General features: G+C 45.0%; 1 protein-coding gene across 1 annotated transcript; it reads left to right on the forward strand.

Annotated features, from left to right (window-relative positions):
- Nucleotides 1-24,962: 24,962 nt before the first annotated feature.
- Nucleotides 24,963-57,808, forward strand: ST8SIA3 (ST8 alpha-N-acetyl-neuraminide alpha-2,8-sialyltransferase 3). The gene is made up of 4 exons (XM_044431492.1): nt 24,963-25,141; nt 29,268-29,390; nt 53,059-53,616; nt 57,526-57,808. The coding sequence occupies exons 1-4, from the start codon at nt 24,963-24,965 to the stop codon at nt 57,806-57,808; spliced, it is 1,143 nt and encodes a 380-aa protein (XP_044287427.1).
- Nucleotides 57,809-72,089: the final 14,281 nt, after the last annotated feature.

The raw sequence follows: 72,089 nt of genomic DNA on the forward strand, positions 1-72,089 counted from the left end.
ATTAATATGTTGCTTTGCTTTTTCTTCATTAAGATCCTTTTCTGTACATATTTTTTGTAATTTTTCAGCAGGAGGTGGGAAGTGAAAGACTTTATTCCGTAGGAAATACCCCCATAAGGTACCAGAACTGTGCAAAGCAAAAATGGTCAAAAATACTTCTTGATTTGCCCATTCACCTAACATCCATGTCTGGGCATTTCATTTCTTGGAACAAAAGAATCTGAAAATCCTTCTGCATTCATTCCCTCCCAAGAGGGCCCCCTTTGACAGCACCGGAGCTCTGGGGGTCCCGCTGCCATCAGCGAGCTAAGAAAAGCCTGCCCTTTGCCCTAACCAGGCACCTGTGCAAAATATACAGCCAGTACTGAACAGCAGATCCAGTGCTTATCTTTCACTGACTGCATACTAGCCAACGTTTGACGGGAAAAAATGTGGGATAGATACAGCCTCTCAATTTCTTTGTTGTGGCCTGGCTGTTTTCATCCTTGCTTAACTGGTCAAAAATGAAAACCCTAAACTCAGATCTGGTGTTCTAAAACAGAGGTATCCCATCCTGTAATTGTGTGAGAAAAGCAATGTTCTAAGAAGCTTCATATTAACCCTGCTTACTTCACTCATTATTTATATCCATTCTATATAATGTGTAGTTCAGCGCAAGCCCTTCTAACTGGTGTACAATTCAAGTTTGAAAACAATGTTATGAAAAACCAATAACTAAGACAGATAAAAGCACATAGTGGATCACATGGCTATTTATACAGTCAAAAACTGAAACCAAACTATTTTAATTCCTCTCATATTTGTCTGTTCTCATCAGCTATAAAGGTTTTATCTTTGGGACAATGCATTTCAAGCATGTTAGATTAAATAATCTGTTTGGTGTCTCTGCTTTGTATAACATATTTACAGAGGATGCAACTGCCACAATGAAAGTAGAAAGCAGGTTGGTGACGGAAAGAGAAAAGGTTCTTCTGTTTTAGAGGGCCTCATCATTACCTTTCCATTAATTCTTGTATGCCTCATTGGGAATCCCTGGCCCCATGCCTCTCTGTACATCAAAAAGGAGTCCCTTGCACTGGACACACAGAGAAAAGATTTGCTCAACAGTGAAGAAAGACCACAAAAGGAATGGCAGGTGGTAACATCAGGGAGCCCCCATGGACGCGATCCTGCCTGCAGTTTCTGCCTGGAACGCAGGAAGCAGTCTTTCAACTATGTCTACTCTAACCAGCAGTACTTTTGAAACACAGCTCTTGTCAGCTAAATCAGAGGAGCACAACCTTAAGCCCAAGGCCCCAGTCTGGCCTGCCTGGGGCCCTTTTGTAGGCCACTGGGGGCTCCCAGGTGGCCATGCCCCTTTCCATGTTTCCAACCCCTTTTACCTCATCCAATGATCTTTTGGTGGCCTCCCAGCTGTTGTGCATTTCTCTCCTCTGCCAAATGTCTCTACTAAAGCTTCATTAGTGGAGTAAGAGCTTTAAGTTAAAACAGGCTGGCATGTTTGGTTTTTCAGCCCTAGCCTTTGCATTTGGCTCAAGCCCTCTCACTTTCAGCCCTGCTCTCAAGATCTTCTCCAAAGTTGAAAGTGGTCCTTGAGCAAAACGAGGTTCAACACTCCTGTGGCACATGGGCCTTTTAATTAGAGGTGCCAGTCATTAAACGTGGGACTTTCTGCAGGCAAGGCATCTGTGCTACCTCTGAGCTGTGGCTTCTGCTGATAGGAAGGACTGCCCATGACACCGCCCAGCCCCTTTTCAAGCATAGCTTCAAGCCTGACACTTTCTTTTGCTTGATGACATTCTTGTTTTGATGTTTGCTGCAGTGGTGGTTTGGTTTTGTATTTTCCTGAGCTGTAAATATTACCAGTCACAAATGGTTTGGAGTGTTTCTAATAGTTTTTGTGTTTTATAAACACAGGTTAAAAGTATTGAAAACTCAAAAGGTACTTGGAAGCATTTGAAAGTGGGGGGGAGGGTATGAAGAGTATTGGATAGAAAGGAAAACGAATATATGACAGCCCTCTGGCTAAGTAACTGTATATCAATGCAGAAATCAAATACTGAAGGTTTGGTTAAGAGCCATTTTAAAACTTTTGCTAGAAGTACCCCTGATAAAGAACTTTTGGAGGTGAATGTTCCATACAATATTGGTAATGATCCATCAAATCATATCTCGGAATCCTCTAGTAATCTCACTAGAATATTGGTGTAGGACTTACCTGGCTGGCTGGCATTAAGCCTGGGCAGGTTGATTATGTCCTTGAGTGTTATCAGTGTAACCAGAGCCTCCACGAGGTCGGGATTGGGAGGAATCCCCCTCCAGAGTTCCCAGCCACACCGCCGGGTAGTCCAGCCTCCCAGGTAAGCATGGAGCCACCTGAATTCAAGCATGCCAATCAGAGCTTGTGGTGGGAATTTAAATCCAATGAGCAGCTGTCATCACTACCTGGTCAGCCAAGGTACAAAGGGGGACACCGCCATGAGTTCAGGTTCAATTGCCCCCTTGCGGTGATCGAACTTTATTATTGAGAATAAAAATATAGGGGTTTTTTTTCTTCTCTCTCTCTCACTCATGTTCAATTGGGTCACACACACACACACAAGAAATCATGGAAAACATTTTAATTGTCACAACCTTGGCAACTTAAATGTAAAGAACATTTCCTTGCTATCATTTAAAGCCCAATTGGTGAAGGTTTGAGGAGTAGCAGCAATAATTAAACTCATAGAATACATAACCCTGAGAGACTGATGACAAAAAGGAGGGAATGTAATGATAAGTCCTCCCTTTTATTTTATTCATGAAATCCAGGTATAACCCAGGATTTTACAAATATGAATGTTTCTCTTTCTGGTAAGGCAGATTTTCTTCATCTATTTATCTGTATATGTTTAATTATGGGTGCATTTATACTTTTGTTGTTTGTTGTCACATGCTTTTGTTCACAGGGCAACCCTATAAGCAAATGCCCTGACCTTGACAGCCACTCTTGCAAACTCCAGGCCTTGGCTTCCTGTATGGAAGCAATCTATCGCATAGTTGGTCTTCCTCTTCTTTTGCCTTCAGTTTTCCTTAGAACGATCATCTTCCTAATGAGTCTTGCCTTCTCATGGTGCACGAGAAGTACAACAACTTCTGTTTCATAACCTTTGCTTCCAGGGAAAGTTCTAGCTTGATTTGGTCTAGGACCCAATTATTTATCTTTCTGCAGTGGAGACTGAAGTTAAGAATTTCTTTAGCTTCTTTGCAATTTCCCTGTTTCCCTTCAGAATTATCCTTATACCTTCACAATCAGCCAATCAGTTCCACTCTCTTAGCAACTGGTTTCCTTCTTCTGGCATATTTATGGTACAGGGAAAGAGGTTATACTTTCAGCAATATGCTCCTCACATTCTTTCTTGCTGCTAAATCAGCTCTGATACAGTTTGTTCTCCATTTAATTAGTTTCTTTCCATCACTCCTTGACCTTGTTATTTAGCCATGTTGGCATCCCTTCTTGCCCTCTACAATCTTTTGCCCATTTTTGTGGAACCACTCTTGTTATTGCAAGCCTGTGATTTGTCCTGTCCAGCTCCAGCCATTCTGCTACATTGTGGTTTTTTGCACATTCACATCTTAAAGAAGAGATTTGTCCTTCCCCACATCGGTTCCATCACTCGTACGTGGCTGGCATGGCCCGCAACTTAATTCATCTGTGTTGTGATCTGATCACAGATGTGAGACAAGCAACTAACGGAATGATGCACACTGCAAGCAGTGTTGTTACCTTTCCAACTAAATTGTTAATTCTTTTCAATACGTGTTCCTGGACCTCAAATTACATCCATATATTGTAATTTACTGAGCTGAAAACACTGAATGTGTTATAAGATTGCCCTTAATTGGGTTGTTGATCTGTGGCACTAAATTATGAAGCCATTAAGACCATTAGAGAAGCCAAAATAAGTGAAACAAGGGAACTGTTACACATAGCAATGCCTTCAGTAAAGAGAGAGCTTTTGTTTTTGCTGTAATTACAGCCATTGCTCACTAAACAAAGGGTGGGTAACCAGTTGCTGGCTGACCAGATCCAGCCGAGCCTTAATTTTATGTCCCTTCTTCCCCAAGGCCCTATCAAATGTTAATCAAGGCACGATAAATGTTTGCTCACACATTCAGCACAGGACAGAGGTGATACGAACTAAAGAGCCAAAGAAGATGTGACATTCATTGCATGGATGGCACAGATGTAGCATAATAATTTTAGTTAGTTAGTTTTCTTTACCAGCCGGTAGTCAAAGTGCTCTGGGTAGGTTACAACCATCCATAAAACAAGATGATATAATACAATGCACAATAAGTAAAATACAATAAAACAACATAAAATCAGAGGAGCATTTTTTTTTAAATTGAGAAGCAGCTAAAACAAGAAAAACCTCAACCTCAAGCCCTAGGTATCCAAGTCCTTCAAGGCATTGGCCCCACTCAGAGGTTCCATGTAAATGTTAAATATCACAGGGGACCTAATAGACCCCTGAGGACCTCCATGCTGGAGACTCCAAGGGGCTGAACAATTTTCCCCAAGCACTGCCTTCTGGAGGCAGCCCTCCAAGTAGGAGTGGAACCACTGCAATGCTGTACCGTCCACTCCCAAGATCCCAAATAATTCCCAGCTTCTACTAATCAAAGCCCTTTTTGTTTGATGTTTCTTTACTAAAACGCAGTATGGTGAAGTGGTCAGCAAGTTGGACTAGGATTTCAGAGGCATCCAAGAAGCTTACTGAGGGGCTTAGCACTGTCTCTGAGCCCAACCTACTTCACAGAGTTGTTGAGGATAGAAAGAAGAGGAGGAAGACCATGGTAGCTGCCTTGGCTTCCTAGCAAGAGTGGAAAAGTGGGATATAAATCAAATAATGAATAAATATTATGCAACCTGACCATTTTTTCAGGGGCTTGGGTGGTCATTAAAAAAGGGACATGTATCCCTATAAAAAAGCACTGATTTTCATAATGTCGCATATGCTAATTTAAGTGTATAGATGTACATTTAGAAGAATTTTTAATAATTTAAATGGAAATTTAAATATATTGTAACCAGGACGTCTGTGCCAAGGTAGCCTGTGTGAGTTGCTGCCAGGTTAGACCATTATCCATCTGATGTTGGGTAACACCAAGACCAAAAGCGGACAGCTTCAAACCTGAGAGCAGCCCTCTGGCCGGCCGGCCTGAGCAGTCTATTCCTCTGCCTGTAAGATCTCAGAATAAAGAGGCAGAAGGATGCCATTCCTGGCCTAAAGAAGCAAATATAAAACTTCCTTCTTCCACTCACTTAAGGATTTCTAATGCACCACCTCTCATCCCAAGCATCCAGGTTGGATCACTATTTATTTATGTATTTCCCAGTTATTTTTATAGACACACTAAGTTGCTCAGAGCGACTCAGGATAAAGACAAAAACACCGTAAAAACTCATGCAATGAAAGTATCAACGATGTGGCAGGCAGAGATTAAACGAGCCAATGTAATCTAATGTATCTCCATTCAGATGCAGTTCAAGTTCAATGGACCTTTCTCCCGAATACAGAGAACACTGCAGAGGAAACAGCAACAGACAAAAAAGCCTGAGAAAATAATAATGATTTTTCATGCGAAAACATCAAAATACCCACCGGGTGAATCTCTTTGAGGAGGGCGTTGCACAGACACAGGGCTGCCCTTTCTGCAGCAGCCACCTGTACAATTCATCCCGGAAGGGCATCGTCTGAGAAAGAAGCCAAAGTCTGGGAAGATCCATATGGAAACAGGTGGTCCTTCTGGTGCCCTGGTTCCCAGCGGTGAAGAGGCATCATGCTCAAAAGAAGCACTTCCAATCGCACCTGAAAAACAAATCGGAGACGCCAGGGATGCTGTCAAAGCACGGATGTCAGTGGTTCACCCTGGCCATCCCGATAAGCAAGCTTGTGGCTGTGTTGCCAATTAACTGAAGCATCCAGGTTCTCTTCTTCAAGCTGTAAATGCAACTTAGCCCTTTGCACTGGTCTGAACAAGAGGCTTCGTTTAAAGGTGGCCACATTTAGAACAGAAAAGATTTTATATCTTTAAACTTTAAAAGGCCTGGAAGAATATTTAAAAGGCCTGGGAGAATACAAAGGCCTTTCTCCTGGCACCACAAATAGCAGCATAGACTGCCGAGGTTTGGAGCCAGCATGGTGTAGCATTGCCTTCTCCAACCTGGTGCCCAGTTGTGTTGGACTACACCTCCCATTATGGTTGTAGAGAGGATGGAATTGGAGATGGGAAGGACTTTGCATGACCCTCTGTAGGAAAGCTTGACTTTTTGATGTAATAAACCAACACATTCACTAGTCCCTACTGAAAATACTAGAATATGCTTCTGAGATAGACACTCCATTTAAGTGTACAACTTTGCACAACTATCGCAACTCCATCTTAACTGTACGACTTTCCAAACCAAAGGGCAAAATCCTATGCCAGTTAAGGCAGGAAATAAAAGGCCTACAGCACCCAGTGTGCCCCAGCCAGAAGAGCTGAGTGGAGCATGCTGGGAGTTGTAGTGTCTTTTTTCTAACCAAACTTACATGGGCTTGTGCCTGAAATGACTTGAAAATTCTTAAGAAGAGGCAATTATCTCAGCACAAGCAAGCTCTTTATTGCTTGTTTCCCAAGGGAAGGCTTGTTTGCTGAGTATACATAAGTCACACAATTAATAGACACAACTGTAGAAGCTTGAAGATGGCTAGAACTGCTTTTGATTTGAACACATAGGGCTTCTTACCCTAACAAATGATGATGAGCATGTGCTTTTAAAGAGTTTTTACAAGGAAGGAAGGAAGGAAGGAAGGAAGGAAGGAAGGACAACCCAGCAATCCTATTTTAAGCATTATTGCTTTGAGGCTGTATCACTAGCATCAAAGGGAAATCCAGTCCTAAAAGCGTTCACTTTAGACGGTGCAAATCTTCAAAGCACAACTTCCCTCCGGAGTTAAAAGGCCTGTCCTATTTTTTATGAATAAGTCAAAAAACAAGAACTTTTCTTAAGTGCACACACAGCTCCATGGATTTTATTTTATTTTTAAATTCTGGTCAGCTTCAAAGTAAATACGTGTGTGGTTGACTTCTTTCATGTTAACATGTCTATATTTTCTTTTCCACAGAAGGAGAGGCTGTTGCATTTCCTCTTTGATGACCTGTAACATGGGTCCTCAAGCTAAGGCCGTGGGACTGGACCCGGCCCGCCATGCCCATTTATCGGGGCCAGCATGCCCATTTGGACCTGCCACGCCCGCGCCCCTGCGCACGCTCGCCCGCTGCCGCCCACCTCACCCCGCGCGCAGGGAGGCAGCGCTTTGCTCGCTCGGAGAAAAGATCGCCAAGCAAGGAAGCCGCTGCCTCGTGCGCCCGCCTCCCCTCCCCTCGCTGCGCCCACCCGCGCCTCGCCTTGCGCCCCGCTCCCACCTCAGCGCATGCGCCTGCACGCACTGCCCCTGCCCCTGCCCCCTGACCGGCCCGCGTGCACCACCAGCACCACCTTTCTGGCCCACACCCAGCACGGCACCTTTCAACTGGCCCCCTGGTTAAAAAGTTTGCGGACCCCTGATCTATAACCTTGCCTTGCGTTGGTGCACACCAGAGAACCCTTTGTGCTGACCTTCAGTGCGATCTTGCATTGGTTCCAGGTGTGGCATCTGTGTGGTCCTGATACGGAGCTATGGAGGTCCCATCACTCAGGTGCAGTGAGTAGGAATGGTCAGATGGTTGCTAAGATCCCTCTCCTCAGCAGGGGACCTTTGAGAACACACACACACACACACACACACACACACCACCACCACGTTGTTCCTCCCTTCATTGTACCAGCACCTTCATCCATACCTTGCTTTGGCCCCGGCAACAGGGGTACTGAGAATGAGGAGGGGCAGGAGAAGTCCCTGCATCCTTACTCCCTGACTCTCTGCCCAGCAAACCAGCAAGAATAAGGAGAAAGAGGTGATGCACAAGAGCAGGTGGTGACATTGGTGGCAAGAAGGGAAACTCACTAAAAACCAGAGACCAAGGCGCGTTTCTTGCCCAAATGCAAGAATCTTAGATCTGGCACTGATTTCAGACTGTCCAGGGCAGCGGTTGTGAGCCTCTCCACAGTGGCGACCAGTGAAAACAGGAAAACCACCTCAGGGACTGCTGAGACAGAAACAAAAAACATCGTACACGTAGTATAGTATTTTGTGTATTAGTTTCCAAACATGATACCAAAAAATGAAAATGACAACCAAAGAACAAAATACCAAAATCAGCACAGTGTGGTTCGCAGCCGGCCCCCACCCAGCCATCTCTCCCCTCCCTGGCCCCCTCAGTGGCACAGAGGCATCTCCCATGAATGCGATGCCAACTGAGGAAGAGGTGCTGGAGTTCAACCAGCCCCCATGCCGGTTCGTGGCAAGCCGGATACTGCCACCCACCATGGACTGGCAGGAAACTTCCTGTGGACCGGCACTGATCTAGGACAACTTTCCCCAAGATGACTCCCTCCAGATATGCAGGACTACAGATTTCCTCTTCCCCTTCAGTGTGCCCTCTGCCAGCAGGGGGTGAACAGAATAAACGTTTCCCATCTTGAGGCTCTGTGTAAGCAGTCACTCTACCTGGTACCTGGGAAATCCAGGCTTATTTTTTCCTCTTATGGCAGCCATGGGTAGAGGGGCTGGATTTGGACATGGGCCACAGTATGGGGTAGGAGAGCTAACCCTTCCCCATCCTTCCCATCATTTTAAAGTCCTTTAAAGCTTTAAAATGTGATCCTAAGCATCGCAATTGAGAGGTGGGTTAAAATGAGTGCAGGGTTACTTCCTGTACTTACATGGATCGAGACCACAATATTTGATGGGATGCTGGATTTCCCAGGACAGTCTGACCCACGACTGAACCACTTCTGCGGGTGCCACCTCAAGGGATTCTCAGGGAGTGATCACAGTGGGGCAGGTCTTAGTGGTGGAATGATCTCCCCACTGAGGACAGCTTGGTGCCAACTTCGTCCTCTTTTCAGCACCAGTTCAAGAAGGTCATCTACTCCCAGTCATGGCATGGCCAGCACTGAGACAAGCCACCTGTTTCGACGAGTCTCATTGCTGGTTGCAATTGTTTTAGCCGCTTCTACTGTATTAAATTTTGTATATGGACATTGTGTGCTGTACCTTATGTATTTTATGCTGCAGTGTTATTGTAACTGTATTTTATGCCAAATTTTATTGCATTTTTCTTTTGTATTTTGTGAATTGCTGTGAAACATTCAGAGAGGCTCAGCTAGTGTGCCATACAGAAATGAAACAAAATAAATTTCATTTAAACTGCCCAAAGAACCATTCTGGCTAATGGATGGGGTAGAACTTAAATAAATAAATAAATACCTTTCCCCAAAAAATGGGGGTGGGGGAGCATGTGATCTAATAAATGAAAATGAGAGATGGAAGGGAAGGGGAAAGAGCAGTGTCCCATGTTCTCCGAGTGAAGAATTGCCTCGGTGGGTCTGTTCCTTCGAATGCCCACTGAATCCTGCCAGAAGGGCAGAAATGTGGGGTGTGGGGGAGAGAACTTCTTGTATTTTTTTCTTCTATCTGTAGATGGAGAGAAAAATCTCTTCCTCCTGTTGCTGGCAATGGTAGGAAAATATCTGGAGGCACAGTTGCCTGCCTCTAAATTTTTCCTAGGAGAGAAGAAGGTGTGGGCTGGAGGGCTTCTGCTGCTTTGCTTCCTCTGGTGCTCCTTCCTGGCCCTCCAGGATACCCCCGGATCTGTGGTTTCCCCATCACCAGGCTTGGATATCTAAGTAAGCAGCATTTAAGCAGCATTAAGCAGCATTTATTTAAGCAGCATTTTAAATGTTAATATTATTGAATTTTATCTGGCCAGGGCGGCTTATTTTATATTGTATATCTGTATTTTATTTTAATGTATATATTCTAAAATTTTATTTATGATGATCTAACTTATTGTTGTAAGCCGCCCCGAGGCTTCGGCGAATGGGGCGGCATAAAAATGTTTTAATAAAATAAATAAATTAATTAAATAAATAAATAATCCAGTGAGAGAGAACCAGTGTGGGAAGGGGTTAAGCATGCAGGACTGGGGCTCAGGCAGTCTGGCTTCTAGTTCCCGCTCATTCACAGAGGGTGACTTTGGGCCAGGTACAGGCTCTCAGTTACCTACCTCACAGGGTTCTTGTTGTGAGGATAAGACTGAGAGCAGCAGGAGGAGAATGGGGTCAGCTGCTCTGAGTTCCTTTTCAAAAAGAAAAGAAAAAGGCAGGATATAAATCAAGTGAATGGATGGATAAATGACAGACAGACAGACAGAGACAGATCATCGCATTGCACAATTGTGAGCAGCATGCAGCCTGTGGGTCATACATGGCCCCCTCAGCCCCCCAGTTGCAATTCCAAACACAAAACAGCTGCACAACAGGCAAATATTTGAGGGGGGATGGCAAACAGGTAAATATTTGGGGGGGGGGGAAACAAAATGGCATCTGGTCGCTCTATGAAATGCGAAGTATTTTTATTGTATAATTTGGTTCTTGCTGTGAGCTGCCCCAAGGCTTTGTTGCGATGGGGGCGGCATAGAAATGTTTTAAATAAATAAATAAAGTATGAAGATTGACTTGTTTGTGGGCCTCCCCAAAGGAAGACAGGGCATAAATGGAATATCCATCACAAGGCGAAGGGAAGACTTTTTTTTCTTTCTAACCACACCTTAATTAAATTTCCAGTAGGACCAGTGGGAGGCTCGATAGGATGTGCTGTGCATCCAGCCTAGGATTCTCACTCAGCTTCTAGAAGATACTCACTGATCCTCATGACTGATCGCTATTGCTGAGTTTTGTTTCTTTTTTAGGTTTTGAAGTCTGGTTTTTAATGACTTGATATAAGGATGCGATTTTCTCTTTCTCATGCCCTTTTAACTAATGGCTGAGGAGGCTGAATTCAATGAGAACAAATGGATGAAGCACATGTTAACGAAGCCCTGTAAATGATATTGTGGGTGTTACTTAAAAGAACACCAACAATTTAACAAATGGTAGATCTCACTAGATTTGTCGGATCAAGAGATTTGGAAATGATGGAATTACCAGGGTTTGACTCAAATGCTTTACCACCAATGCCAGTACCCCATGGCCTGGTTCAGTGGTGGAGTTATTTATAATCCTACAGGGAGCAGAAAGCCAGTTATCCACAAAGATGGCAATCGCCATCAAGGCATACCCCTTTCCGTCCAGTGTAAATTCTAAAACTCAGGCTGGCCTCTCTGGTATGGATCGCATTTGGAAGACACTTCCCATTGCTTCGTTTTTCATTAAAATAAATTGTGCAGGCATCTAGGTGACTGCACAGGTCATTTCAGATCCTTTTGCACCAGGGAAGGCCCCAGGTGGCCCGAATATTGTCTGCCTCACCAAGTTAATGAAGAGCAAGGCAAAGTCATATCTGAATTTTCTCATCTCTTCTTCCCTGTTCTTTTCAGGTGGGGGAGATTTTGTTTGACTATTTTTTCCACTCACTGAAATTGTTTCAATTGTGCTTTTTGGGCACTGAGCTTAAAGTGGATTCAGAATTAAGATCTAAATTGCATGTCAGCAGCCAGTATTCAAAACTGCATTGGGGTTTTTTTGAGGAGGAAAAACATGTGGAAGAAAATCGGTGCAGAAAATCAGTACCCATTGTTGTCCATCGTCATTCCTGTGTCCATAAAAAAGGAGCAAGGAATGTTTCTAGGAAGGATAGAAAGCAACTAGCTGTCTGAAAAATTATAGTTAATAAGTCACCTCAGGTATTTGGGCAGCCAAACTGTGCCTCTCACATAGGAAATGCAGGGGAAAATGCCTCAGATTATCCTAGATCCTTGACGAATGGACTTGCATAACACAAGTGTATCACACAAGCCACTTGTGGTATTTTCAGGTGTACCCCATGATACACCTGAAGGATGCACTTAAATGCAATGTATTGACTCAGGGCAGTGGTTCTCCAGATGATGTAGGAGTACAACTCCCATCGTCCCCAATCAGCATGTCCAAAGGTTGAGGCCAATGTGAATTGTATTTCCTCACCACCATCCTAGAGCACTAGTTCTGTGCATGTCAGGAAAAGGATACCGCTTATCTCTAGCTTTCAGGAACTCAGACCTTCTTGCCAGGACTACCAGGGTCCTTTCGCACTTGTGAATCTTCGATGGAGCTGGGTGTGACCTGCCATAGCAACTCCTGAGCAGTTGTTTTCTGCATCCATAAAACTCTGCCTCACCCAGAGTGAGATATCCATGAGCTGATTCTTCTCATGGCCCTCTCACTGATTCACCATGTCACAAGAAGCAAGTGGATTCCTGAGTCTGATGTGTCCGGCATGGGCAACCTGTGCCCCTTTGACTACTCTTAGAGCCAGCGTAGTACAGTGGTTAGATCAGTGCCAGATCTGGGCAGGAGGGGCCCTGGTCCTAGTCCCCGGATGCGTGTGCCGCTGGTATAGACCCCTGCTATTCCCATTTATTTCCACGGGGAGGCAAGCCGGAAATAGCCAACACATGAGCACTGTATTTGTCTAATACAGGAGAATGTGTGGAACCACTCGGGGTTCGTGGCTAAATGGAGTCTCCATAGTCGGAAGCCATGTATCCCTGAATCGCAAATGCTGGGGAAACGTAACAGGAATGGGTGCCAACTGGCCAAGGGTATTCTTTGTTGCAGTATTGCAAACCGTAAGCTATAAGATGGCCCTTCATCCTGATCTCGCTGGAGACGTCTTACGTTGTGATAAGCAGCACATGCTGTGAATGACTTTTCATGGTCTTCATCACTTTGGAGATGTGACCTGGCACAGGGGGTGACAAGTCTGCTGATCAGATATGCAGATGATCGTAAAAAGGGGTCAGTAGCCACAACTAAAGAGCAGGTACTCCAGATCCAAAAGACTATGGAAGTCAGTCAGGGACAACAGGATGGCATTCAATGCGATAAGTGCAAGGTCTTGCACTTGCAGCATAGGAATAGGCATCATATGTATAAATTAGGGGACTAGTGACTGGGGAGCAGCACTTGTGAAAAGGATCTCGGGGTGCTGCTTGACTGCAGGTAAACATGAGCCAGCAGTGTGACATGGCCGTCAAGAGTGCAAACGCCACCCTTGGATGCATAGCCAGAAGCATGGCTTCCAGATCAAGAGAGGTATTACTGCCACTCTGTAAGGCTCTGGTGCACCCGCAGTTGTGTTCAGTTCTGGACCTCTCATTACAAGAGGGATATAGCAAGGCTGGAATTGGTGCAGCGAAGGCCCGCGAGGATGGTGGCTGGTTTGCAGGGTAAGCCTTATGAAGAGAGACTGAGGGAACTGGGTCTCTTCAGCCTTGGGAAGAAGAGACTCAGAGGGGACCTGTTGGCTACATATAGGTACATGAGGAAGTGCCATCTGGAGGTGGGTCATGACCTTTTTTCACCTGCGGAGGAGGGCAGGACGTGTTCCAATGGAGCAAAGCTGAGCAAACCAAAATTCAAGGTGGATGCACTTCCTGACAGTTAGGACCCTGATAGTATGGAATGGGCTTCCATGGGAGATGGTTGAAGCCCCATGGTGCGGGTGTTCAAGGACAGGCTGGACATGCACATAGTAGGCATGTCATGAGTGGAGCCAGCTGGAGTCTGGGGTCAGACTAGATGGCCTGGGAGACCCCTTCTGACTCACTCTGTTTCAATGTTTCACATAGTGCAGGGGTGGGGAACCAGTGGCCCATGGTCCAGATGCAGCTGGCAGGGCATCCCAAACTCAGCCTTGCCCTCTATGATGTTTCAACCCTTTCTGTACTTGAAATGCAAAAAGTTTGGAGCCAGGACAGTTTTCCCCCACCAGCCAACTACCACATGGGGCGAATTTCTGAGTGTGGGGTGGTGGTGAGGCTGTTTGAAATGAGGAAAATAGGCAGCACTGGGCCCACTGCTTTGGGCAAGGAATCTGGTGTGTGGAGGAAAATGAAGGTTCTCCACCCCTGCCCTGGCAAATATTCCAGAAAAGAAATTTCTTGTATGCAGCTGAGATAGTTAACTCCATCCACCTGACCTGAGCACCTGGAAATATCTGAGCTCCCTAGCCCAGATCAACCAAACTTCAGATGCAAAAGCAGCCTCAATGAGATTCGGCACCTGTCTCTCACCTGCTCTCCCCAACACTCCCCCAGCCAGCCTCCAAATTACTCAGGAGATCCTTGTCCCTCAAACCATATTTATAAGTGCATCCCTTGGGTTAGGTGTTAATTAACCAGGAATTAATGCCACACCAGAATGCTGTGCTCCATGATGAAGTCCAGGTCAAAAATCTCCCTCCTATTCCTAAGAATATAGTGGAAAGAGTAAGAAGGGAACTCGCCTGCTGATCTGCCTGTAACCAGCTTGATTGTGAGCACGGCTGGGGACTCCAAGTAATTTGTAAGGGTAACCAATCCGTGTCCACAGATTTCAGTCCGTGCCCTCAGACTCACCTAACCCCAGCCAAGCAAGCCCCAATTCTTTGGGGATGCTGAGAACATCGTGCTTCTATATTACCCTAAGCCTTCCTTGCCTCGCTGCCGTCCTTAACGAGCATTGAAACAAATTGGAGTTAGCTCCACACACTCTCGAAGGGGTTCAGTGTGCACTCCAGATCACAGAGTGGAGATCAGCTACCATTTAACACTTGTTAGCCACCCTTTTGAATTCTCAATCATCTTGGTTAAAGAATGGGAAGCAGGCAGATTTCTTGCCTAGCTTATCTAGCATTGTGCATTCAGATTTGTGACTGTGACTTTCATGGGATTCATAAAACATAAATGAATTCATGCATCTGGGAATAAAGGATGTGGAGCAGTGAGTGAGAGAGAGATATCTTAGATTTTCTTAAGAACATTTAATATCTTTTGAAGTGGGATTCTTATCTCTTTCAAAGACCTGTTCTCCCCTGCAGAGGAGGGCAGGGCGCGCTCCAACGGAGCGAAGCTCAGGGCACCAAGGTTCAATTTAGATACCAGAAAGCACTTCCTGACAGTCAGGACCCCGCGGGTGTGGAATGGGCTTCCACGGGAGGTGGTTGAGGCCCCATTGGTGAGGCTGTTCAAGGATAGGCTGGACATGTACATGGTGGGCATGTCATGAGCGGAGCCAGCTTGAGCCGGGGGTCAGACTAGATGGCCCGGGAGATCCCTTCCGACTCACTCTGTTTCTATGTTTCTAAAACCCCAACAAAAATGATCCAGGGTTTGGAAACACTGCCCTATGAGGAGAGAATGTGAGACCTGGGCATGTTCAGCCTTGAGAAGAGAAGACTGAGGGGGGACATGATATCCCTCTCTAAGTACCTCAAAGGCTGTCACAAAGAGGAAGGTCAAGATCTCTTCTTGCTGACGCTAGAGTGTCGGACACAGAATAATCAATTCAAGTTGCAACAACCCAGATTCAGGCTGGACTTCAGGAAAAGCTTCCTCACTGTCAGAGCTATACGAGAGTGGAACCAGCTAGAGAGGTGGTGGGCTCTCCCACACTGGAGACATTCAAAAAGAAACTGGGCAGCCCTCGGAGTGGGATGGTGTAACATGGTGTCCTGCAACAACAGGGGGTTGGATCCACTGGCCTTCATGGCCCCTTCCAACTCTACTCTTCTATGATTCTATGAAGCCAGTGCTGCCAGTCAGTGTCAAAACAGCTTGGCTCAATGGACCATAACCTGATTCAGTATTAAGAGCAGATTCCAATGTTCCTAAGTAAACTGCACTTGCTAATACAAACTGTAATATCAGATCAGTTTGTATCTGATATGCTCATACTAGACAAAGGCTACAATCCTGTGTAAACAATTCATTGGAAATAAGTCCCAATGAATCCACTGGGACTTATATCTAAGAAAGCATTTGAAGGATCACTCCTAATCTGTGCCACTAAGTCCTGTATAGGAGGAATCCACAATAATAGTACACAGATTAGAAGCATAGAAACAGAGTGAGTCAGAAGGGGCCTCCCAGGCCATCTAGTCTGACCCCCGGCTCCGCTCACAACATGCCCACCATGTGCATGTCCAGCCTATCTTTGAACAGCCTCACCAATGGGGCCTCAACCACCTCCCGTGGAAGCCCCATCGGTGAGGGTGTTCAAAGATAGGCTGGACAATATTAGGAAAATATATAGGTCACTTTTTCTAGTTCATAAAGGCAGAGGGGTCTGCTACACACTCTGGTAGACCTCACTGCTCATGCGCTTGTGCAAAGATGTTTACTTCTGAAATCCAATATCTGCTGTAAGTATGTTAAGTTCTCTCCCTACTGTGAGTTTTTCTGCAATCCAAGGCTGCTTAATTTTCTTGAATGAACTAGGGGAATGGCGGACTTCTTTATACTTGTCAGGAACGTGACTTCAATTTTTGGTTTTTTGGGGGTTTTTTGCTTTTTTAAGACAACTAATTGAGGTGCAATTCTGCACCAATCATAGCAAAAAGCTGCTTCCTGTACATGGGGTCTCACCACATCTTTAGTTGAGAAGCCCTAAGGCAAACCAGGCTTCTGTGTCAATTATAGGAAAATCAATGAAGATGCTATTCGGGGCTCCTTTTCGCCATTCAGTACGGATGATATCCTTCAGTTTCTAGCAATGATTCATTTAGTTCCACCCTCTCCTGGGAGTTCCTGACATCCCGCTATCTTTAAACTTTAAGAGTCTAAAGAATGTGGCGCAACCCCCTCTCCGCCACCGTTTGTTTCCTTCCAGAACATCTTGCCATGCAAAGGACATTTGCCTTGATGTAAATGGTCACTTTGGTGGGCTACTTCATATATTGCATGGGAGGTGGAAGGTTAAGTGTTCACTTTATTTTTCAAACCATGCACACCTTTAGAGATATGCAATCCAACTTACATTGCACCAACTATGCATAAAGGCGTAATATCATTCCCTGTCTAGATTGCATGCTCGCGTTCCCCTTCATGTAAAAATAAGTACATAAAGAAGAAAAGGAGGAAAAAGTCATAAGAGCGTGAGACAAGCCAGGGTGGATCAGACCAGAGGTCTATCTAGGCCAGCACTCCATTCACGTGGCGGCAAACCAGCTGCCCACAGGATCCCTCCTGCTGGATGGGCGCAAGACCTCCTCCTGCCCAAACTCCTCAGCCACTGGTGTGTGCAGACAGGCTGCCTCTGGGGAAGGAGGTAGGACACAGCCAGCAAGGCTAGTAGCCCCTGATTACACCCTCCTACTCCATGAATTTGTCCAATCCCCTTTTAAACCCCTCCAGATTGGTGGCCGTCACCACCTCCTGTGGCAGCTAACTATACATTGAGTGAAGAGGTTCTTCCTCTTATCTGTCCTAAACCTCCCACCAATCAGCTTCACAGGATCACCCCATTTAAATCCACCAAAATGCTCTGAGGGGCCCAACGTGGCCTCAGCTCAGATCATTATCAGAAATTTCAAATGGCAGCTCAGAGCTGCCCCCTGCAGGGCAGATTTTGATGCCTCCAGGTCCTTCCACGGTGTTGTCTGAACCTGTTCGATGCCATGGCAGTGTTGTCCAAGATCGTAAGCACAGTTTGATCACCTTCCTCATGAATGCAAACAGGTACACATATGATCCAACTCCCTCTGTTGGAGAATCAGGACTGGCTGCCATTTCCATTGAGCTCCAACTGAGCATGGGTTTGCTTCCACATAATATGCAGGGTTCAGAGTTTTAAGATACAAGTCTGTGTGTATGAGGACGCAGAAAATTGGCTGGCTGCGGAATGCCAGAAGTTGTAGGACTGACTAGACATTCCTGGATTTTTCTTTAGACTAAATCAGGGATGAACAAAGGTCAGATTACTTTGACCATGTATTCTCTGCATCATGACCTGAGAGTCATGGAATCATAGAATAGTGACTTGGAAGGGGCCAGAAGGCCATCGGGTCCAACCCACTGCTGTTGAAGGACACTAAGTTACACCATCCCATTTAGATGACTGTCCAAACGCTTTTTGAATGTCTCCAGCGAGGGAGAGCCCACAACTTCTCCAGGGAATAGGTTCCATTGTCATGCTGCTCTGACAGTCAGGAAATTCTTCCTGGTGTCTAGTCTAAATCTCATTCCTTTCAGTCAAAAGTCCAGCTCTTCCGCACATGGCAATTCGAAAAAGGATTTCCTCCTGTTCAGCAGTATATGGGACCTTGTCTGGTAGGCAATAAATTTCTGATTATTCCTCTGAATGCCTTAGTAAATCCTAGTAAAAGTCTAGTCAAGAGAGAATAAATTATATTGCATCTTCAATCAGATTAAAAATCGCAATGTAAAGAGACAGGTGTCAGTAGCAGGGACTACTGACTTCAGGGGGCACAACCTGCCTTGCACAATACTCAGCAACATGCAATTGAATAGCTTCACCACCACCATGGTGAGTAAAAATGGAGCAATTCAACAGGAACTTCCAGCAACTAGAACTGGATCTTGGTGCCAAGTCTGGATCCCACAGCTACGGCGCCCAAGAACTTGCAGAGATTAGCAGAGGATCACCACAGGATCTGCAGCATTCAGTAGGCCTCACGCTGGTACTGGACACTGCTGCTCCCAACAGCAACGTTTCATTCTCCCTAAACTTTAGGCATTTTATTATCATAAATAGGATGGTGGGAGAAGGGATGAGATGGGAGGCCAGGCACGTGCAGGGTTACAGGGGCTCCCTTTACTCTTTTTATTTATTATTTATTTATTTATTTATTTATTAAAACATTTTTATGCCGCCCCATTCGCTGAAGCCTCGGGGCAGCTTACAACAATTAGTTAAATAATTATAATTAAAAATATAAACATTAAAATAAAATACATACAATAATGTATGATCCTTTCCTGCAATACAATGGGTCACTTTCCAAGTCCATGTATTTAGCATCAGGGTGGTAGAAGCAAACTCCATTTTGTTTTTGTGGCTGTGATGGTGCTATAATTTGTGACTTTAAAATGCAAACCTGCACATGCCCAGAGTACTCATTCACTCATGCACTGGATTTCTATGCCATCCAGTAGCCAATGTTCTTTGGACAGTTCACAAAATACACTAGATAAAATAATATACGACCAATGTACAAAAAATATAAAATTTTAATACAAGCAACAGAAACCCCCAAACCCATTAAGAAACCTTACCATATTTTTCTGAAAGCCTGCAGGTAGAGGAAAGAGACAACAATGCTGCCATCGGGCAGGTCTCACTGGGATGGGTTTTCCATAACTGGGAGGCCACCACTGAGACACCTTACCCTTTGTCGCCATCCTCTGAGCTTCCTTCAGAAGAGTCACTCTGAGGAGCGTCTCAGCTATAGATCATAATATATGGGTTGATTCATACCGAGAAAATATTTCTTTTCTTTTATCAGGGCTAGCAAACGTATTTCCCCCTTTCTAATGCAACTGGCATGTATAACCAATTCTAAAGCATGGAGTGGAAGGGGAGAAATGTGAGCTGTGTGCTTCCCGACTGACCTCATATGCATGGCCATCTAAAGGGCCATAGGATCATTAAAGGGCCATAGGATCATAGGATCATATGCATGGCCATCTAAAGGGCCATAGGATCATTAAAGGGCCATAGGATCATAGGATCATATGCATGGCCATCTAAAGGGCCTATAGGATCATTAAATGCGGCAGCTAAAAGTAACTAGTTGCACTACCTCCCCAGCTTAAATGACCAGGGAAGAAGGAGGAGGGGAGGGAGGGGGTGCTTGGAAGTGTTCTACTTGAACATCGTACTTTGCTTATCCATGAGTTTCTGCACTTGCAGTTTGATGGCAGAGGGACAGACGGACAGATAATCATGAATCAGGTCTGAAAGAAAATGGGACCCTACACAGAAAACAGGGAAGTGAAACACTTTAACAACTACAGCGCAGACCCTTGAAAAATACAGTAATCCAAGGATGACCACTGCAGAGCAAAGGGCTCACATGGAAAAGCACCTCACGTGTGTCTGTGGCCCTGTGTCCTTGACAAGATTGTCCTCCACTGTTCCGACTGGCACAGCACAGTTGAACAATCTGGCCATGTCCTGCTCGCAGTGGCTCTACAGCAAGACAATTCGCATAACATCAGAAGCCACTTACAGTGTATCTTGTCTGGGAGGCTGGTTTACAGATTGGAAGGGTGAGAGCAATCAGATGGCCGGCACGGAAATGGACGGGTTTGCCAATACTTCAGCTAGGCCCACTTCCATCCTCCTTGCCAGAGAGCCTGAACATGGGTGGAAACATGCACCATCCATGTTTTATTCCCCCATTCCCTCACTGGGACTTCAGTCTGAAGGGAAAACCCACGCGGGTGGGGGCCGTTGTGCACAAGGAAGCACTGTAGGGAAGCAGCAGACAAGAGAGAGATCAATTAAAGCCACTTTGGCCGAACCACAAATACAATGTCAAGTCTTTTCATGTTTTCTACTTGGCTTGTGATAAGCCGCATTGGATTCATTCATAACTTTCACTTGAACTCCAAAACTGTACCTTGAAGAGGGTGCTATGGAAAAAAAAAGTCTCCTTATGGAAGTAACTGAAGATATTTTTGTGGTTCTTGCTATAAACTGGATGGTGTTGCTCCTATTCATGGGGAAAGAAAGTATCACTGCTTTTTATATAATAAATCAAAGTGGCCTCTATTGTAAAACAGAGACAAGAAGGAAGTTTATGTATGCCAACTTGAGTTCCCTTAGGGACAAAGGGAGCATATAAATATAATTAAATTAATAAATTTTAATCGGCCAATGAATCAGAAAACATTCTCTCAGCCATCAGGTATAACAAAGATTCATACAATGCACTGATAACTAAAGAGAGTACTCAAAGATAATAAAAATAGTGTGTGTCAGAGTTTGACATAACAAGCACTTCAGCTTTAAAAAGGGAATAATTAAAGCTTTTCTGGCAGCTGCCACAAACAAAGTCACTTTAAGCGTATCCTCCTATTGGTTTGCCCCCTAATATAAACATCATGCTTTTGATAAGTACGCTAGTAAGAAATTCTGGATAACATCTTTTCCCTAGCAAGCTCTTACAGAGTACAGCAAAATAGATAAAAGCAAGAACCTCACAGCGATATGGTCCCTGGGACCATACTATCCACAGCCCATTTACAGTACAAGAGTTTCAAAATAAGCCCTTTCGGACTATTAGTTCCATGGTCTGAAAGTCCAAATGGCTCCTGTCAGTGCTCAGATCCAAGATGGAAGATTTGGTTCGTATCCCCAAGTTGGCTTCTCCTTCACCAGACCATCCCTCCCTTCTGCTCATCCTGAGCTGAATCCACATGGATGAACTGTGCTGTCCAAAGTGGGCTTCCTTGTCTCTTCTTCCCATGACAGTCCCTCTAGTTCCCTGAAAATGCTACACCAAGAGTCAGGAAACCCCACATTGAATGGGGTGAGTTGTGGTGACAGTGGGAACCCCCCAAATTGAGTGGAGGGACCTTCCTTGAGCAGCCCCCTTCCATTTGCAGAAATTCACTTCTATTGAAAACAAGCCTGGATCCAGACCCCTGAGAGTCCATTCTTGCTTATCTTTGAATTCTGCAGTCCCAAATTTGATAGAAACCTCAGTGCCAGGTTGATTTTTCCCTTCTCCTCTCTTTTCAAGCAATTATAATCTTAGTATGACTTCAGCATAGCTATATGCTACCAAAAAAAAAAAAAAAGATTGTGTCTGTATCTCTTTGACCATCCAGACTTCTCCAGAAAAGCCCAAGGTGAAAGTGCTTCAAATTCTCACAAAGTTATAGGCAATGGCAGAAGAGCTATTCAGTATCCACCTCCCAAAACATGAAATGGACCAAGATGGAGAGAGGCCTCAAGCAATGGTGGTTTATCTCTTCCAAAGAAAGAAAAATTCTGTCTCACCTTTGAGAATGCAAAGAGTTGCATTTACTTGTCTCTAGGCTACAGCAGGAGTTGGGGTCTCAGGTCCAGGAACAAATCCAGCCCTCCTGGAGCCCCAGGCTATCCTGCTGGAGCTTCCAAGATGGCCTCACCTCCACTGTGGCTCCACCCACTTCCTCCAGCCACCAAATCATTGATGACTTCCAGGCTTTTGTACAGCATTTCCTCAATCCAAAGGTTAAAAAGAGAGCCAGTGTGGTGTCATGGTTATGAGCACAAGACTGGGACTCAGGAGATCTGGACTCTAGTCCCCACTCAGCCATGGAGCCCCCTGGGTGACGTTGACTCAGACTCTGAGCCCAACCTACTCCACAGGTTGTTTTGAGGATAAGATGAAGAGGATAATTATGTAAGCTGCCTTGATTTCCTTGGAAAGGAAAAAAGTTATACATAAATAAATAGCCTCTCCCACAGCTTCATCACTTCAAAAAAGATGATGGCCTTTTTGGTTCATAACACCAGCTCTTACCATTGGCCTTCAGCTCCACCCACCACTGAGAGCTCTTCCAAGACTGAATTTGGCCCTCAGGCTGAAAGAGGCTTCCTGTCCTGGGACTACAGCAAACACCTGGGCACCAAGACAAGCCTTCGCACTCACACCTTCTGGAATGCAAATCTGGGGGGAGGAGACAAGTGGAAAATGCATTCACCAGAAATTTTGCCTAACAGCATGTCAGATGTTACAACATGTCTTAGCAACCCTGAAATGTGTCAGTATAGGGCCAGTTCCCAACCCATGGGATCTTACTATTCCCTTTTTTAAAGCTATGTTACAGATAGGTGAGAGACCACAAGAAAAAAAATGCTCTATATAGCACAGTGATGAGCTTGACCTCATTGGCAGGCACTGGCTGGCAGGGCTTCACAACGAGGCTACGAGCCAGTGCTAACTAGGTGAGACGGAGCAGATCCCATCTGCTGGAATCACAGTCCTACTGGTCGGCCCTGCTGGCTGGGAACGGCAGGAGTGCCTGGGGGAAGGAAGACTTAGCGTGGTCTGACAGGACATGTTGCAGCCACCTTGACCAAGTTAAGCAGGTTTGAATGAGGGACCACCTAGAATGCCACGTACACCATGGGAACGCCATGATGGAAGAAAGATGCGTTAGATCACCAAGTCTGCAGTGTAGGCTAGTGTTATCCAATCTCCTGGAGTGCTGGGAGTGTGCGTGTTGTTCTTTTAAGGAAAGGACTGGAAGGTTCCAGCAAAAGTAGTTATCATCTGGATAATAAGGGCACTTTTGGATGGAGCACTCAAAAGTCACTGTGAAGGTCTTCCTTTTTTCACTCCCTCTCACTCTCTGTCTTTGGAGAGTGAGTGTAGTGTACTGGTTAGGATATTAGCTTGGGACTCAGAAGATCCAGGTTCCAGTCCCCACTTGGCCATGAAGTCCACTGGGTGACTTTGGGCCAGTCACTGATTTTCAGCCTAACCTACCTCACAGGGCTGTTGCTATGAGGATAAAATGGACAAGAGATGAGCCACCTTGGGTTCCTTGCAAGAAGGAAAACAAGGTATAAATGCAATGCAATTAAAATAATAATTGCTAGTTCTGGTCCTGTTTTGTGCTTTGTTGTTACATACATAAGTCGTGTCAGTGATGGTGGGGTGGATTTGGAAAGGAATTCATCTCCTTCTCACAGGATGGGGAGGTGCACAAGAAGGCATCCCTTCTTGAAAAAGGCTCCAAAGCTACCTTTAAAAGGGCAGAGCATGTAACATTAAGGTGGCTGTAACAGGAAGGTTTCAGATCCAGTTGGACTGTGTTTGTCATACCAGGACTAATGGAGCAGAATTGCAAGCATCTCTCAATACAAGGATATTCAACTCAAGTGCTGAGTTCCATTTCCAAGATTTTATTTATTTATTTATTAAAACATTTTTATGCCGCCCCATTCGCCGAAGCCTCGGGGCGGCTTACAACAATAAGATGCTCCCATTCTGGTGTTGGGAGGAGCAAAAGGTCAGAGAGGTGTGGCCAGATACAAAAGGGGTGAAGTCATCCTCTTTATCCTTTGGCTCCTTCCACCAATTAAGTTCTTACTGCCTGTGACTAAGTCTTAGCCAACAGAGGTATGTGTACATTTCAGTAGATCCAGAAAAGATCTGGAAAGCCACCAAGCAGCCAATGGTTGGGGGAAGGGGGTGTAGCCAGGGAGGGACCCCAGAATTAGTCCCCAGACCTAAGGCTCCCCTGCTCTGCTTTAAAAGGGCACAGTTTGGGACGGTGCAACACTAAGCCTGCTGTCCGTACCCAGGTCCTGCTGGCTTCTGCTCGGTGCCACACCTCCGGCTGCGTCTGGTGCTGTGGCACTGGGGTTCTGGCACGAAGTTGGCAGGCTGAGCCCCCCACAGGTGCTCTTTCACCCCACTGCTTCAAAGAGGCAGCCTGGGCTGCACTTAAGGTAGTTTCCTGCTGTGTTTCAAGGTGAGGGAGGCCCTTGGCCTGGGTGGCTCTAATTTGGTGGGCTGCATATCAGACAGGAATAAGGGCCCCGCGTTAGACCCAGGAGCAAGCAGCAGCTGACTGCCTGTGCAGACGGGGAATGCCAAGGGCCTCGTTCTTTTGTGATCCTACCCCTGCTTTTGAACAGAACCCCTATTTTTAAGCGATCAGATCCAAAACTTCCTACACGAAGGAAGCAGGCAAGATCTGGCTGCGCCCTGTGATTTCCTGACGGGTCTGCTTTTTCCCCCTCCTTTGCTTCCCCCTCCCTGCCAGCCACCTCCATTTCCAGATTGCAGCTCTTGCTCTCCATATCTATCTATATATAATTTTAATTCTTCATTATCCCAGCTCCCCTGCGTGTGTGCGTGAGTGTGCTCTGAATTAATCCTTCGGTGTCTGTGTGTTTTCCCTCCCCCTCCACTGCCAAACCGCCACGTACACACACAAGCACACACGCATACAGCTCCAGCCCCGCGTTCTGGGTGTGTTAATTCCAATGTAGCTCTCCCAGCCCAGGGTAGGGGCTTCGTGCGTGTTTTTCTCCGTCCCCCCACCCTCTCCCGCCCTCAGGCATGAGAAGCTGCAAGATGGTCCGAGTGGCGAGTGTTCTCGGTCTAGTGATGATCAGCGTGGCTCTGCTGATTTTGTCCTTCATCAGCTACGTCACCCTGAAAAAAGACAGTATCTTCACCACTCCCAAATACGCCAACACGGGGGTGTCAAGAATGTATATGTTCCACGCCGGATTTAGGTGAGTGCTCGTAATTTATCTTTCTCCCCCTGGTAGCGAGGGAAGGGACGGCGAGCTGGACCGAGGACGGGGTGCTGAGCTGACGGGGGGCGAAGGCAGGGGATAGTCTGGTCGCAGCCACGCGCTGGGACACCCCCACCCAGCCCCGCTTCTCTCTGCTTTGTGCCAACCGCCCCCGCCCGCGGCCAGTGTAAAATGCTTTGTGTGGACATCGATCCCATCACGCAGCTCGGATGGGGCTTTTGCATCAGTGGCCACAGAGTGCCAGGGAGGTGGGTTCGGGCGGCGGCGGGGGGGGGGGGCGGAATGCAGGAAACTCCAGTTCCTGGAGATAGATGGAATAACACGATGCTGTCGTGGATCATGGTGGCTGTTTGCCCGGTTCATGTATATTCCAAAGGGGAAATGAATGCGCAGGCGCCCTGTTCCTCTGAGGCTGGAGACGGGGTGGGGGACGACTTCGGGGCGTCTTCCCAGCCCGTAGGGAATAACGTTTACGCAACCCTTCCAGGCGCAAAAGCGCATCGGGGAACGCTGCGAAACGTCTCGGCTTGTGCCCGCTTCCTTTCTTCTCCCCTCCAGCGCCGCTTTTCTCTTTCCTTCCGTTCCCCGGCCAGTCCCAAAGAGGTGGGGGCGGGGGCTGCAGGAGGGGATTTCTTTATGGATTGTGGATTTGGTATGCGCGGGTACGCCTCGCTCATCCTGTTGGGGACTCCTTCCCCCAGAGGCACGCTTTCCAGTTTGAGACTGGGAAACCGGACATCCGCGCCGCCATCCCCAAAATTGCCTTCGAGCCAGGCGTGAGGCGGAAGTCGGGAAAGGACTCACGTTGCTTCATCGGCTCCTCCTGCTCCGTCAGTCCAGAGGCCGAAAAAAGTCCCTACGGCGCAGCGGGGAAAAAGTCTCCGCGACGCACTGGCTCTTCCGCTCCAGAATCAAACCGGGGTCAGGGTTTCTCCACAGCACGCAGAAGTGGGCTCTGTGGGTGGATGCAGACTGGAAGGCACCCCCTCCCAGTTCTGGGCAGGAAGGGCAAGAGTTGTTAAAGAGAGGGAGGTGCTAAGCGGCGGCACAGCGGGATCTCAAGGGCCGCTGAATGGGGGCGGCTGCTGTCCGAGGTCCTGATTGCAGCGCCGCTCTTTCCTGTGCTCCATTGCCGGGCAATGCCGACAGGGCCGGCTTTGTGCAGCCGGCTCGCTGCCACGGGGCTGAATCCAAATTCTGCCTTCTGCAAGAGGAGGGGCCTTCACTTCCACTCGCGGAAGGTCCCTGCACCCCATTTGGAGCCCCCTTCCTCCCGCACACACGCGACAGTGCATCCCATCCTGCAGGGGCTCCTGATTTTCTGTGTAGCATCTCCAGGGGCTGCAGTGGAGAAATAGTGGGTGGCGGGGGGGCGGGGATAAGTCCCCTTCAGCAGAACAACTGACCCAGCTTAAGCCTGGATCCAACCTGAGGTGCTTATGCGCCTGGTTTCAGGGTATTTACAATGAAAACCAAATAGCATAGCATTTCAAAGTGTGAATTGTGCTGTTCCTTTTGTATATGTTATCTGCAGATATCCTACTAGCCAAGAGTAAATAATATGGTTTGGCTGAGTGGCCAATTCTCCCACTTATAAGGCAGTTTCATGTGTTCATATATGCTCTGTGCACCTTATGCCACTTTAAATGGCTTTTGCACGCTGTCTTCTCTATGCAGCCATCTTAAGACATAGTGTTTCTCATGATGTGGATTTTCATTATCATCACCAATGCAAAAGTTTGCTGCAGATTCAAAGAATCTTAGGATCATAGAATTGGAAGGGACCTTGAAGGTCATCTAGTTCATCCCCCAACAAATGCAAGAAACACACTGCTATAGCGTCCCTAGTTGGTGACTCTCCAGTCACTGCTTAAAAACCTCTAAGGTTTATCCTGATATTTAACAGTTCTTACAGGAAGTCTTTTCTAAGATTTAGTCGACATCCCCTTTTATGTCATTTGAACCTTCTGGGTCAGGTTCTACCCTGTGGAGCAAAAGCAATAAAATGTTCTCCATCATGTTTTCGCTTTCCATGGAGAAGACGCCATAGTGTGGGTGTTTTGGGTGGCATCCACTGCTAATCTAATCTGCAAACTGGATATTAAATCATTTCAGCCCCCAAATATGGAAGTATTGTGCAAAAATAATAACTCTACATGATGCAGCTTCCATACTCACTTGTACATCTAAAAGTATGAAATTCAGATATAACACATCAGATGTGACGATGGCACACATGTACACCTGAGACAAAATTCATGCAGTTGAAACCATCACGCATAACAATTTCCATGAGAATTTCAAGTGTTTTCCTTGGCAGAAATGCTTTCCAAAGGGGCAGGCAAGTCACTATGTGTGAAACTGGTGGGTGAAACCAGCAGGAAAATCATTATATGTGTGCGTAAGCACACTGAGCAGAATGCATGTGTGAGAAAGCATAACACTGAATGATTTGCACATGGATTTCATGCAGGGTCATCCACAGAAAAGTTCCGTGAAGAAGCATTATATGTGAACTAGCCCAGCTAATTTTCTGTTGGGCTATTTGGGCAGTAGCCTGCTTCCTTAGAAATAGGAAAGAAAGATGCATATAAGTAATAAATCCAGAGGTGACAAATATGTGTACTTACTATCATCTTGGTTGTATAGGTCCAGCCTTAGACACTTATCACTTATGTTTAGATCTTTAAGCAACAACCAAAATTTTCAATATTTTTGAATTTTATGTCTGCTGGAGTTTGTTTTAAAGGTATCGATACTGTGTTTTTCTTGATTCTTTTGTTTGGTTAATTTTGATACAGTCAGTTTTTACTTTTTTGCTGTTGTCAGCCAATTTTGCTGTTGCCTGGTTGTTTCACTCACGTTTCACACATAGTGATTTGGCTGCCGCTTGTCATTAAGAAAGAAAGGTAGGGTAGCAAACTAAAAAAACACACTAGTTTCGCAGTCTTATTATCCACGTGATTAAGTCGGATGCTGTCTGTGGATAGTCATTGTACAATTCACTTCTGAATTTCATTGGAAGTTCATTGGAACTTCATTGAAAAATCATCCTGTATGACTTCTAGAAACCACCTAGGCTTTTCCAACATCACTTTTTATAGGCCTGGACCTTCTCTTAAACTTCTGAGTAAAGCTCAGCCACCAAAAAAGATCAATCCAGTCTTCCCCAACCTGTAGCCTTCCAGATGTGCTCAGCCACAACCCACGTGCTCCCGACATTTTGGCTGAGCTCTCCATTGTTTGGAATAGCATGCCTAATGGCTGGGAAAGGAAGATTAAGGACATAAAACTTAGAATCAGCTTTGTACAAGAAAGGGAAAAGGCCTGGTGAAGGAAACACAGACCCTGAGAAAAATAGCCCTACTGGGCATTTCTAAAAGAATGGACAGAAGAAACCCTGGCCCTTAAGAATGGAGAAGGCAGTGGGTAAGAGAAGAACCAGGAAGAACCAGAAAAGGAAGGTTGGAGAGAACTCTGAATCAGGAAAAGGGGAGAAAAAGCAGCAGGTTTAAAGGGGGCAAAGGACACCGTGTAGAAGCATGGAGCACAGGAGACAGGGAACAAGGAAAAGATCAAAGGAGATTCCAAGGAAGCCCTTCTAACTGACTGTAGTGATGGCTTTCTTGGACTGCCCCATATGGGTCTCCAGGAGAGTTAATAGTGTTTCGGACTGCTCTCCCATTTGGGAGTGGTGGAAATAGGCCTGCACAGCAAAATAATATCATGTCATGAGCATCATTTCTCAACCCAGTGCCTCCCAGATGTGTTAGACTACAGTTCCCATCATTCCTAGCAAACCTTGGTGGTCCATAGTGGCTTGAGATGATGGGAGCTGTCATCCAGGTTGGGGAAAGAGTGTATATCAGTGAGATGTATTGAACTGAAGGATTAATCCTAGACATGTTTAGACAGGAAAGAACCCCATGCACTGGATTGTGCCCTAAATGTCTTTTGCATCTTGGTTGTTTTATTAATCCGGAAATAAAGATGAATACGATGATTTGTGCACGCAGCATCCTAGGTTGTAATTGAATTGTGAATCTGGTTCCTGAAGCCTGGAATGCATTCACTGATGGTGTGGAAATGTGATCCTTTTCAGGTCCCAGTTTGCACTGAAGTTCCTTGACCCTTCATTTGTACCCAATACAAACTCCTTGAACCATGAGTTGCAGGATAAAGCTCCCAAATGGACTTTCAACAGAACAGCCTTCCTACAGCAAAGGTGAGAGACTGAAGCCAACCTAGACAAGCAAGTCCAGCCATGGCGATAATTTAATCATCCCTTTGACTAATCATTTGGCAACTGATCAGTGTATGCTCTTGGGAGTTTTAAAGAATACCAAGCAACTGTCAGATGGAACTAGGAATATTCTTCCAAAGCTTTGAGCTAGGTGCTGTGTTTCAGTTCAGATGTTCTAATCCTTCCAAATGTTTTAATTGCTTCTCAAGCCATCTGAGCTCACTCTATCTCTCTCTCCATGGAAGGGAGGCAGGGAGGGAAAGAGGGAGAGAGAGAAAGGTTATACCAGGACACTAAACCAGAGTCCTTGCTATTTTGAAAACAAATAGATGATTACTACTGATACTTAGTCAGAGACCTGGCCTGTTCCAAGTCAGCATGGGGAAATCTACCTTTTCTGGCCTTGATGGCCTCCTACCTCCTGGGTTCCCTGAGCCCCAATTAGACTCCGAAGGTAAGAGCAGACCCGCCCACGCCTCTTGCTCTGTGGCACAAGGGAAAGCTGGGGGTGGTGTGGGGCATAAATGCACACACGGGGGGGGGGGGGGGGGGGAAGAGTCACTGGCAAGCTTTCCCCATCTGTTGCTGTTTATCTTGGTTGGAGGTCTTCAAGCAGGCGGTGGAGAGAGCTGGATTGGAGATGCGATGGCTTTAGGTTCCCTGCATCAAGCAAAGAGTTGAGCTAGATCATAGAATCATAGGATAGTAGAGTGGGAAGGGGCCATGAAGGCCATCGGTCCAACCCCCAGCTGTTGCAGGACACCAAGTCACACCATCCCACTCAGATGGCTGCCCAGTTTCTTACAACAGAGATAGAAAGAAAGTTCAATCTCCATTTGTGTTGGACTTCAGTTCCCAGAAGCCCCTGCCAGCATGGCCAATGGAATGCCAGAAATTGAAACCCAAATCAGCTGAAGATCTGTTCTTGCTTACACCTGGCTTACAACGCTCTTTGCAGCTCTTTCATTCCTCCTTTCCAGTTTTCTGTACCAACTGGTGGTAATGCTTTCCAAAATTCTCAGCAGCCTCCAAGAACAAGGTCTTCTTCTCTCAGCGAGAGCCAGTGTGGCGTAGTGGTTAAGAGCCTGGGACTGGGACTCGGGCATCTGGGTTCTAGTCCCCGCTCAGCCATGGAGCCCACTGGGTGACTTTGGGCCAGTCAGACTCTCAGCCCAACCTACCTCACAGGGTTGTTGTTGTTGTGGCGATAAGATGGAGGAGGAGAATGGTGTAAGCTGCCTTGAGCCCTTTGTAGGAAAAAGGCAGGATAGAAATCGAAAAATAAATAAATATGTAGTTGTGCATTCATTCCCTTTCTGCCAAGAGCACAGCACTCCTCATCTGCCCGGGCACTGTGTAAATGTGGTGAACAGGGAAAGACGCTCACATCCAAGCTAGCGTGATATGTTCATCCGACTGACTCGAAAGGCACGAAGTAGGCATGCAAGCTTTCAGGTTCTTCAGAACTCTGCATCAAACAAGATGGTAATCAAAGCAAAGCGGGGAGAGGGAAAAGCAGCTCATGTTAAAGCTTTAGAGTCTGCATTCATTCATTATTAAAAGTATTTCTGTATCACTGTTTGGCACAACAAGGCCCTCAAAGTGATGTATAATAAAATCCAATCCCAAAAACATTTGAAGAACAGAACGTGCTTTTCAAAAGCAGGCCAAAGCATTTATAAGCCAAAGGTCTGATGAAACATCACTATTATTACTGCCTGTTTAAAATGCAGTGGGGCTATGGCAGAGTGGAAGAGCCCATGCTTAATGCACCGAAGGACTCCGACTTGATCCCTGACAGTTCCAGGGTAGATCTGTAAATATTCCTTCCGAAAGCTCCAGAGGGTTGCTGCCAGTTAGTGCTGGCTATGCTGGACAAGATGGACCAAGGGTCTGATTCAAGCGGCGTTGCTCACACACCACAGAAAACCATGCCATTTGGTTTCTGCAGTGAGCAAGTTTGGGACCAGACCGACTGGGGAGATTGCAAAGTGGGTTTTTGGGCTGCCTGTGCGATCCTCCTGGCCTTGCCAGGCATCCTGATAGCTCCACCAGCGAAATCCCAGTTTTCAGTCCCTATTCCTGCCTATAGACCAAGTGGCTCCTCCCAATTGTGCTGCCATGATACTTAGGTGGGCTCCCCCTCCCCCACCACACGTACCTGTATACTTCCCAGCCGCTTCAGCCCCCACAGAGATTTTTATTAGATAAAAACAGTTTTGCAGTGATTCCCTGCTTTTCTGTCTGCATATTTTCATGCTGTTGCCCTGTTTCCAAAAATAAAAAGGAGATGGGCATATTGTTTGGCCAATGGGAATAAAGTATGTAGTAATGCATCTGTTGCTAGGGAGCTGAGGGCTGTAGAGATCAAAAGACAGAAGCAGCCATTTCTGCAGCTGCTCTCTTATTTGTTTATTTATTCATTCAATATTTATGTTCCACCTTTTTTCCTTTCAAGGAAACTCAAGGCAGCTTACATAACTCTCCCCCTCCTCCCCCTCTTATCCACAACAACAACCCTGTGGGGTAGGTTGGGTTGAAAGGCTGTGACTGTCCCAAAGGCACCCAATTGGCTCCATGGCTCACCAGGAACTAGAACCTTGTTCACTCTTAACCACTACTCCACACTGGCTCTTACAAGGACACTCTATAAAGTTTCCATACCAACCATAGTGAAATGGTGATCCTGAGTCCATGGAAAAGCCATGGAGAAGCATGGAAACCTTTGAATAGACCAGCTATTCTCCCCATGGTTTCAGCAAACTAATCCCACCACTCAGGAATCTGAGGCTGGCTCTGGACAGGTCTGCAGACCTATAATGGTAAAGATTTCACCATAGCTTCTTGAGTTGGCTGAACCTTCCCAGCTTCCTCTGTTTCTAAGAGAGATGGAGCCAGTCTTTGGGAGAGGATTCCACTGGGAAGCTGCTACTTCAGAAAAAGCCCAGCCTTGTGACAGGAGTTGAGGTTCCTTCTTTGTGCATTCAAAAGCCACAGACCTTTTCCTTGCAAAGCATTCTTTATTGACCAAAAGCACAAACATCTCTGCATCTCTGAACGTGCACATTTGTTGAACCCAAACTGGTATTTACCTCCAGGAACTCCCCTTATAAGCATGTCTGAAAATGAGCACACCACCTCTCTGCATGCCAGTCCTCTAATTGGGTCACCCTCCTCTGCTGATGCCACATCAGGGGGTCAACAGCCGTTCCCACCACATCTGTGCCTGAGGAACACCCCTGCTCCAAGTTCCTTCCTGTCTTCTGATTCTGATTCTTCTGGAGACCAGCCAACGGCCCTGGAGAACATGTGTCAAAGCAGCCCCCTTTCTCTCTCCTAACCTTTGCTCTCTCTCAATGAGAGACATGAAACTGGGCCTCTGACAAAGATTTCAAACTATAAGTGAGCATTTATGGGAGGAGGCGGTGTTAAGTAACAGCCTTTGAAACAGAAAGTGGAATGGATGCAGAAATTCAAGTTAGGTTCTATCAGGAACTGAAATGGTGTCAACTTCTACCTGGAACCCTCACAAGGATTGCAGTTTAAATGAAAATCCCCCAGGTTTAACACCTGCTGGGTTTTCCCCCTCCCCTGAATGAACTTTGGCTTTGTTTTCTGAGGAACTTGAAAGCTTGCACAACATTGAGTTACTTTTAATTGGGCTCATCAAGGTATTGTGCTAATATTGATTTTCCCGCAGGGGAGGTTTTTTTGGCTAACATGGCTACCTTCACTTTTCATGTGAAAAAGGAGACATTGGAAATGGTATGCATGAGGGGGATGAGGAGTTATTATTCACAGTATATTTCTTTTTATCCCCAGTATGTTGCAAATGGGTCAACTTATACCAAAAGGGTTAATATCAATTGACACCCCTGTCCCAAAGTTAGATATAGACTGGAATGATGCCTCCATACAACAGTGTTAAAAATTAGAGAAGTATCAGAACAATTGAATGGGCAGATGCAAGGATAATGACTGTTTATTCACAGTTAAAAGATCGGGAGACATGGGTTGTCTTTTGTTTGCATTAGCATGCTAATGTTCTTATTTTTTCTTGTGGAACACCCTGGAAATATGATTGATGGGTGGCATAAAAGTACCCATAATAAATAAATACAAATGTTCAAGCTTTCTCCTCCCTGCAAGCTCACTTGTCCCTATGGTAAACTTCCCTTCTCCCACTTTATCCTCAATTAAAGGTTATATTGGCACAGATCTTAACGAAGGATAAAGTCTAACCAAGTTCCCAGCTAATTTGTGTTGGAAGTTGGTTAAAAACACTCTGCTTAAAAGGGAATGTTGCTCAGCTGTTAATACAGGTGAAGTTGCCACAGATGTGTGCTTCTGACCATGATTAAGGCAGGAGGGGAGAATTTGCTCCCAAGATGGAAGAGGCTACAGGAATATTATGGGGCCCCAGAGCTCCAGAAAATTTTGATGGGCAGACGTTCATCATGATCATCCCATTGAGAGCTCAAGAAGCACCAGCTGCGGTGGTGACCCCCATCAACTACACAGTTTTACATTTTCCACTTCCATTGCAGGCAGGTCTTTTGTAAAGCCAGTGGGTCTTCTTGGCCCATTCAAGACCAATCCACCCCAACATGGATCGAGAGGTTAAAGTGTTGTTCTGGGAGATGCAGGTTCTAGTCCCCATTCAGCCGTGAAGCTTGCCGGGTGACTTTGAGCCAGGCACTGGCTCTCAGCCCAACCTACTTTATGGCGTTCTTTTGTAACAGTCAAATGGAGTGGACATGGAATGTGTAAGCTGCCTTGGGTTCCTTGCAAGAGGAAAAATGAAAGTAGTAACAGGATGCAGTCCGATGGATTAGGGCATGGCTGACAGAGGGTTACTATTAGGGGGGAATCATCGGGATGGTGGATGGTGACAAGCGGGGTCCCCCAGGGCTCATTCCTGGGATCTATCCTGTTCAATCTTTTCATCAATGACCTGGAGGAGGGCGTGACCAGTCTGCTGGTCAAATTCGCAGATAATATTAAAATGGGGGCAGTGGCTACAACTGAGGAGCAGGTACTCCAGATCCAAAAGGATCTGGACAGACTATGGAAGTAGGGAGGGGACAACAGGATGGCATTCAATGTGGATAAGTGCAAGGTCTTGCACTTGGGGTGTAGGAGTAGGTGTCATAAATGCAGGTTAGGGGACAAGTGGCTGGAAAGCAGCACTTGTGAAAGTGACTCGTGGCGCTGGTTGACTGCAGGCTAAACATGGGCCAGCAGTGTGATGCGGTGGTCAAGAGGGCAAATGCCACCCTTGGTTGCATAGCCAGAAGTGTGGCTTCTAGATCGAGAGAGGTATTACTACCACTCTATATGACTCTGGTGCACCTGCAACTGGAGTATTGCGTTCAGTTCTGGGCTCCACATTACAGGAAGGATATAGCCAGGTTAGAATCGGTGTAGCGAAGGGCCACAAGGATGGTGGATGGATTGCAAGGAAAGCCATATGGGGCGAGTCTGAGGGTACTGGGCCTTTTCAGCCTGATGAAGAAGGGATCTGTTGGCAACATATAAGTACATGAAGGGGTGTCGCACAGAGGTGGGTGGAGACCTTTTTTCCCCTGCAGAGGAGGGCAGGACATGTTCCAATGTAGCAAAGCTCAGGGTACCAAGGTTCAGTTTGGATGCCAGGAAGTACTTCCTGACAGTTAGGGCCCCAGGGTATGGAATGGGCTTCCACAGGAGGTGGTTGAGGCCCCATCGGTGAGGGTGTTCAAGGACAGGCTGGACATGCACATGGTAGGCATGTCATGAGCAGAGCCAGCTGGAGCCGGGGATCAGACTGGATGGCCCGGGAGGCCCCTTCTGACTTGCTCTGTTTCCGTGAATATTAATAACTTTGCAGTTCAACAGGAACAGCTTACAGCAATACGATGTTGCTAGGAAAACATGTCCCCTACCCCTTTTTCCGTGAGCATTGCCACTAAGTTCAGAAGGACAGGAAAACCTGATGCAGAGCGGGGACGGGAAAGAGCAGCTGACATGACCACCGCCAGTAATCAGATAGCCTCCGTACTTTGACCTGCAAGTCCTGGCTCCACTGCAAAACCGCATTGCTCTCATGTCTAAGAGGCAGCCAGTGCTGTGTACACATGGACTCCCTGAAAGACACCAAATAGCCAGAAATGGCATACTTTGCTCAAGCATCAGGCAGTTCAAATGTGTTGCCTGCTTTCTAATCCTAGAGATTTCTTCTTTGGAAGTGGACATTTAGAATCAGATAAAATAAAATAAGCCAGAGTAAGCCAGAGTACTTCAGGATCAAAGTGGGCATGTTGACTGCTGATTCGATTATCGTTTAGTCGGTCCTGCACAGAGAAGAAGCTGTGTGGTGGATTATGTGGCTTTTAAAATTGGAATGGCAAAGGGAAACACAATAGCATTTGGGTTTGGCATGTCACCAGCTCAGGTTCTGTTTTGATGTACATTTGTAAGGCAGTTACCAGCATAATATGAAATTTCACTAAGCAATGAATTCAGTTTCAGTTTGGATATAGCATGTGATGCCAGAGGGGCACGATGCTGAGCTTATTTGCAGAAAAACTGTTCTGCAACTTCCTGAACACCTTCATGCGGATACCGGCATATGCAAGACAAATTGCTCTCGCATAAGAAAACACCTATCAAGGGTATTTCTTAGGGATCTGAGCAATTGCTCTGCTTTCTGGCTAGCAGAGAAAAAAGGGTCCTTAAACAATAATTACAATGCAGTTTATGCATTTAGCATATTTCCTAAAGACTCAAAGCATTTCTTAGGAATTCTCCTTGCAACAAAACTGCAAGTCCTCTGTTTTATTATTTTCCTCTGATTACAGATAATGCTGAGAAATGATAGAGGAGAGCTATTCCCAAAGGATCCTGGAAATTTTAGTTTGGTACTGGGGCTAAGAGGGTACTCCCATGAGTACACTCTGTCCTAGCCCCCACCTCAAGAATTACAGCTTCCAGAATCCCTTGGGGAAGGAACAGTTAGTTTACAGTGCAATCCTATACCTGTCTGCTTAGATGTAGGCCTCATTGAGTAAAATAGGATTTATCCCCAGATAAGCGAGTACAGAACAGCAGCCTGAAGTATAGAAGGGGAGTGGAATTGTAGGCACAAAGGCCAACCCAGACCTCCCAGTCTGGCCCAAATGGCCACATGCCCTTCTCTTATCTTCACCTGTTTTCTCTTGCCACCAGTCAGGTGGCTTCCCATTTCTGTGACTTTTTCCCTATTCCTAAAGCATGTTTTGCCTCTCCTAAGGATTAATTTCTGGCGCTGAGGGTTTTAAACTAGATAAGCAGCTACTATTGGTGCTTTGCCCCTGTTTCATTTATCTTCAGCCCTGCCGGCCACTGAAATGAGGCCTTCAAGAAGTCCTCCAAAATGGCATTTGGCATTCAGGCCTCTGCCCATGAACAGTGCTATCACCTTTAGTGTAGGTTTAACTGGAAGACTACCAAAGAGATCTAACCCAGTCACGTTTGACTCCTCAAAAGGAAACTTCCCTAAAATGAGGGAACTGGTAAAAAGGAAGCTGAAAGGGGGAGTCAAGGGGCTTAAGTCCCTTCCTCAAAGCCATATTACTAGAAGCTCAGATAGCAACATGGAAACATAGAAACAGAGCAAGTCAGAAGGGGTCTCCCGGGCCATCTAGTCTGACCCCCAGCTCCAGTCGGCTCCACTCATAGTATGCACCCATCAGTTAGGGAAAGTAGCGCAAAGTCCAAAAGTCACCAGCATAGTTATCAAGCAGTGTCAAGGAAGCAAATGGAAGCTTTTCCCAAATAAGGACAATAGAAGGGAACTCAAACTTAGGGAAATGCAAGCAGGCAAAAGAGACGCAGAAAGGTATTTTGAAGAGCATATTGCTAAAGACATCATGACCAACGAAAAGAATTATTTATATATACCAAAAGCAAGAAAGCTGAAAGAAAGGCAGTTGGACCACTGGATGAGAATGGAGTTAAAGGAGTACCAGAGGAAGGTAAGGATGTTACAGAGAAGTTAAATGAATTCTTTTGATCCATTTTCCCTGCAGAGGATACAGGGCAGATATCTGTTGCTGTTATGTGCCATCAAGTCACCTCTGACTTATGGCAATCCTGTGAATAAAAGTTTTCCAGAATGTCCTATCCCAGACATCCCTGCTTAGTGGTCCTAAAATCAAGGCTGTGGCTTCCTTTATGGAATCATCCCCTCTCTTATTTGTTGTTCCTCTTCTTCTGCCTTTGACTTCCCCTACACGATGGTTTTCTCTAGTGAGTCTTGCCTTCTCATGATGTGTCCAAAGTATGACAGCCTCAATTTTGTCATTTCTGCTTCTGTGGATACTTGTATATGTACTGATATTTTACAGAACAGAGTGTGAGAAACTAACACAGACAGCGGTGGCAAAAGTTGACATTCTGCATTCCAGCGGAGGTCCCATAGAGATCCATATTAGAACCAATGCTTTTCAACTTACGCATAAATGATTTGGAATAAGGAGTGAGCTGCGAAATGGCCATGTTTGCTGATGACACCAAACTATTTTGGACAGTGAGAGCCAAAAGGGTTTGTGAGGAGCTTCAGAAGATTCCCTCCAATCTGGGACAATGTCTGTCAAAAAGGCAAATAACTGTAAGCAAATGTAAAGTAATGCACATTTCAGCAAAAATAATAATAATAATAATAATAATAATAATAATAATAATAATAATAATAATTCCCAACCAATTATAAGCTTATGGGATCTGAGCTAGTGGTGGCTGACCAAGAAAGGGGTCTTGGAATCACAGTGGACATCTCAGTGAAAATGTCTATGCAGTGCGCAGCTGTTTTGAAGAAGGCAAGTTCCATGTTATGCATACTTAAGAAAGGAACTGAAGTTAAACTGCTAGTTTCAGACTGCCCTTATACAGATCTATAATGTGACCACACTTACAATACTGTGTACAGTTCTGGTCACTGCACTTAGAGAAGGATAGGAAAAAGTGCAGAAAAGGGCAACTAAAATGATCAAGGGGCTGGAGAAACTCCTGTATGAGGAAAGGTCACAACAAGTAACTAATACGCTGGAAAACAGAAAGAAGATTCAAGGTGATCTTGATAGGTTGGAGCATTGGGCTGGAAACAACAGAATGAAATTCAATAGGGACAAATGCCAAGTGCTGCACCTAGGAGAAAGAAACCAAAGGCATCATTACAAGATGGGGAATACTTGACTCAACAATACTGCAGGCGAGAAGGATCTCGGGATTGTGGTAGATCAGAAGCTGAATAGTACTTGAAAGGGTGTCACAACGAAGGATCTCTTCTCATTCATCCTAGTGTTCAGGACACAGAATACTGGGCTCAAGTTATGGAAAGCCAGACTCCAGCTAGATGCTAGGAAAAAATTGCCTGACCGTTAGAGTGGCACAGCTATGGAACCAAGGATCTAGGGAGGTTGTGGGCTCTCCCCCACTAGAGGCACTGAAGATGCAACTGGACAGCCATCTCAGAGGGATGGTTTAACTTGGTTTTCTGCACTGAGCAGGGGGTTCCACCCAATGGCCTTCTGGCCACTTCAACTCTACTCTTCTATGATTCTAGGAAGTCAATCCAGGCAAGGCTTTGATGGAATCACAGGGAGGTTTTTCTGACCCGATGGAGGGTGTTCAACCTGTCCTGAATCAGGTTACACTCTCTTTGAAGAAGCTGGTTCATGGCTTGAGAGGAAGGGGCAGATACCCACGTGGCTACAGAGCCACGTGGCTACAGAGTGCCTTCTACCAGCCTCAACTGGTGGCCCACCTCCACCCCTATCTGAAAAGGGCTAGTTTGGTTTCAGTAAGCTACTCTCTGGTAATCTCTTAACTGATTATTGCAATGCACTGTACTAGGATTTCTCTTGGAGATTGTTCAGATGCTCCAGCTTAAGCAACATGGAGCAGCCAGATGAATGACTGGAACCAGATGGTCCAGACATGTAACACCCACTTTCATTGGCTGCCTATAGCCTTCTGAGGTCAATTCAAGGTGCTCAGAATATATAGGCTTTGGGACAACAGTGACTGATGGAATGCCTCTCCCAGCTGCGACCTGCTAGAACACACGCTCAAGGTCTGAGGCCTGCTTCCAGTTGCCACCTCTGAGAGAGACTTGGTTGGTGGCGGCCTTTTCAGTGGTGGCTCTCCAGTAATGGAACAAGCTCCTACCTGGCAATGTGGGCCTGGAACTGTGGCCCACCTGGCACCAGATCTAATGTCTTTCTGGCACCAGGCTAAGCCTGCCCTCTATGACAGGGCATGGAATTGGCTTCAATATTGTATTGCAGCTTTATGCCAGCTGCATAACAGGTCTTACGATTTAATTTGTTACTTTAGCCTTTTAATTTTGGTTTTAGATTGAAGTTAGGGCTTCTAAGTTTTGTGATATAATTTTTATAATGTTACTGTTATTTCCATTTTATATTGAATTTAATTGTGTTTTATGTGGTCTTGTAAACTGCCCAAGTTCTTGTTGTATTTAGCTTAGGAAAAAAGGCAAGTAAGAGGAGACATGACATAGGTGCACAGAATTGCATATGGTGTGGAGAAAGTCGAGAGGGAGACATTTTTCTAGAACTCAAAGGAGTCAACTGTGTAGCTGACTGGTGGAAGCTTCAGGACAGATTAAAGGAAATACTTCTTGCTGTAGCACAGAATTAAAGGATAGAATTCACTTTGTCAAGATATAGCAATGGCCACCAATTTGGACAGCTGTAAAAAAGGACTGGAGAAATCCATCCTTTGAAGGCTCTCACAAGCTATTAACTCTAATGGCTGCATGCCACCCCTGGTACCAGCGGCAGGACTCCTGTGTACGCCAGGTACACGGGTACATGGATGGGAGGTGCTATGCTCCCATGCCTGCTTGGGGGATCATTTGGGCAGCTGATTGGCCACTGTGTCAACAGGATGCTGGACTAGGTGGGCCCTCAGTCTGGACCAAAAGGGCCCTTATGTTCTTGTGTAACCTGCTTCTGGAGCCTGGAGAGCGGGGCAACTGCCTGGTGGGGAATGATTTTCGGGGGGAAACAACCCTGAACTGCAGCCATTGCAGGGTGCTTTCCACCTGTAAAAAGGTTGCACACATGTATGCATAACACACATTTTAGCCTGAAGGCCAGTTCATGCCTGCACTGTGATGTGAAGCGGAGCTCACGCCACATAGACTTGATCACTATGTCTGTAGTGCCAAATACTCCTAGGCAGGTATTACAAATTCTGACAAGCAGACAGTATCATGGAGGCCCAAGATGGACAAAAGATAAATCTCAATCTCTAGGTGAAATGCATTAGATTAACATCGATCTCTCATTCTTAGATTCCTAAAATCAAAATCAACAAGATGGCTGTCTCCATTGTATCCCCAAATGATGCTGCTGAAATGAAGAAAGTTTAGGGTAACAAGGAGTGGGTTTTCTATTAAGGTCTCTTCCATTCTAGTATTCCAAATGAATTCTGGGCTCAGAGTTCTTCTGCATCAGGCTCCAGTTGCTGGATTGCAAGATTCCGGTGAATTCCACAATGTTAGAGAAATCCACAATGGATGCAAATAAGGCTGGTGTTCTGTGAATCTGAGCTGCACATTTATGTGGGTTTCTCCAAGCTTCAGTGTGGATTTTTCTAAGTTGCACAGATTTAAGGGACTTGCCAACCTTACAAAAAAACTTTGGGGTTTGATTTGCACAAACTGGAATTTGCATTAGTCCAAGTATGTGCCTGTGCTAATGCACACTTGCACAAGTGGAACAACATTCCCACGCATAACCTAACCTCCCTGCACAAAATTATTGTCAATGAGTGCACAGCAGAAAGAAAGACATCAAACAATCCATGAAACACGGATAGAACTGATTTAACTCTGTATATCTCTACCCACAAGCCTATGTCTTTCCACAGCTAATCCTGGCTTCAAAAAAAATTAGAAGAAGAGACATTTCCATTTGCATTCCACATCTGAATGTGGTCATTTTAATTCAGATTTTCAGGTTTTTCATTTATACCTCTAAGAAAATCAAAACTTCAGAATCTGGATTGTGAGTCCATGTTCATAGGGATGAAGAACACTTCACTTGGACAGACTCTGAATGGGTTTGCATGTCTCTCTTGTGACCCACTCCTGAGTTACAGCCCTCTGAAAAAAGCACCGTCACAGCGCAACCATAATCTTATTTGCTCTCATGTGCACCTCACTGAGTCCAAAGGGTCCAATCATCTGAGTATATGAACCCACCCACCCTGCATTGTAAAAATTAAAATCAAAATCCCCCCATCACCCCTGCTTCTCTATGATTAGGTGCTACAGCTGGCAGGGGTGGAGCAAAGGCCAATAAAGGGAATTCACAATTGGGCCCAAGATCCTAAATTTTACATTGGAAAGAGAAGAAGTTTGACACTGGGGTGCTGTTTTCTCAGCCTGACAAGCATCATACACGACACGATTTCCAGCGGAAGCTATTAAGTGGAAGAGCAGAGTGCATCTGCAGCAAATATGCAATGAATTAAAAAAAAAAAAAAACAGGTTGTTTAGCTTTTTTCTTGATGATGAGCAAATAGAAACCATAATGGCATTTTTACTAGCCTTATTCACTTTAGGGGGATTTTAATATGCGTAATTGACCTTATGCTTTTCCAAACAGAATAGTAAGGAGTTATATGTCTACAAAAAGGAGACAGAAGAATGTTGCTTCAGGATGACAAGCAATGATACTGGAAACACTCGCTCCACAAGTCCATGCACATTATGGCTAATGACTTTTGAGACTGACTTGAGGCTTTTGTGTTGATGATAAAGGGCTCAGTGGCAGCATCTCTTTGCAATCCTCTTTCCTATCGCTTGAAATATATATTGAAAATATGAATATTGAAAATGTATGATGCTCTCTCAGTTTAATTTGCTTTAACGGGTTTCGATAGGCTGAGTCTACTTGTTGTCTTTTGGAGTTCAGCAAATGAAGGCCTGTGATCACAGTCCCCGTGAAAACTCTTGGTTTCTTTCTTACTTGGGAGAAATGTCCCTGTTCTGTATCTGAAACATGAAAATGCATTCCTGAAAATAAAACCTCTAACATCAGAGATAGTTATATTCTATAGCTCCTTAGTTTCTACGGGAGAGACTGAGTTTTATACTAGGGAGATGAGTTTCTCCCTAGATTTTATTTATTTACTTACTTGTTTACTGTTCACTCAGCCATGTTGCTTTTCTACATGGCTTACACTAAAAATCCCAAACATAATACAGTAGATCCACCCCATTGTCTTGAACATGGACTCCTGCAGCCACCCTCCTCTTCCTCTCCTATTCCCTTTCTATACATGGCAGAAACTATCAGGAGCAGGTGAATTATACATTATTTGTATGTGTTTTCTGCATTTCTAGTCCGTATTGGTGATGCTGTGGCCAAGGCAACTTACTAATAATGGACTGGCTGGAGACTCGTCATGCTTAGATTAGACCCATTCAATTAAGTAGGATTTAAGTAATTCATAACCAACAGGTCTTCGTCTTCCATGGATCTACTCAAAACTTGACTAAATCTGGGTCCAGCATGATGCATATTAAGCACACACATATATTTATTGTAAAATATTTCAAATTAAACTAAATACGTATAAATATTAATATATGCATGCACATAAACACAGAGAGAATCCCATTTACTTTACGACAGAAATATTGAAAGCAATAATGGAAAGGAGGCAAAGTCCTACAAAAAAGACAATTCCATTTATGAGTTCCTCTTTATCCCCCTTGTTGGTCCCATAACCATGTTCCTTCCTAGGACTGTTTGCTTAAACCATTCTCTAATGGTTCTGTTGGGGCCTCACCCCCAAAAGAAATTAAGACACAGTGGTTTCAAAATCTTATATTCTAAGTGGCTGTGTGTTCATCTGAGATCCTCGTTACTAAGCTCTAACAGCTACCTCATGCCGGCAATGTGCATAACATTTGGTAGAAAGAACAGAAGCAGCACAGATTAAGTTCCAACTGGAGCCTAAATTTAGATAGTGGAGAAGACCACAAGCAGAGGAGAACGAAGCGTAATAAGAGATGAATGAGAGCAAATGTACTTATAACTACTTTAGTCTCATTGCATTAGGGGAGGAAAAGTGAAGGGTTATGCTGTAGCCTTCAAAGGGAATGTGAGTTTCAAAAAAGGATTGTCTGAAGGGCATGGGAAGAGCCATGCTGGATCCATCAAGAGTCCATCTAGTCTACAGACCATGGGAAACAGATGTGGAAGCTTCCTATAGCAAACCTCACAATCAATACATAGCTTCTTGTTCCTGCTGTAGAGATCTCTTGCTGGATCTTTCAAGTGTACTCATCAAGCAAAAAAGTGATACATGTACCTACATGTGGGGAGATGGAAGAGGATTTTTTCAAGAGCGCTAGACAGTGTGTCTGAAAATGGTACCTACCACATATGTTTTCTGCAACTCCAGTTATCACCATTGTCTGCTATGGAGAATATAATTGCAAATACTGAGCATGGTTCAACTCTTTGCTGTTTTGGTTTTGGGGAAAGTTGGGAAAAATGGCAAATCCGGGGAGGAAAGCATTTTCCCACCCGAATTTTCCAAAGGCAAGGACAGAAAAAAATGTATTTTTAGCCTTTTTTTTTTTTTTTTTTTTTTTGAGGTTTGCCCAATCAGATTTTCTCTTGGGTGTTTTCTCTGCCCCAACTGGCCTCCATATCTCTAGGCAAGTCATTGGTATTCATGTGAAAAACTAGTTTCTGAGTTGGCAAAGAACCAAGTTGCTGTGTTGCTGTGGCTGAAATATTGGATTCTGACTGGGCTGAATCTAGGTTTATATGCTTGCTCTACCATAAAGCTTTCCACGTGGCCTTGGAGAAACCACTGTCTTTCATGTCAATCCATGTTACAGGGTAGTTTGGAAGATAAAGACAGGGAAACTTTGGATGCTTCCTTGACTCCATGTTCCTTGGAGCAAGGAGAAGATTTGGATCTGGTGCAGGAATAGTGAGGTATTAAGGATAGATCTTTATGAATTCTTATGCAGCCAAAACAGAACTAACCATGCAAAAAAGTACAAAGAATATTTAAGAAGGGGCTTGAAGAATGGAGAAGCCCAAAATTGCTCAATGAGCCTGCACAATAACTATAGAATTCTAGCTAATCCTTGAAAGGAGGGGTGGAGAATTGAAACCCAGAGGGGTGGGTTGGAGGGGAAAGAGAGCGGTTGAATGGAATGGAGTAGAGTGGCTGGCTGTAACCTTGTACAGGAAGCCTCCATACTGCAGTATTTTGTTACAGGCCTCAGTTTCGTGTCAGATGGAATGAAATTAGAAAACAGCACATACTGAAAATACTGGTGCTTTTCTGATTTACTTTGGACAATGAACTAACTGGTCAGGGACTGTTCTTGGTTTATTCCCTCAAGAAAGCAAAATATGACCTACGCTTCCTTTTTGGCCTTAATTCAAGCCAAGGATCATACCCAGGATCCACAGGGCTCAGACATCAGAAGGTACAACAATGCACCTCTGATCATGTCCCAAGTGCTGAAAACACACACATACATGCACACACATACATGCACACATGGGAAGGCCAGGGGAGAGCACATTGGTTGTGGTCTCACTATGTACATCAAAGCACACAGCACAATGTCAAGCAAAGTAGACATTTTAAAGGGGGCGGACTCCTACACAGGGTTGCCATGGGTGACAATGTTGTTGCTATGTGTTGTCAAGTAGCCCCTGGCTTATGGTGACCCTCCAAAATGTCCTATCCATGACCCGCTCAGCTCTTCAAAATTCAAGGCTATGGTTTGTTTTATAGAGTCAGTCCATCTCCTCCTCTTCTAACTTCAGTCTTGCCTTCTCTTGATGTGTCCACAGTATGACAGCCTCAGTTTTGTCATTTTTACTTTGAAGGAAAGCTCTGGCTTGACTTGATCAAGAACCCACTTGTTCATCTTTCTGTCTGTCCAGGGGATTTGCAAAGCTCTTCTCCAGGACCATGTTTTGAAAACATCACTTGGGTAACAGGCTGCAAAAGTAATTTAGCACTGAGGAGATCCTCTCTTCCCCCAGATGATAACCTGTCCAAACATGTCTGAAGATCACCTTCAGGTGATCTTGAGATGAAGAATAAAATCAGGGAAGCATCCAAATGAGTATGTGTTGTACTTCTGGATGTTTTAAATTGCCCTCACATTGACCGGAGAAATGTAGGTTGCAGTCATTTTTCAGGTATGCTGAGAATTTTGGTTCAGTTCAGCTTTGATAAGAATTAACCCAGATTCATCATTTTCTTCATATTTGGGCAACAAGAATTTGGTATTTCTAAAAAATGAATGTATGAGAAACTGATATTTAGAGAGGATGGTGACCTGGGGGTGAAGGAACTGCCAGTCCCTGGTGCAGTTTGGATTTGCTGGGATTTAAAGCCCCTGCAGGTGCAGGGGCATGATTAAGATGCTCCATCCCAGGAGACTAATGGATCTGGATGGTTCGTAGGGTTTTTCTTCTCATCTTGGCAGATGATTTTATCAAAGCTCTGGTTGAATGGAGATATGGCCTCAGTGGTTGACACATTCACTCCCATCGAGTGGAACCCAATCAGCCCTCTGGTTTTCCAGGGTGCTGCAGGTGATGAAACAAATGAGACACCTGCGAGATTGATGTTGGTGGAAAACTTGGAATGTGCCTAATTGAACATGGGTTGGCGATCATTTGAAAGTCTACTTGTTGAAGAAATGGTACTTCTCTGCCTCCAGTGCATCTACTCAGATTGTGCAATGGAGCTTTTTTGAGTGGTCAGAGGCCTGTTAGGCTTAGGCCTGCAAGTAGAGAACCACTCGATAGCAAGATGTGACTAATTGGCATAAGACTTTGCAGATAAAATCAATCATATCTATACCGAGTTGAATGTCAGAGTTCAGACGTGTCCAGTAAATCTAACTTTGGTTCCCGCTTGTCCAGTTACAATGAATTCAATGTAATTCATACAGCCTGAAGATGTAGACAGAATCCTTGGCGACATGAGGTCTACCAGTTTTTTGTGGTTTGTCCTTCTCAGCCTATAAAAAGCACCAGGGGTACCATCTAGGTGGGGAAAGGCAGTGCTGAATGCTTCTTTATGGAAAGGTGTGATTCTGTCTTGACAAAGGATGCAATGGTAAGATGCCCCCCCCCCTTTAAAGCCCTCCATGAACCTCACTGGGTTGAATAATTTCCATCCAGTCTCTAATATTCCATTTTTGGAAAAAGAGGTACAGAGAGTGGTGGCTCTGGGTATTCTGGATGAGATAGATGGTCTTGAACTGTTTCAGTGAGACCCGGTTCTGGGCAGGGCCTTCTTTAGTTGCTTGCCTTGATGGATGATCTGTGCTAGGAACTGAACAAGGAGAATGTGTCCCTCTAAGTTTCGCTAGATGTTTGGATGGACAGCCTTCGATACCATTGACTCTTCTGAGGCTTCTACCTGATGTGGGACTGAGAGGGGTACTGTTATGCAGTGGCTCTAATCTTTCTTGCAGAAGCAATTTCAGAAGGTGATGCTGGGGGACCACCACAACCCTGGCTTATCCCCAACTTTCTCCCAGCAGCAGGCCTAGTGTCAGAAGACAGCATGGGTGGACATTTGTTAGGATCCCAAGATTAGGAGGCCAATGTCCTAATCCTGTTTCTGTTTCCTCTTGGCACCAAGTATCCAAAAAGATCAGGTGCCGCCTGATATCCCTTTCCGTGGTCCACCTTTCCCAGGGTAGAAGACCCGCTGAGCTTGCCATGCCCAGGAGCCTCCAAAACCCCAGGTGCTAACATGGCAGAACATGCAACAGGGGAGCTTGATTTTGCCTTCCTACCTGTCCCAGCAACACAATCCCTGGATATCCAAGTGTGCAGCAATGTAGAGGTAAATTATGAAATGCAGGTACTCATCATGACACAGTTGTGCCCCAAATTGTAAACAGCTGCATTGATCCATATCAAAAACCCACATGCAGCTCCATTCTCACTACCAAGATCAGGTCTTTTGTAAAGCCAGTGGGGTGGTTTGCTCTTGAGTTGCCCATTCAAGACCAAGCCGCTCCAAAATACTTTGCACTGCAAAAGGGGATGAGATACTGTTGTTGCAAGGAGGAAATCTTCTCACTCCAGTTCCTGTGAGAATTGCAGCTAATCCCAGAGGGAACGGGGGATTCAGAGTCACAGGGAGATGGCAGATAATCTCAGCATCCCCGTTGTTGCATCCCTGCAGATGCCAACTCCTCTATATCACCACTCACACGGATGTGACATTTGGATTGCTAGTTACCAGGAAAAGCAGTTAAGATATGGGCATACGCAAAACCATAATGGATCAATAAACTAGAGGCAGGGGTGGGTATCTCTGATATAGGAGCCAAGCTTGGTCTTCCTGAGAGCTAAATGTGACTTTCTGGGATTCCGCAGATTACTGGGGCTTTGTTAGTTGCTTTAACAGGTCCGAAAACCTACCTTGTTTAAATTATTGGAATTTTAAATTTCAAAGTATTTTAAATTTGGTTGTAAAAGTTTGTATGGCAACATTTCAATGATGTTTTATACTGTGGTGTACAATATACTGTATTTTTAATGTGTTGCTGTAAAGTGCCCAGACAACTTTGGCTATTGGGTGGTCAAGAAAATGAATGAAAGAATGAATGAATGCCAGAGTTAAAAATAGAGCCAGTTGAGGTCCCAGTTTGTGTTCCAAGCCCAGCGCACTCATGGGATGCCAACCTCCAGGATGCTGGCACTTTTTTTCAAAATATGGCAGACTCATAAATAACCCTGCTTTGAGTCTCCTTCTGTGTTGACAGGAGATGTATTAGTTATATAGCTGGATGTTAGATATGGTCTGATATTTTAAGTGCATAGTTGTATGGCAGTTAAATAATGTTCAATCAATAGTTTTATGTTCTTTAGTCTGGTTAATAGGTTTATAAGTTAATTCATGCCCATATCGTTATGGATATTATGTACTGCTTATCCTAATTCACTCATCTGATTAAGTGTGTTATGTGTTAGGAATAGGGATGTAAAGAAAGGAGAGTAAAGGAGGTTCCATGACAGGATCCATCACAGTTTGTTTTCTTGTTAAAAGCAGTTGGACAGTGGCAATTTGGACTGGGGCCAGGGGATGAGGGTTCCCTTTAATCCCCGCCCCACACTGTCCAAAGTCCCCCACCCGCAAATCACTCTTTGCTCTGGCCAGGAACATCAACTTTTACATATTTCCACAGAGTACAATTGGAAGCTTAGCTGGTCGACATCTTTTAGGAAAACAGCCTGTCCCCTTCCCAAGTGTCACAGCCACTTTCTGAGCGACTCCCTCACCCAAGCTGGGCTGACCTTTCAAAGGGCAAAGTAGGATCCAGTCATTCTTATGTCTCTAATGCTCATAAGAAGTATATATTGCAAAATCCATACAATAAAATTATTTTAGCAGGCCTTAATTTTCAAAGGTCACTAACACAAATGTGCAGACATTCAGGATCTCCAGAGCTCTTCATCCAGGCAGCAGGTTGGTGGTGCAGGAAGAAGAGGAGGGAGAGAAGTTCTTGTAACCAGGATGCCTGCATATACAGAGGCCGTATTCAGACATTCCAAAAGGACAACAAGGAGCACAGGGAGAGAGCTTGGGCTAGACCTGGCCACTCCAGCAGTGCCTTGGTCACCTTCTATGCTCAGAAGGCAACTGTGTGGACCGAAGAAGCTCCTTTTATCTGTCCTAAATATCCCACCAGTCAGCTTCACATGATGGTCTCACTGGCTTCTAGTATGATGAGCGAGGGAGGAAAATGCCCATCTATCCATGTTCTCCACACCATGCACAGTTCTGTCCACCTTTATCATGTTTCTCCTTACTTGCTTTTTCTCAGAAATCCCAACTGTTGTGATTTTTCCTCCCTTTTCTGCACTTTTTTCAATTCTACGATGGGGAGTGGGGAAACAGAACTGACTTCACATACATTTGTATCAGTCTGGTTTAATCCCAATTCCTTTCTTGATCATGCTTTAGTAGTAGTAGTAGGAGGAGGAGTACTATTTGTAGTAGCAGTACTCCACCCTAACCCTGAGATCTCTTTCTTGGTCAGTCACCATCGCAAACTCGGTCAGGTATTCCTGGAAGGATTCATGAAGGATCACAGGGATAAGTCTTTTGGAGATGATGGATTTTGAGGGCTCCAAGTGACCATTCTGCTCTTGGGCTTCCCATGAGCAGCTCACTGGCCATTGTGTGAATAAAAAAATGCTGGATTAGATGGACCCTTGGTCTGATCCTGCATTGCTTTTCCTATGTTTTCATAGGCTGTTCTCCTCCATCATTGGGATGCTTTGAGCCATTTGGCATGCTAATTTTTACCAATGTTCCTGACTGGGTGGAGGGTCCCTCCCTGTCCAGGGTAAAAAACGTGATCATGGAGGAGAAATCATATTCTGGTATGTTTGTCCTCATTGCTTTTGGGTGGCACCTTAAGGCGCCATGGTGGACATCCTACAGACATTCAAGTTCAGCTCTGACACACAATGTGATCGTTTCTGGTTTCAGTGCTGCTAGGACAGGGCTGGCGATCCTTTTCAGCCCAAGAGCCAAATTACATTTCTGAGATGCTCTTGGGAGCTACATTCCAGTGATGGTTGAGGTCAAAGACAAAAAAACAAAAGTTAGGGCATGATAGAAATTGGATTTTGCAGCTGAAAGCCTTTACTGTCAGTAGCTGACAATATTAAGAGAAATATTTCAACCATTCAGAATGAGGGGAAATTGCACACGTGCTGAGAAACGACCAACCCCAGCCCTGAAGTTCCTTGTTATTGTTCAGTCTCAAAGTCATGCCCGGCTCTTTGCAACCTCATGGAAAACATTCCTTCAGGTTCTCCTGTCCTCACCATCCCCCGGAGTCCCCTTAACCCCACACCCACCTCTCCAGTGACCCCATCCAGCCACCCCAACTTCTGCCATCCCCTTCTCCTTTTGCCTTCAATCACACCCAGCATCAAGGCCTTTCCCAATGTGTCCTTCCTTCTCATTAGGCGGCCAAAGTATTTAAGCTTCAGCTTCAGTATCTGACCTTCTGAAGAGCAGTCAGGGTTGATTTCCTTTAGGATTGAATGATTTGATCTCTTTGCAGTACAAAGGACTTGCAGGAGTCTCCTCCAACACCACAATACATAAGTATCAATTCTTCAGCTCTCAGCCTTCCTTACGGTCCAACTTTTACAACCATACGTTACAACTGGAAAAACAATAGCTTTGACTATAGGAACTTTTGTCAACAGGGTGATGTCTCTGCTTTTTAGTATGCTGTCTAGATTTGCCATAGCTTTCCTCTCCAGGAGCAAGCGTCTTTTAATTTCTTGGCTGCAGTCCCCGTCTGCAGTGATCTTGGAGTCCAAGAAAATAAAATCTGTCACTACTGCCATTTCTTCCATCTATTTGCTAGGAAATGAGAGAACCAGATGCCATGATCTTAGTTTTCTTAATGTTGAGTTACCCCTGCCCTATGGCCACTGGAAACAGGAAGACCTTGGATTAGTGTTGATCCTGCATTTCTTAAAATTTAAATCCAGCTGTTAACTCAAAACTAGCTTCATCCTAGCATAGGTTCCTCAATTGGTAGAAAACAGAAGTGCAGAACAAGTAGGTGACCTTTATACCAAAACAGCTGGAGATAAATTTAAATGTTGCGCTAGGAAAAAAATGAAGGAAAGGTAAGTTAATGAAGGCCTGACTCCTGTGATCAATTCCTAGATTTGGGGAAAGGAGAATTGACTCTGCAAAGTGAGCATACATGCATTGGATTTTATATGCATGCTCCCTATTGCAATGTTACAAAGCAGGATGGAAAGGAAAGGGAACCATGTCGGCCGTAAGAAATATGTCAAAATCCCTATTTGTGAAATAGCTTTATTGGGCCAACTCAAAAGTCACCCAAACTGTGCAGGCCTTCAAGCTCTCCACACCTTTTCTTCGGGAATATTGCAAAAAGCAGGTTGCAGAGGAGAAAAGCGGGAGGGGAGGAGGAAGAGGAGGAGTTTGTCATGATGTTGAACTCATCATGGCTTCCTTATCATCAGAATCTTAGAACGAAATGGGAGGGAAAGCTTGCGGACATCCAGACTGGCTCAAATGGCTGATGCGATGGTCTCGGGTTTGATCTGGATCTTCCCTCAGGACTGCTATGAACAGGAAGGAAATGAAGAAGGCCTTTGGGATGGTGGGCACCTAATTCAGAAATATCTTCCAAGGAGTGGTCACCTGGCACTCAGGCTATTGTCTTTGGCACAGGCTAATCTTCCCTCCTCTCCCAGGCTTTCTAGCTCATTATAAGTACAATCCTATACATGTTTAGAAAGTATAAGCACATGCACAAAGTACAAACCATGCACCTTTAAAATGTATTTTCAGATATGTTAGCATGTTTGTATTTTCTTAATTTAGTCCCTGCAATTTGGTTTCATTTCTTATATCGGCTAATCTTATGCTGTACCACTGTGTTTATTTGATATTGTTGACATTATCGTGACTTTATTTTTAGTATTATTATTATATGAATAATACTATTTCTCATATTATTGCTACTGTCTCTCTTCTAGAGAGATTTATTTCATGAACCATTTAACGAATTAAAAAAATGAAACAGAGCTTGAAAATGTGAAATTTGGCTGTTACTCAGAACTGGCCCCTTTTTTGGGCACGCAACATAATATTTGTTTGATTGATTGATTGATGGATTGATTGATTTCTAACCTGCCCCATTGGCCACATGGCTCCCTGGATGGGCTACAATAATAAAACCATAACTGCAATATAAAAACATGAATCACAAATTGCAATAAAACACTAGAACAATACAATAATAATAAAATAATGATTTCATAAAAAGGCATGCCCCATTGTTAAAATGCCTTTAAAAACAATTAAAATACCATTGAAAGAAAAAAGTCTTCACCTGGCATGAAAAAATGTATAAAGAGGGTGCCAGGGGAACCTCTCTGGGGAGCTTATTCCAAAGTCGGGGTACCATTATAGAAAAGACCCTTTCTCTTGTTGCCACCCTCCTTATTTCCTGAGGATGGGGCTCCATCAAAAGGGCTCCAGATGTGAATCTAAGGTGCCAGGTAGGTTTCGATGGGAAGAGGCTCTCCTTTAGCTGCCTTGGGCCCAAGCCAGTTAGGGCTTTAAATACTAGCGTGAGCACCTTGAATTGGGCCTGGACCTCAACTGGAAGCCAGTGAAGATGGCAGAGGACTGGCTTTATATGATCATACCTGCCAGTCATTGTTAGCAGTCCAGCTGCTCTATTCCAGGTCAACTGAAGTTTCAAGGAAAGCCCAACATAAAACACATTGCAATAATCCTCTCCAGCACAATCTTCCTATTTGCCCATAATAGGAAGAAAATACAGCAGAATCTTGTCCAAATCAAGCCAAAAGGTACTGTATTTCTGTTGCAAATGCTGGTCAAAATTGGGGGAAGGAGAGCGGAACATATATGAATTAAAATCAGAGAATTTACATCTTTTTTCAGGAAATTAATTATCATAGTCAATATTTGCACAAAACAAAGGCAGCCCTTAAGCCTACAAAGCAAGATCTCCAAATGTAATGACCTCCCTTTATTTTGTCTCTAGGCGAGAAATTCTTCAGCATGTTGACGTGATCAAAAACTTTTCTTTGACAAAGAATATGGTTCGGATCGGACAACTGATGCATTATGATTATTCCAGCCATAAATATGTTTTCTCCATTAGCAATAGCTTCCGGTTGCTGCTGCCAGATGTTTCGCCAATTCAGAACAAGCAGTACAATATCTGTGCAGTTGTTGGAAACAGCGGAATCCTCGTAGGCAGTCAATGTGGGCAGGAAATAGATAAATATGATTTTGTTTTCCGTTGCAATTTTGCCCCAACTGAAGCATTCCAGAAAGATGTTGGGAGGAAAACCAACATTACCACCTTCAACCCCAGCATCCTGGAGAAGTACTACAACAATCTTTTGACCATTCAAGACCGCAATAACTTTTTTCTTAGCTTAAAAAAGCTTGATGGAGCCATCCTCTGGATCCCTGCCTTCTTCTTTCATACTTCAGCAACCATCACAAGAACATTGGTTGACTTCTTTATTGAGCATCGCGGGCAACTCAAAGTCCAGTTGGCTTGGCCAGGAAATATAATGCAACACGTCAACAGGTGCACCTCGTTCTTGCCTTTAATTTGCTCGCTGCCATGCCTTCCTTGTTGTTTGCCATGTGACTGATGTGCCGTATCCACATTCACGGGAGAGAATGGGTTATGTATTCATATAATGTGAGGGTGGGTTATGTATTCAATTGTTTATACAATGTCTATTATCCCCCTTCTCTTCTAAATATAGCCCAAGTTGGCTTACTCCCAAAAATCCACAGTACAATGTGCACACTTGGATCTTGGGAAATGCATGTTAAAACAAGATAATGAGGTATAAAAGTGACAACAGTCCTTGTGGGATTAGATCCCCAGGGAGGTAACAAAAATGGGAGTTCCAGGGAAGCCGTGGAATGAGAGTATTGACTGCGTTCACACAAGAGGGGTGTTGTAGTTAAGTGTGGGTTGAAGCAAGGGTGGTATTGAAACACGGGCTATCCCCGAAGAAAACAAACCATGATGAACAACCCCCAGAAATCAACAGCCAACCGTGAGTTCTACCCATGGATTGTTCATGGTCAGCCACCCACGGCTTGCTACTGCAGCTGGGTTCAAACAACAGGATAACCCACTTTCAGCAAGAATCCATGGTTCAGCAACAACCCACGCTCAGCCTTAACTTAACCCCTGAGTGTGGATTATTGTGTTGTCTGAACCCAGTCAACGTGAGTAGACAAGGGAAAGTCTATGCCAGGAAGTACAAACCTAATTGAAATGATGAACACACAGAGAAGTGGGCAAGAGGGTAAGAGAAGCCAGGGTGCAGCTCGCAGAAAGAGGAATGCAGGAATTTGGGACTGAACCACCAGTAAGCAAATGAGGAAGAAACCGCAGGATTATACCAAGTCTTACCACTGGACCACCCAGATCAGAGTTGTCTAGGACAAATCTTCCTGTTTTGGTTTCTCTTAGTGTCTTATTTTTCCAATCTTAAGTTCAGTGTATCTGAAATTCTAATTTATTTTCTCCAGTCTTAAACAGTCCATCCCATGTTGAGGCTTTTTTAAAAAAATTCTCACAGATATTCAGAAATATTCTGTGTTATTATGCTCTTGGGCCTATTCGAGTGAAGTGTTAATTTTGAAGGCTGAGTTTCAGTTTGCATCTTGGTCTGAAAGCGTGGAATTGGGTATGTTCACATCCCAAATCCCCCCTTTCCCCTTGTATTGTTGACACAATTGGCAGCATCTCTGTAGGGTTTCAGACAGTGCTTCTCTGCAGGTGCCACAGACGGACTCCAAAACATTCTGCATGTAACGTAGGTGCCCCCCCCCGCCCCCCGTGGCTGATCAACGGCCCTTCTGCAAAGGCATAAAATGGTGAAGGAACTTTCCCAAAGGGAAGGAAAGCTGAGGCACACCAAACCAGCGCTAGAACCCAAGTCCAGCAGGACTGTGCCTTAAGCAGGAAGTGTTTAACTGCAGGAGTCTCACTCGGGTCAGATCAGAAAACAAGCATATGCAGGACTTTAACTGTTACAGTGGGTACCAAACTACCCTCGCCTTGCGGATTAATTCCACCATCTTTCTAGGCAGTTTCTCACACTTGTGCTTGGTAATGATCGGCCTTCCTGTAATGCAGAGAAGCTCAGCCCTGCTGGCGAGCAGACTGGCACTCCAGGAACCTGTAGCTTGGGTGTGTTTTAATGCGATAGACAGGCTAGGTGACTCCGTGGCCTGATCTGCTAGTGCTCTTCTTACCTACTTAGGCACACAAGCCTGACTTTCTGCTGGAACTTCGGCTCCTCTGTTCCAGGTGTGCCACAAACCCCTGATCCGTGAGCCAGGAGTACAGAACTTTGAGCCAAATCCATCTGCTCTGGGGTCCTGATCCAGCCCTCCAAGAATCCCTTGATGGCCATGTCCCCTGCTCCTGGTTCCACCCCCTTATCCCACTCATCCATCATTCGGGGGCTTTGTGGGTTTTGTGCATCACACACACACCCCCTACACACATCCAACTCTAAAGTTGAAGTGCCTCTTGTAAGGTTTCATTCCTGGCATCAAGAATTTTAAGCTTAACAACGCCGGTATTGTAACCTCACCAGTTTTGCCTTCAGTCTCACCCACCACTGGAGTGTGGCCCCTGCACACATTCAATGGGCCGGAAGAGGTTCATCACCCAGACTCCTGGCACATGGGACACCGGTTGGCTGCCTATGCTAGAAATCCCTTTGCCTCAGACCAGTTGTTCTGGTGTGCACTCAAGCGCTTGGGCAAGTCAGAGCAATATATCAATGGGACCAGTTCTCTAGGGAGGTCGTGGGCTGCCCCACACTGGAGACATTCAGAAAGAAACTCAACAGCCCTCTGAGAGAAATGGTGTAAACTGGTGTCCTGCACCGATGGCCTTCTTGGCCCCTTCCAACTCTACCATTCCGTGAAGTCCACTGACCATGCTCTGCAGAATCATGGAAGGGTCAACACCACAGGGAGTCTCCCTATCCCAGCTCCTGGCATCCATCCCTCTTGCTCAGGGTTGCCTGCTGTCCAGGTGGCTCTACCTGGCAGAGGTCTTTCATGTCACCCACCACTGACAACTCCTGTAACTGGGCCTCCTGTATTCAGGGCAAGCCCTCTGCCGCCACACTAAGCCCGTTCCCCATGGATGGCTTGATCCTGCTAGGTGCTGAGGCTCATTTCATCCAGGATGTTGCAGTGGGGCACCAGATGAGGGGAGAATCCCTTTAGCTCTTCTGAGCTCAAGCAATTAAGGGCTCTCTAGGTTAGGCACTTTGTAAATCAGAGATGGGCAGCCTGCAATATTAAGGCCAAATTCAGCTCTCAGCTGCAAACGCCTGACCCTCTGTCTAATTCCAAAAGCCCTCTGCAGGCAATCAATTCAGATCTCCGCAAGAGTGATCTCTTTCTCCCCTGGCAGCCCACTGGGCAGGAAGGGAGACAGAGCTGGTAGCGGAAAGAGAGGGCAAGGGAAAGGGAGAGTAAAGGGGCAGTCGCTGGCTATTTCGTGATCTGCTTTCACCTCTCATCAACACCCCCCTGGTGGAATGCAGCCCCAGAAAGGAAAAAAATAAGACCGATTGATTCCACACCCCTGTTGCAAAGAAATGGATGGAATAATACCAGCATGTTTACTTCTGCATGAAATAAAATAACAAGAGCCAATGCAGATGGGGAAAAAATGTTAATCCAGAGCAAGATGCAGAATTATTTAGCAGGTGGGATGAACATTGAGGCTAAATAGAAGGCTCCTGGGCTGCTTTATGATTTCTAAAGAAAAAGCTGGGAAGTGTGTTTACTAAAATATTTACCAAAACAAACAAACCCAGGTAGCCAACTATATCGAGATCAAATTCAAAATATAACAAATAAGCAAATAAATTTATTGTAATAGCTGCCCAGAAAGCATGATGCTAATGGGTGGCTTCCAAACAAATTCAATGAATAATAAATAAATGTTGTTGTTAGTCGCTAAGTCGTGTCCGCCCCATCGCGACCCCATGGACAACACTCCTCCAGGCCTTCCTGTCCTCCACCATCCCCCAGAGTCCACAGAAGCTCACGCCGACTGCTTCAGTGACTCCATCCAGCCACCTCACCCTCTGCCGTCCCCTTCTTCTTTTTAACTTTCAAAATTCCACACAAGTTATTAATGAGTTGACAGCAGCCAGATTTCCATCTTATACCAGATGCAGATGTTATGTCAGCCAAAAACCTGCCAGGCAGTGTTGTCTTATTGTCATGACCAGCAGCCACACAGCTGGAAAGGGAAAAGCAAGAAGTGTGTACATTTTGGGGATGGTTGGTGCCACCTCCGAAAAAGGCCTGCTTTGCAAGGACAACCAATACCTGCATTTCAGATGGGCAGGTCCAGAAACAATGATGAATGCATTGCCGGAATCTTTCATTAACAGATAATCTATTTCCCACATCGTGCGTTCTTATTATTTTACAGGTACTGGAAAAACAAGCACTTGGCCCCCAAGCGACTCAGCACTGGCATTCTCATGTACACGCTGGCATCAGCAATCTGTGACGAAATTCACCTGTACGGATTCTGGCCATTTGGATTTAATCCGAACAACCGAGAAGACCTTCCCTACCATTACTTTGACAAAAAGGGAACGAAGTTTACCACCAAGTGGCAGGAGTCCCACCAGCTCCCTGCTGAATTCCAGCAACTCTTTCGCATGCATGGCGAAGGTCTAGCAAAGCTGACTTTGTCCCACTGTGCCTAAGGATTTAACACTCAAAGTGCCAAATGATTGTTATTGCTGTTGCTGTTTTTTAAGAAAAAGTGCCCAAACTGAATTCACTGTTCTTCAAAACAGAATTCGAAAAGAAAAAGCATTTGTGAGGGCAGGGGGAAGTCCTTTCATTCACAGACGCTTTGTAATCACCCCTTTATCCCCGTCTTCCAAGGCATAAGAGGGTGGGGTCAGCGTATTTCTCAATACAGACACCTGTTCATGCAGTAGGAAAGTCAGCGCTGTTTATGGCAGAGCGTGTTGCATTTTTAGCCATGCTGCCAAGAATGTTCTCCTTAAAGTATTTTCATAACCAGATATTTTTCACATTCTGCAAAATGTCTCAACAGGTCAGCTGTTAGAATTCCTGTATTTGCTCCTTCAGATTAGTTTGGCTTCTCAGCTAACGTGCGCAACTGCTCTCAGCGACTGCAAGATGGGTGTGCTATTTCATGGCCCATTTGAGAACTGTCCCTGGTGTTCTGGTGGAATGATGATTTGCACCAGTATGAATCCAATTAAGGTCAGTGGGAACTCGTAAGTGGAAGTGGCCGGGTCTTCTTTTATCCTCTTCTTTCCCTGGACTGTCCCACTGCACTGTTCCTTTTGTTTTCCGGTCTTCTTTGATCCTCTTTGTCTGTTGGATTGTTCCAGAAGTCTCCTGTTATCCTTTTCTGAAGGCAAACTAAAGGGAGAGGGAAAGGTACTTTCCAGGTGCGCCAACTCTGATGCTGGGGCTTTGGGTGTTGGTACGATTCTTTTGCTGTTCTCTCTTCTTTCCATCTCAACCGAGACTGGAAACAACCAGGCACTTGAAACATTGGCCCATTAGGCAAAATTAGCATTTGTTATTTATATATGTGCAAATGTGGAAATAATTATTTGGATTGATTTAAGTTCACAGGAGGAAAAAAAATCAGCCAATGAATTGCTCATCCAACCATCCCAAATTAATGAAACAACTCCATTAATTTGTGCCCTTCCTCAGATCAACCAGACCTCGTGGAAAAAGTTTCCTCCACCCTAAGCTTAGTTTCTGTGCAGGGGGATATTTATATGGAGGTGGGCATGCATGTGGGAAGGGGAGAGTTAACTCTTCCCTCCCCAGAAGCAATCGCCTGCTGAGAAAAGCCCTTTCTGTTGGCACCAATGCACACTTGGGCATCTGCGGAACAGACTGGGGGCTGTGGGGCTGGATCCCCCTGTGCCCAAGCCGAGTGCTGCAGCTCTCGGCAACTCTGTGCTTGGTGCCAGGCTGGCCAGTCCAGATCTCTGCTTGGGCCTGTTCCCTTGCCTGGTACAAAACAGAACCATCTTCTTCTTTTGCATGGGGAGCTTGCAAGCAGAGATCCGCAGGGCTGACTCAACAAGCTCTCCATACAAAGCAAGGCCTCTGGGATACTGCAGAAGCGTCTGGACCATTCCATAGTTATTTCTCAAAGGAGCTGTCTTAGGGACCTCTAAGGCAGAGTGGGAAAACAGAGTCCACACAGCCAGGGAAGTATCCTGCCCCAAGCAACTTAGTCAAACCTCTGAGGCTGAGAAAGTTGTCTAGCACCGTTCTGTAGTTTTTTGTTCTGAATCCACATATTTATTTATTCAATGGTTTGTTTGTTGAATGGTATTTAGGGATCACTTGCATAAAAAGACATTGCTAAGCAATATGCAAACAGATCTGGTGAAAGATGATGATTAAATATTTTATAGTGGAGAGACCACCATTCCCAGAATGTTTGCTAGAAAAGGTACGTGTCCGGCAGGCACTGAAAAACCAGTGGGGAAGTCCAGGAAGTGAGTGCTATGAGTCTAAAGGCCATATTCTGAGCCATCACAAATCAGACTTCCAAAATCTTGGGCATCATCAGGAGGGGATCTTTTAGCAAAATGGTGAAACATGAGGCCCTGTTTGAACTCCTTTTGGAAAGAGAAGAGTAATGTCTGTTAGCCCATGCTTTCCATTGAGCAGCCATCCCCAGTCAGATGCACTCCAAATGTATTGGACTACAATACCCATTATCCCCAGCAAACTCAGATTAAAACTTTAAGCTATCTACCAGGTGATAAAAACATCTCAAGTACTCAGACAGGCCTCAGTTTCCCCTAATATGATATCACACAAAGTTTTAACATAGCCAGATAAAAATGTTATTTGCAGACCAGAGCTAGGAATAGCCTTTTAGGGTTTCCCCATGGATATGTCTGTTTCTGTTCTAAACCCAGTCTTCGGTGCAAAACTGCTATACAGCTGGGAAGTAAATCCTTTGTCCTCCACCAAAGCAGGGCTGCAATGCTTGCTCAATTAATTGGTTCAATTAACTGAATGAAAATTGAACCTGACTGAAAACTAAGATGCCCCCATGTAATCAGGCAGGAGAATATATACCTGAAATTTCAAAAACTGCAGACAGCAAGCACCATCTTAAAAGGGGAATTTTCACTTTTACTGTCCCAGAAGCAGGATTTTCTCTGCCATGTACTGCCTAAAAACAAAAAAAGATGGTTTCAGAAATATTTTCCCCATCTGCAAATGTATAGTAATGCCGGTCAAGAGAGCAAATCAGTTAATCAACCAACAGTGTTATCCAGTAGTTAGTTAATCTTTTGGGTCTACGATGGAATCCAAAGTTTTGTCAGGCCTGCTTGGGGATATTAAAAGATCTGGCAGGGCTTTGGAAGAGTGAGAACAGCCACATCACTTCGCTTCCATCTAGAATTACTCTGCCCAAATGCAGGCCTACATGTACATACACATACATAGGACCTGCAAGTGAGTCCTACTGGAATCAGTGCAAATTACTCTTGAGTAGGCCTGTCTAGGATTGCTCTGTAAAATTCATGATTGAATACTTATGGTTGCAATCTTAAACACACGTACCAGTGAGTAAGTCCCATTGGAATGAATGAGATTTTTAGATTTGTTTGTATACCACCCAATAGCTCAGGCTCTCTGGGCAGTTAACAAAAGCTAAAGAAATTAAAATCTACACATATTAATTTGAAACAAGAAAACCACAATAGCAATTGGATCAGCATGAAACCATAGAAGCTGTAGGTGGCTATACTTTTTATTTGCAGAATAAAATGCAATATTTAAAATGAAGCTAGAGAGTTAAACTGTTAAAATGCTGGGAAAATAAATAGGTCTTCACCTGGAGCCAGACAGAATGACCAAGAATACCTCTTTGGAAGCTCATTTCTCAGCCCAGGTGCCACAACCGAAAAGGCCCTTCTCCTGGTAGCTACCCACTTCCTTTGGCTCCAGGTAAGGACATATGGGACAAGGCAATCCTTCAGATAACCTGCTCACAAGCCATTTAGGGCATTGAATTCCCATGCAGATGTGCATAGGATTGCACCGTAGGTTTTAAAAGTAGACTGCAACCTTGCTTTCAAGTCTTTCCATGTTCTGAAACTTCTGTTGCAGAAACTATTGCAATCTAAACAGAAGTAAAGTCAACACTGCTCTAGGCTTGGTTTAGTTTAGCTTTTCAGAAATGGATTGCTTTCATCAAGCTTGCTAAAAGCAATGCTATAGACTTCAAAGTATCTGGTAGAGAAGCAAAGCTATTCAGCTTGTGTTTCAGTAGAATCTTCTTTACTTTGTTTGTCAATCTTTAATATTACGAATTTTGTTTAAAAGTTTCATTGCTGTGAGCTGTAAGCCAGACTTAGACAGAAAGTCTAACTGTCTGGATCCATGGTCTTGCTGTTCTACCATCACACACCATGGTAGACCCAGCTCTGAGCATAGTTTTCCCTGGTGAAAGCATGGAATCAGTAACCTTTTGCCAACAGATGCTGCGTATGAAGAACACTTTAAAAGTGAACAATAGTTTGATGGTATCTAAGACACATTTGGAACCTTAGAGATAAAGAAAGAGAAATTATGAAATGGAAGCCTGCTGATTATCATTTCTACGATGGGATCCTGGGGATAATCACAAGGAACAGGTGGAATTTCCATTTCAGTTCAGTTTTGATAAGAATTTTGAATCTTAAGTTCATAAGATTCTCCATATTGGGGACAATGAGAACTTGAGATTTATTTTTTTAAAATGCGGGAGATGCTGAAACTGGGTTATTCATCCATCCATAAAAAGTTTAGATTTTACTCTCAGTAGACTCAACCATATTAGTGCAAAATCAGGATTGCCACATCTTTTATCTGGCAGGTACCTTTATAGAGACCATATACTAGAAGGTCCTCTCCATGCTGAAAATAGCTGTGCCTATTGAATTTGGCTGGTGCAGGCAGATCAGAATTTTATTTCAGGGTTGGTTTCTTTTCTTAATAAGAATGCATCAAAATTTATGGAGTTGTTTATAGGTGGGAACTTGATTTTTTTTAAATGCCTGAAAAAGTGAAACCAACAGATTCACTATCTTGACTAATAATGCCCTAACTTAGATCTACTGTTATTATATTACATTTCTATGCTGCCCATAGCTGAAGTTCTCTGGATGGATCATAATATTTAAGTCACCCATCCATATTTCTGCCAGGCCCTCCCCTGCTTAGCTTCCAAGGTTAGGCAGGAGCCGGCACTTCAGGCTGCACAAAAGCTTTTCATCTTGTCAAGTGCACAGCCCTGGTTTCTAAGAACTTTTTAAAAAGCATGCACTTGTCATGATGGAAGAATTTAGGGACCACAAGCTAAATTTCAACTTAATCCAAGAGCCATTTATTACATTTGAATTCAAACCCTGAGAGAAGGGTTTCACTGAACATATTAAAAGCATCAACCTTTGATTTTTAATGGGTTGTAAATTAATAGGGATGCGGGAAGAATTGGATTTGTTTTACCCAACAACTGGTAAACCATGGATGTGTGGTTGTAGAGCTTTGCCACTACAGTTAATGCTATTATTTTTGTTCCATCAATGGTAAGAGGAAGCGGCTTGTTAGGGGTCGAACTTGGGTTTCAACAGAACTAAATCCCCTTCATTAGCCATTCAGGCAACCTCTGAAATGACAAAAAAATATGCCAGCCCTAGACTGGGCATGCATTCTCCATCCCCTTGAAGCAAAGGGAAGGAAGATTTTGAAAAGAAACAACCAGAAGGAGCAAGACCAGAAAATGGGGTACATGCCCCGCTGGTTCTTGTCCTAGCTGGCCTGATCCTAGCGGGGCTTAGGAGGTGGTTGTTTCTGTATCACAGAACCTCCCTGCAAACAGCCTGCTCTCCATCCCCACTGGAATACTCTGTTATAGGAGGAGAATTCAAACTGGTTGATTACTGGTTAGATTTCTACTGACAGCAGTAGAAATCCACCCAAGAAGGTGGGGTGAAGGTTATACTTTATGGCTCTGCAGAAGGGGAGAGGGAGAGAAAGGAGTGGGAAGAGATCCAAGAAAGCAAAACACATAATTGCAGCATTAAAAATGGAATTTCAGAAAAGTATTGACAAAGAATGGATCATATCATAGGAATTGATTTTCATGTTCAATTGGCCATTGGTATTTCATAACCTCACTGAATCTTTTGGAGCAGCAGATTTCATCGGGGAATGCTAGTTCAAAATCATTAGCCTAATAACACCCAAACCAAATCACTTTTCTTCATCTTTTTGTAGAAACATCGGCGCTCTCGGCATCAGTGCAGAGGTCGCTCCCAAAAGCAGTGCCTGATTCGCAGCCATCTATTTTGCTGTGTGCTTTTTCCCTGCTGTTAATGATCCGTTCATGGGGCAGGAGGTCTGAGACATGCTCCAGAGCTTCCCACCTCGCCTGGTTGCCTCGCCCCATTCATTTCAGCGGAAGGACCTCACCCAGCACAGCCGCACCGCCTTCTCTGGCCCCTTTATATAAACCAGCGGTTCCCTTTAATTTCTGGGCTTCCTCCATAGAAATTAAAGGCAAGAGGTAGGAGGCAGGGTGCACGTGTACAAAAGGAAGTCCACGGGCCCATCTTAGGATATGATTGTTCTTTAGATAGGGGTGCTTAATGCCTTTGCTAATATCCACAGCATCACCCATTAAGACCTTTCTTCCTTCGCCAAAGCTAAACGAGAAACACGTCTTGCCTGTGCTCCAAGGAAGCTCACACCCCATGTGCGTGACCCATGCGCATGTCTGCTCCGCAGGTCTGCAACATGCCTTCATCCCCACCCAGGGGAGCCACAAGAGCACAACGAAGATATGCATGTGCGAACTCAACAGTGTGAGTTGTACTCATCCACAGAAACGTGACTGCAAGAATGGCAGTAATCTGTGTTATATCCTTGATCTCGTTCAGCATCAATAAATATGCCATTACACAAAGAATCAAACTACATGTGAGGAGCTGACTGTTGGACCTGTAGCTTGAGACATGCAGTGCTTCCGAATTTGAATGCAACCCTTTGGGCTCTTATCTCACTCAAGATCCCTTTATTCCAGTATGCATGATTTTCAGTGGGTCTGTACAATATAACCGAAAGCAGACAAAAGGGAGAGGGGGACCTCTACTAGATTGCTGGGTGATTTGCAAAACACAGGCAAGGGTTTCCGACACCACCTCTATTTCAAAATAATTAAGGGTGCAACCCTATGCATTTTAGACAGAAAAAAGCCTAAGGTGAATGCAAAAATACGCATGTTTGAAGTATTTTTTTAACATCAGAGTTGGCAAACTGTTTGTTGTAAACACAGAATGTCGACACAGTTGCAAGCATGAGGTGACAACTGGCGAACAGGGAAAGGAAGGCATTACTGCACGCTCCCCACCCGAAACAATTCCTGTGATCAACCCCAGGGGAGCCCAGTAGGACATTAAGTCCAGGGAGTAAGATTACCTGGCTGCACACCCTTGACTGAGCTCTAGCGCAGAGGCACCCCATCACTGCATTCTAGGTGTATCTATGTCCCCCTGAGCAATTTTGCCCTGGACTCCAGTTGATGGGACTCAGGAACCTAATCCAACAAAGCAGATCCGGCAAGGCTGAAGTCTGCCTACCCAGTACAGCATCCAGGTGGTTCCAAAGCCCGGTAAAATGAAATTAATTTACCTGGGCTGATTTCATAGGGTTTACAGGTTTGTACTGCCAGGCATACTTCCATTTAAAGCAGACTTGCATGAGCTTTGACTCACCAAGGTAAGGCCCCCCTCCCCTCCCGTGCACACTAGTTCTTCAGGTGTTTGAGGAAACTTCCAATTTATTGTTGTTACTTGTGGTATTGTTACCCCACTTTTTAGCTAAAACTGGCTCCTGGAGTGGTTTATAGGTAAGCAGCAAAACCCAGTCCCCACCTGCCTTTCAATCAAAAAAGGCATGGCCTGTAAGGAAACAGGGATGGGGAGGGAAGAGGAAAGATTCAGGTGGACTGCTAGTCAGGCATTTGAGATGCCTTCCTGCACAACCAGATGGGTTCTCTCCTGGAAAGTCACGGGCTGCATGTGTTGAGTTTTGCAGAACTGCTTCACTGAACACATCCAAAAACTCTGTTCCCAATTCCCCTCTCCCCTCAACACACACACGCACACACACCCCCCATCCAAATACACAAAGTGCAAAGAAAAGGAAATATGAGTGGAGTTTGTAAACAGAGACTAAAATCCTGTAAATAAATGTGAACTACTTTAAAGATCTTAGTGTTCCATGCAAAGGGACATGAACATCGACATACACAGATATTGTTTTAAAAAACCTGCCATTAGCATCAGCCAACTATTTGTTCTTAAATAGCCATATTAGAAAGTATTTATTTTTCAAGTAGTAAATGTACACTTAAAAGTCAGAATATAATCTCAGGTGAGTGCCATGGAAAGCAGCGCCAGGTTTCAGAAGAGGGATCATGTGGGATCAAAGGCTCTCTGAATGACCTCCAAGGCAATCTCATTCAGGGAGACCAGTCCACCAGCAAGCTCCAACATTAGAGATGAAGGCTGCGATCCGCAAGGCAGTTACGGGGGAGTAAGTCCCACTGACTGTGGAGTCATTTCCTTGTGGATAGATATGCCTAGGATTCCAGGGGAAGACTTGCTCCACCACCCAACTTCCCTTCATTCTGATGGAGCTCACAAAGGAGAAAAGCTTAATGGATTTGCCCTGAGCTTCTTTAGAACTCAGTTCAGCTCCAGGACATTGTGAGTTCAAGATGTATGAAACAGGGTCACAACTCTAGGACTGGAAAATGATCTGTACCATGTAATGTACATGTAAATATTTTCTCCGGCTTGTAAATCACAGGGTGTGATCCAGGCAAAACGAAGTATTTTCAGTGCTCCCATTGATTTCAATGGGAGTGTTAGGAACCTGCCCGCCTTTCTCCAGCTGAAATCAAGAGGGTTAAAGTGGGGCTTGCTCTGGCTGGGTTGTACACAAAAGTGTGTTTTCTTTTTCCTTTTCTTTTTCTTGTAAAGGAATCCTGCATTCTTACTGTGGTGATTGAAAGTGTTTTGTTTGTTTTGTTTTCTTCCATTTTTAATTTTGCAGGGAGGGGGGATTTGCTAGGATTCCTTTTGAATCTTTCAACAATGTCATTGTCAGGTGTGGACATGCCTGCCACATTGACCCATGTGCCAAAACATGATACTGGATGCATTGTTTTTAAATAAAATGTTTTATTGTCCACTGGAAACCAGCTCCATCCCCACTGGGTCTTTTCTCTGCCTTTCATTTTCCCTCCCCGCCTTTTATTAATTTGAGATGCTCTGCTCAGTTCACTTATTTTCAGCATCATCAGACAGAAGTCCTGATTACTGTATGCTACCTCTGATGTCCAAATATGCTGATTGCTGGGGAACAGGGGCAGGGGCGGGGAGTCCCACACCTGCCTGTGGATCCGGTGGACAGGTGGCTGGCCACCGCGAGAAGACAATGCCGGACTGGATGGGAGCTTGGCCTGTACCAGCGTGGCTCTTCTGGCGTTCTCTTGGCACCTTCGGACCTTCAAACAGCTTTGGAAATGCCCGGGGGCAAGCACAGGCAGACGGAGCGGGTGGGTCTAACAATCTACATGGTGTTGAGAAAAGGGAAGGCAGACCTTTTCTCCCTCTCTCCTAGAGAACCCAACAGGGCCGTCCCGTAAAGAATAACAGAACCCAACAGGGCCACCCCGTAAAGCTGACTGGTGGCAGATTTCAGACAGATAAAAGGTGGTACTTCTTCACATCGCACATGGTCAAACTGTGGGATTCACCACAAGAAGCAGCGTGGATCACCAACTTGGACGGCCTGAAAAGGGAATCGGTCAATTCATGGGGAAGAAGATCATCAGTGAGCACCGTCCTGATGTTGTGTGCTTCCTCCTGCCTCAGGGGTCTGGGCACCAGTTGTGGGGAACATGGTCAGCAGGGTGCTTTGCACTCATGCCCTGCTTGTGGCTTGGCCACTGCGGACAGAACTCTGGGCTGGGTGGAGCCGGTAGAGCCAACATGACTCTTCTTCTTATGGCCCCAGTCCAGCTGTGATCGGTGCACCAGCCAAGGTGTGCAGCTGTGGTCCTGCAAATTAGAAGCCTGACCATTTGTGCACCGATAAACTATAATTGTCCGGTGGTTTGGCAGGGTGCAGAAACACCATGGATGGGTGACTATATCCACCCTCTCCTTGACTGTTCATTCACATGATTGCAGCTTATTTTCCAGGGCTGCAGGTACAGAATCTGCTGATTGGAGCTGGGGATTTGCAAATTTAGCACAAGATACTGTTTGAGCAGCAAGGAAAGTGTGCCTAGAAGTTTGCATGTGGCTCCAAGCTCGACTGGAGTGAGAGTGCGTCATATGCTTTAAAATATTTGAATGAAAATTAGTCCCCACTTTAAGAGACTCAGCAGTGCTTGTCCTGCATAGCTGATTCACTTGTTCACTTATCCAGCCATTCCAATTTGAGGGATATTCGTTTTTGTTTTAAGGGCTTGCATCCTGCCCTTCACTTGCTCATAGTAGCTAGCAACAAAACTCTGCAACACGGTAAAAATAGTTTAAGACACCAGCATCCCATTTCCTGCCCATGCTTGCTTGGAACCGAATCCCAATAGCAAATGTGTTTGGCACTGAAGCCATTAAAATAATCCAACCTGAATAACAGGCAAGAAAGAGAATGCAATGCAATACCATAAAAAGGTAGAAAGATTGAGAAATCACACATCAGCCAGAGGCTTCTCTTAAAAGCCCATGGCAGGTTAATCCTCTGAAAAAGAGCTTTGGTGCAGGCCAGCTGCCATGATCATTGTGAGGGGTTGACCGTGTCCTGCAAACTTGTTTGACGATTGAACAAGCCTTGCATAAGCTTCAAACAGATCGTGGCTGGGTTCACACATCACAATAAGCAACCCCACGTGGTTTACAGATTTTTAACTTGATGTGCCCGACAGACTCTCCTCTCTCCAGCCATCTCCTTCCCCCTCTGTGCTGCAGCAGTATCCCAGGAGACACCACAGGAACATAGCTGTCTATTGATGGCACCGGAAAAAGTGGGCCGGGGGTGGGGGGGGGGAGAGACAGAAAAAGAACAAATAGATTTTCTTCAGTTCAAGCTTTGTCTCATATGATAGACAGACAATCGTGGTTTTGAAGCAAGATCCACCTTTGCAGGAGGAAGGTCTCCATTCATGGAAGAGTCCTCCAGCCAATTTTGGGATGATCTCCCTTCCCTTCTATACAACAGCTCCGTCCAAAGAGCACTACAGGTTAAAAGGCACCCTCCATGGACCTCTTCCCTCTTACAGCCACTGCCCCCAGCGGCTGCCTCTCCCCATCCCCCTTCCCAGCTCCACTATGCCTGGCTTACCTGACAAGCAGAGAGCCAGTGTGTAAGAAAGGTAGGAGCACCTTCAGCACCTTGGGACAGGTGAGCAAGCAGGTTACTACAGTGAAGGTCAAAAGCAAGTCCAAACACACCCTTCCCCAGCCCCATTCTGGATTATTGAAATGATCAGTGTGCTGCCAAAAATGTCTTCTACTCTTTGTTTACCATTTTCATCCAATGTGGTCTTTGTTAGAAAATAGAATGTCTTTGTCCTCCTCCAAAACAAATAATTTAAGAGAGAATCCTGTGGTGAATTTCTCATGGGTGGGGAGTGGGGGTCTTGTGCTTGACCCACCTCTGAGAAACCCTTGAAGAATTTCTCGTGGCTTTGAGGAAATGTGAAATGACTCCTTCCACACCATCAATCTGCCTGCAAGGACAGCAAATGATCTCAAGGGCCTGCTTGTGCGGAGTTCTGGAGGCGCTCTACCCCGCTCTGCCCCGTCCCCCAACTCCAACGGCAGTAAAGGCGATGCTGCACAAAGCCCCTTTCGGAAGGAGAAGCCTGGGTATCTCTTCCCCCCGCACCTCACCCCAGTGCTGCATACGGAACAAAGCTTAGAGTTATGTGACGACCCCCCCCCCACCCTGCACTCATTGATCAGTGAAGGCACCCTCCCAATTTCAACCAAGATTACCTGAACCTACTAGGTCTTCCAAAAGGGTTATCCACCCCCAATGTAAACATTTCTTCTCTGTGTTTCCAAAGACTGCTCAAGATAGTTTTTTCAGAATCATATATCAGCATCCCAAAATACAAGATACCTTTCTCCAAGCCAGTCTAAAGCAAAGCAATAAATCTGCATGAAGGTGTTCTACACCTCACCACCACCACCCTGTCTTCTGCACATCCTGACCAAGTTCAGACAACAAAAGAACCTGCAGTCACTGACTGAATATGGGTTATAGCTGAGACACGGGCGATTGTGCTCTTTGAAGACTGCCTTGCTTACAAGCCATTGTTTCTTAACTACAAATAACCTACAGTTCACAAGCCAACAACAAACCATGGGTTCTCTTAATGGGTTAATCATGGTTAACAAAGTTTGTTAACATGACTGAATTCAGACAATACATTAAACCATGTTTCAACAACAACCCACAATACAGTGACAACCCATGGTTATCATGTTGTCTAAACCCAGCCACTTACTTACATGTTGGGTAAGGAGGTACTGCACCCCCAGACACCTCTCTTTGCCTTTACCAAGTCCAGCTTCCTCTCCTGAATATTTTACTTTTATATCTAATCTAAGCTGTGCTGGAAGCTTTTGCAAGAAGGGAAGAGATGGGATAAAATGCAATAATAAATAATCCATTAACAATTTAAAGGGGTGTGGAAGGTGCTGTTTTGCTTTCCAGAAGGCCCAGCTAGCCAACGAAGGACACAACCCTTGCAAGTTAGACAGAAAAGGGTTCTACAACACCTATCATCCCTCGGTCAGCATTGCTGGGAGCTGTAGGATTTTTTTCTGTCTAAACATTGCCTTGAAACTCTTTTGAGGGTAGGTATTTGGTAGGTATTCTTAGCCTGGGGAGCTCAGAATTTTGCCTTTCTTTCTGTGGTATGTGTTTTGCCTGTTCTCGCTGAGAAAACACTTTTTATGTATATCTAAAGATGCTACTCAAGAAAAGCACTGGATAAAATAAAAGCACAGCATGTCTTTTACATAATCACAGCGAATCAGCAACTGGGACAGGGAAAAGTGACTTTCAGAGGGTGCTAGCATTCTTCCTCACACACACCCAGCAGTGCCAATGGTGGGGCAGAGAACATGGGGTCTGAAGAATCCAGGGGTTCTTCAGATGGCCACACTCCTTCTCCTGGCTCCATCCCCTTTCCCACAACCACTGAGCCTTTGGTGGTTTCTCTGCCGGGTCCCTTCCCAGCTCTTTTAAAATATGGAAATGCCTCCCCAATGCTAAATTACTGGCAATAACAGCTTTTAAGCTGCAATATGCTACTTCTGAGTAGTTTTTTTTTTTTATTGGTCCCACCCATATTGCTTTTGGCTCCACCCCCCACCCCCCCCCCCCAACCCACTGCCAGAGGAATCAGGTCAGTAAAATATAAAAACGAGGTGAACACATGCGCACAATGTCTGGGCAGAGACACCTGATTGAACTGGCACTTTTCAGACGCGATCAATTGCCATTGTATTTGATGTGGACGCTCCGACTGCAGAAAAAGTCAGATTTAATTTCCTTTTGTCAAGGAAGACGTGCCCTGAAAACTTAAAATTACAAATTTGATTGCCCCACTTTCCCTCTTATCCTAATTTCCTAAACTCATTTGCACCATCAGTTTCTTTCTTCCCCTTTCTTTTCCAGCGGCACCTCCCTCTCTGCATCAAGGCATCCTGGGAACTGTAGTCATCAGAGGTGGAGTACAGGAACGCTTTAGGGACAAACTTTGAAACACAAACAAGTGATACAGAAGGCATGAATTGAGACGAGGGGGAATTTTGCACAGTTCCAAATATTTAGATCCAGGCTTTGTAGGATATTATTTTTAGTCATCACCATAAAAATAATAAAAACACATGATTCCAGGTTCTTCAGCACTTCACACCCTTCTGATAATTGCACTCTTTTCTTACAGTGTAAATCTTAAACCAATGTACACCGATTCACAAGCTGAAGAGGCAGTATTGTATATTGGTTAGAGTTGCACTCTCTGGCCTCCTCTCACCATGAAGGGCACTGGGTGACTTCAGGCCAGTCACTAACTCTCAGCCTGAAACAAGAATAATCATAATAATACACTCAAAAGGATGTTTCACACATTCCTTGGGCAATATGGAGAATTTCCAAGTGGTGGCAGGGAATGTGAAGATCACTAGCAGTTTGGAGAATGAGTCCCCACCCTTGGAATGCACCCAATGGCCAGCCAAGGTGGATTTTACCCACACCGCTCATTTGTACATACTGTCCTGCATCATGCAGGGAGTTGTGTGTTGATTGGGAAATGTGCAAGATTCATGCATTCTCCTCCTAATTCACATTCTTTACTCTGTGTGTGTGTGTGTGTGTGTGTGTGTGTACAGTTGTCAGTGTGCTAACAGGCAGAAGGCAGGAAATACATCACGAAAAGACTGACACTGAAAGATGAATGTGTATTTACACAAAGAATGTTTACTGAACTTTTTCTGTCTAAAAGAGAATCAATAAAGTATCATTTTTAAATGGTTTTGGATCAACGACATGCTACAAGCACTGTGAGTAAATCATTGGGTTTCCTAATGAGTAATTACCAATAGAGCCTGATAAAAGTGGGAGATGGAACAAAAATAGGGGATTAATGAAAGTCTGAGCATGCGTGCGTGCGTGCGTGCGTGCGTGCGTGCATGAGAGAGAGAGAGAGAGAGAGAGAGATGAAGGCTATCGTTTTAAATATATTTTAAGTATGGGGGAAGTCTAGATCAGTGGTAGATGACATACTTGGAATGCAAAAGCAGTGGCAGAGATAGAGATAGCACACTAGGGCTAAAGCCCCAAATCTTTCATTTGGAGCCCCGGTGGGCACTGCCAAATAAAGAT

This window comes from Varanus komodoensis, unplaced genomic scaffold (genome assembly GCF_004798865.1).
Source record: "Varanus komodoensis strain SLA01 unplaced genomic scaffold, ASM479886v1 scaffold22, whole genome shotgun sequence".
Lineage (NCBI taxonomy): Eukaryota > Metazoa > Chordata > Lepidosauria > Squamata > Varanidae > Varanus > Varanus komodoensis.

Coding starts and splice junctions, on each gene's coding strand:
- ST8SIA3 (XM_044431492.1), top strand. CDS start 24,963: ATGAGAAGCTGCAAGATGGTCCGAGTGGCGAGTGTTCTCGGTCTAGTG. Junction 25,142..29,267: donor ATGTTCCACGCCGGATTTAG/GTGAGTGCTCGT, acceptor GATCCTTTTCAG/GTCCCAGTTTGCACTGAAGT. Junction 29,391..53,058: donor ACAGCCTTCCTACAGCAAAG/GTGAGAGACTGA, acceptor TTTTGTCTCTAG/GCGAGAAATTCTTCAGCATG.